Source organism: Schistocerca cancellata, chromosome 2 (genome assembly GCF_023864275.1).
Source record: "Schistocerca cancellata isolate TAMUIC-IGC-003103 chromosome 2, iqSchCanc2.1, whole genome shotgun sequence".
Classification (NCBI taxonomy): Eukaryota; Metazoa; Arthropoda; class Insecta; order Orthoptera; family Acrididae; genus Schistocerca; species Schistocerca cancellata.
The window spans coordinates 924,040,839-924,112,927 of record NC_064627.1 but is presented as its reverse complement, the minus strand read 5'-3'; positions in this window follow the sequence as shown (position 1 = coordinate 924,112,927).

Here is a 72,089-nt window from a genome sequence, read left to right as displayed (position 1 = left end):
AACATCTGCATTTCTTCTTGGTCTAGCAATTTTAATGGCCAGTAGTGTAATTGGTTTTATTGTGAATTTCGTCTCTCTTGTTTTGTCTCTTTGGATTAAGTAGGATGTCGACTTTCGTTGGGTATTTTTGAAGTTTCGTTCTGATGTGAGATCTGAATTGAGTGTCTCGTATGCTTTCATTGTGCGTTGTTATTTGAATATCTGAATTCATAACCCTGTGTGTAGCGTGAATGGACTCTATCTATTGTATTAGTTTCCGTTGTGTTGTTAAATTGTGACTTCATCTGTGCTCGCTTATTGTAACACTGATTGATTTTATTTGCTAAAGTTAATTAGAGGTGTGTTATCTGTATTAATTCCTAAGTCATGTTTTGTTTTCCCGAAGGATGAGTTGTTTGATTGTGCTTTTATGCATGCGTAATAAACTTATTTTGTCATTCTGAGTGCTAAGTTCTGTGATCATTATTTATTCTGCATGTGATGTGGATTATTTATGCTTATTAACAAACTTAATTACATTTGCTTAAGAAGTTATGCCAACACAGGCTCCAGCCACTTGCCAACCCCATTAGCTCCACCACCACAACCGGAAGACTTCCCTTAAGTGACTTAGGTTCCTTCAGTACACCGAGGGTATCAGTTTCAAAATTACTCTTGTTGGCAGCCATTAGTGATACAAATTCCCGAATATTTGCTGCATCTTCTTTGTGGAAGGAATTTTGGAAAACTATGTTAAGTAATTGCTCGTCAGTGGCGATGTCCAAATGTGTATGAATTCTTATGGGACTTAACTGCTAAGTTCATCAGTCCCTAAGCTTACACACTACTCAACTTAAATTATTCTAAAGACAAACACACACACCCATGCTCGAGGGATGACTCGAACCTCCGCCGGGACCAGCCGCACAGCCCATGACTGCAGCGCCTGAGACCTCTCGGTTAATCCCGCGCGGCTAGTGGTGATGTAGTCGGTAACATTACCATTGCTGATGAGCAATGAAAGTATTGATTGTGTTTTGCTGCCGGTATGCTCTACAAACGATCAGAATTTTTTTTGCATTTTCTGCCAGATTTCGAGAAAAGGTGTCGTTGCACAAATTATTAAAAGCATATTGCATTGCAGTGCGCGCAAAGTTTCGAGCATCTGTAAACCGTTGCCAATCTCGGAAACTTTAATTTTTTAAAATCAGGCACACTTTTTTCGTTGCTTCTGCGTCAGTGTTCACACTTGTTTTATGTGCCATGGGGGATCTATTCCGTGTCTTATTAGTGTAGAAGGCCTAAAACTCTCAGTTGCCTTCAACACTGGTTCTCCTAATTTAACCACATGTGGTCGACGTTTACACAGTTCTTGGGAAGGAATGGAGACTTTTTCTTAGCAAGAGGACAAGAGAATTTTTATGTGCTTCTTTAAATGTACATTTTATTCTGATTTGCTATAGGTTACGTTGTCTGATATTCAGTTCCGATACAATGATGACGCTCTATGTTTTGTTCAGGATTGTTATCGCTAAGAGGTCTAGTATGTTATCGTAACCATTTGCACTTCATACTTCAAATACTCGATAACTGCTCCAAACAATTTTCGGAGAAAGCATTTTGTAGAATTTCGGAATAAATTTTAAGCCTACCACCGATTTTAAACACGATATCGATGCTAGATTGATGTCATCACCAACCATAATTGTATGAGTAGGGTACTTAGTCGAAATGAGGCCCAAATTTTCCTTAAAGCTTTCAGCAACTGAATCATTAGGATAGGGGGGAGGGGGGGTATTGATAGTGAAAGGATCCAATTATTAATTTATTCCAGTTATCGAGTATAAAACATACCCATAGTAACGCACAACAACTATCTATTTCAGTTTAAGCACAGAGTAAACTACCTCTAACAGCAACAAACAAGCCTCCAGCAACTTAATTTAACCTATAATTTCTGAACATTGTTATGTTCCTCGTAAAAACTTCAGCTTAACTGATTTCCGGTTTTAGCCAGCTTTCAGTATCTTTCTGTGAATATTTGAAACTCTGTGCTTTCCCGACACAATTTCGAGAATTTAAAAGCTGTAATACCTCCCCTTAACCCTCAGATCTCGCTGAGATGGGGTCGCTTGCGTGCATCAACGATACAGATAGCTGTACCGTAGGCACACCAACAAGAGAGGGATGTCTGTGAAGAGGTTAGACAAACAAGTGGCTCCTAAAGGGGGTCAACAGTCTTTTTGGTAGCTATAGCGAAAACAGTCTGTACGACTGAGTGATCTGGCCTCATAACATCAGCCAACAAGGCCTAGTTGTGCTGGTACTGCGACATCCTCTTGGATAAAATATTCCGGAGGTAAAATAGGTTCCAATTCGGATTCTGGGAGGGGACTACTCAGGACGACGTTGTCAGGAAAAATAAGTCTGGCATTCGATGGGGCAGAGTGTGGCATGTTAGATCCCTTACTCGAGCAGACAGTTTAGAAAATTTAAAAGGAGAAATGGATGGGTTGAAGTTAAACATAGTGGGAATTAGTGGGCCGATATCATTGTCCGTCTTGATCGCTATTTATATCTTATTTTCAAAAATTTAAGAAAACTTAACGTCTTTCGGCAACCAGCAGTCATCAGAATCACATTTGAATACTCGATATACTGCATCACGTCAGATCACGCGTACACTTCAACCATGGGTCATGGTACAAGTGTACATGTGAATTGACGAGATACACTATATGGCGATTTAAATGTGATTCTGATTATGGCTGTGGTGGAAAGGAATAATTTTTTTTAAAAAATAAGTAAAATATGAGTAGCGATCAATACGGACAATTACACTGACTAGTGACAATGATCGCAGACTCGTACAGTGACTTTATTTCATTTATGGGTGGAATTACTGACGTTGCTGGATGAACAGGACTTCTGGTCAGGTGAATATCGTTATAACTGTAAGATCAGATAGGGAGATAGTAGGAGTAGGTGTAATAAAGAATAAGAAAATAAGAACGCGAGTAAGCTGCTATGTACAGCATAGTCAACGCATTATCGTAGCCGAGACAGTGCGGCGGCGCGGTTCTTTCCGTCCCTTTACGACTGACCTGCACCTACCTGTGAACATTATCTCAGCATATCACCAGTAGGGAAGCCGAGTGAAACCTACTGTACTTCGACGTGAACCAGGCTGCAATTAAAGTCACTAATCTACGTTTCGGGAGAAAGTTTTCACACGAAATGAAAGGTTGGAAATTTTGTCCTCAGTTAATATATTCTGAAACTTAGGTGAACAAGTATCACTGCCAAGCCCGTGCTGGTCTTACCACAGTCACTCACAATCCCTTTCACTCACGTTGGCAAGTTTATGGTGTTGTATTTCCCGAAAACGTATTAGCTACAAAAATACGGATTGTTTTTGATTGAAAATGCTCGCCAAATATTAAGTCTGTCGGTACCAAATGCAGCCACAGTTTTTAGCCACCGACCTGCTCAATACGCCACGCGGAATATATGTCTTTTCTCGTCACAAAATTCCCTTAAAAATTCCGAAATTTCTACACGCCCATCGCAATAATTATGCCGTCACTTTCCAACATTTTAGATGTATGAAACACTGCTAGATCCGGTAACTTATCATTTCCATCGGAACTACTACTGAACACGTCCGATCTCTTTCATGGCTAGACTTCGACCCTTCCCTAGAATACTCTAAGTCTTCTCTACCAGCAGAGAAAGGCGCGCGAAGAATATTGCTTTACCATTGGTCAGTTTACTTCACAGCCAATAGCAAAACAACATTCTCCCGCGTCAGTCCGCGCTTTTCATCAATAATCAATCGCAAAATAGTAAACCTAACGACTGCACTTTTACCGACGCAATTATCTAATATGCTGAAGTTTTGCTTACGTATAAAGTTATTTACTATTGTTATTTATACCTGAATTAAGATTCCCTTTACCATAAACTTACTTTACAAATCTATTCTACAAAAATCCCCTTTGTCCATATCCATACTTTTTCGAAATGTTCCCACACTAAATCCTACTACATAACTCGTTAAACAATTATCTTCATATTAACCTTAAACCACACTCACGAACATTCATACTGCTAAAACACGTTTATAACATTTTACATACACAAAAAGACATAATAACATTTTATGAAAATACTAGAACAGTTTATGAAAAACATTGTATTACTTTAGTGCACTCTAATGGGCACAATCGAAACAAAAATCACAGTCCCCCTATCCAATATTGTTCTCTATCGGCTGATACATAAACTACGTGCGCGTCCAGTCTCGTCTCACCATCTGTCACTATCCAGCTCTGAGACACATCTCCCACTTAACCGATTCCAAGGCAGGATCGGTATACGGCGCTACGCCTCAACAGACACAAGCCAACAACCACCGCAGTAGTACAAGTTTATATGCCCACCAGCTCCACAGATGATGAACACATTGAAAGAATCTGTAAAGAGATAAAAGAAATTATTCAGACAGACAATGGAGAGGAATCGTGATGGAGTAGGAGAAGGAAGAAACCGAAAAATATTAGGAGAATATGGACTGGCGGAAAGGAATGAAAGAGGAAGCCGCCTGATAGAATTTGGCACATGTCATAAATTAATCATCTCTAACCCTTGGTTAAAGAATCACGAAAGAAGACTGTGTAAATAGAAGTTAAGGAGATGGGGTATGGATAGATCGAAAGAACCGGAGTTTGTTGATAGTTTCAAAGGGAGCGTCAGGCAGCGATTGACTGAAACAGGAGAAAGGAAAGCAGCAGAAGACGAATGGGTAGCCTTCAGGGATGAAATAATGAAGACATCAGAGCATGAAATACACTCCTGGAAATTGAAATAAGAACACCGTGAATTCATTGTCCCAGGAAGGGGAAACTTTATTGACACATTCCTGGGGTCAGATACATCACATGATCACACTGACAGAACCACAGGCACATAGACACAGGCAACAGAGCATGCACAATGTCGGCACTAGTACAGTGTATATCCACCTTTCGCAGCAATGCAGGCTGCTATTCTCCCATGGAGACGATCGTAGAGATGCTGGATGTAGTCCTGTGGAACGGCTTGCCATGCCATTTCCACCTGGCGCCTCAGTTGGACCAGCGTTCGTGCTGGACGTGCAGACCGCGTGAGACGACGCTTCATCCAGTCCCAAACATGCTCAATGGGGGACAGATCCGGAGATCTTGCTGGCCAGGGTAGTTGACATACACCTTCTAGAGCACGTTGGGTGGCACGGGATACATGCGGACGTGCATTGTCCTGTTGGAACAGCAAGTTCCCTTGCCGGTCTAGGAATGGTAGAACGATGGGTTCGATGACGGTTTGGATGTACCGTGCACTATTCAGTGTCCCCTCGACGACCACCAGTGGTGTACGGCCAGTGTAGGAGATCGCTCCCCACACCATGATGCCGGGTATTGGCCCTGTGTGCCTCGGTCGTATGCAGTCCTGATTGTGGCGCTCACCTGCACGGCGCCAAACACGCATACGACCATCCATGGCACCAAGGCAGAAGCGACTCTCATCGCTGAAGACGACACGTCTCCATTCGTCCCTCCATTCACTCCTGTCGCGACACCACTGGAGGCGGGCTGCACGATGTTGGGGCGTGAGCGGAAGACGGCCTAACGGTGTGCGGGACCGTAGCCCAGCTTCATGGAGACGGTTGCGAATGGTCCTCGCCGATACCCCAGGAGCAACAGTGTCCCTAATTTGCTGGGAAGTGGCGGTGCGGTCCCCTACGGCACTGCATAGGATCCTACGGTCTTGGCGTGCATCCGTGCGTCGCTGCGGTCCGGTCCCAGGTCGACGGGCACGTGCACCTTCCGCCGACCACTGGCGACAACATCGATGTACTGTGGAGACCTCACGCCCCACGTGTTGAGCAATTCGGCGGTACGTCCACCCGGCCTCCCGCACGCCCACTATACGCCCTCGCTCAAAGTCCGTCAACTGCACATACGGTTCACGTCCACGCTGTCGCGGCATGCTACCAGTGTTAAAGACTGCGATGGAGCTCCGTATGCCACGGCAAACTGGCTGACACTGACGGCGGCGGTGCACAAATGCTGCGCAGCTAGCGCCATTCGACGGCCAACACCGCGGTTCCTGGTGTGTGATCATTGCTTGTACAGCCCTCTCGCAGTGTCCGGAGCAAGTATGGTGGGTCTGACACACCGGTGTCAATGTGTTCTTTTTTCCATTTCCAGGAGTGTAGGTAAAGAGGACAGGGTCTAGTATAAATGACAGGAGATATGCAGTTTAATTGATGAGAGGAGAAAATATAAAAATGCAGTGAGTGAAGCAGGCTAAAGGGAATGCAGAATCTAAAAAATGAGATTGATAAAGAGTGCAAAGTGGCTACGCGGGAATGATAGAGGACAAGTCAATTCTGTAGAAGCATATATAACTAGAAAAATGATAGATACGGGCCACAGAAAAATTAAAGAAGCCTTTGGAGAAAACAGAGGCAGTTGTATTGAAACGAAACTTACTGTACCTTTCCATATTTGTCTCAGTAGATTTCTGGTACAAGAGAATTAAAAGCGAGAGTGTTTTTACTTGGCAGAAATAAATCAGTGGTTAACAGGCAGAATGGACCAAACGGTGTTTATTTATTTATTTATTTATTTTATTTCGTGTGTGCCACGTTTCCCTGCATCCTTTCCCTTGTGCGACCTGGGATGTATGAATGAGAAATTATGTTAAGTAGCAGAAAGCTTTAGTCAGAGGTTGTAGCAGTGCATGAGTAGAGTGGTTCTGTGGAAGGGTAGTACCAACCCCTAAATGTGAACAAGTTTGGCAAAGAAAGTGTGCAAGTCACATCAGAGTGGTCGCGAAGGTATGAGTATAGACTCTGTCAGGATGGCGAAACCACCCCCTCCACCCCTGCTTTTGAACGTACAACGGTTAGGCGATGTGGTCCGCAGGTCACTGGTTCCTGGGTAGCGGCGGTATGCAAACGTTGAAGGCTTAGCTCTCGATTTTTTAGTAATATTATCAGAAGTATTAGAATGTTTCAAATCTGATAGTTACTAAGATCCAGATGTTGAAATCAAGTGTGAGACTACCACGAAACCCCCATAAGGGGTTTATATTCGCAATTCGATTAAATTTCAGTAAGAACTTTGCGCTTGTACCTTGGCCAGGCACGCACCATGGGCCTTAGGCTCACGGTCGTATTATTGCTCTGAGCGTAAAAGAAGTTAACTCATTTAATGTATTTTAATGTGGTGTTTCTTTCACAGTGATATTGTGGGGAATTTTTTAAAATTTCTGATATGTTTTCTTTGTGTACTTGGTTTCCCGTCTCGTGGTCGGCTGGAGCAACCGCCACATTAGTAAAGTGCAATTTCGTTCCAAAAAATGTACAGTAGCTTCAGTACAGTTTCGTGTAGTCAATTCGGAAACAGTAAATATGTGCGGAGAATAAGAACTCTGAATCATGAAATGTGCACGTATTCACTTTGGCGCGAAACTGTGTCAACGGTCGTTAATAGAAAGGTCGGCCACATCAATAGATACAAGGTACGAGTAAATAATTGTACGGTAGTGCGTGAGCGTAAGACAGGGAAGGAATAATATTGTGTGTGTCAGAATTTTTGCCTTTCTGTTGGTTACCCAAACTTGGCCTCGTATGTGAACTAGCATTAAGGTGATAATTAGTAAATGTGCCTCCCAATAACTATTTGAGTTGCTTATAATGAAGTGCGTTACATAAAATATATCTATGGAAAAGTTCATATTTTAATACCTATTGATGGGATGGAGACTTGCAAAATTTTTCCGCCATATGATAGAAAATGTTGTTGCGCACCCAGCTAAGTAGCGTGATATTGTTTCGGAACGTAGGATTAAACCACTTGCTACCCCTCTTCACCGCACGTTTTAATGAAAAATTTGAAATTTTTAGGCCGATACTCTTCCGCCGTGACCGAGTTCACTTGTAGTGTCTTTTGCTGAACTTGATCTGCGTGACGTGTAGTAATTAAATGTAATATCAATAGAAGTCATGGATTGGGTATAATTGTGTGCCTGTAAAAAATTCCACTGGAGCCAGGTCTGCGCTCCCGTCTCCCTTTCCATAATTACGTGGCATAAGTGAATCCTGTTTACTAGAGAGATCAGTTGTGATGATGTATAATATGAGAGCCCCTGCTGTTGCATAAGAATGGGCAGTAACTATTCCAGTAGACAGACGGCTGATTGTTCAAATGCTATATAGTCAATAAATATCAATTAATCTAGATCCTCTACTGATTATTTCCTCCCTTTATCATCAACAACATAAAGAATACGTAAAACCTAAAGTGTCCAAACCTCCGTAACAAAATGGAAAATAGGCTTGATAAAATATCCCCTAGAGATGACAGGCAAACCCCAACAAATTAGCCCCTACCTCAGTCGCAGACTGGGCCAACAAATAAAAATAAATAAAAGCTTCCTATTAAGCCCTGCATAGGTGCCTTCTGTAGTGGTTATAATGATTGTGCTATCCGTTGCCTTGAAATTTAAATTTTTACCGGTAGGTTAAATCCACCCCTAGAAATTATTAATGCCCCAGCAGTAACTCGCAGGGGTCTGTAATTTCGTGGAGCACACGAATTGTTAAACCAGTACTACAGAGGGTAACTTGCAGAAGCAATTGTATGAGACAAGGCAAGGGACTGTAAACATCCTGCCCGGTCGACTCATACCAGTACCATCGGTAGGGTGGTTACGTAGCAGTACGAATATCTAGAGCCCAGACAGAAATCCAGTACTAAGAAAACAAGGGAGAGCTGAAAGGTGGAAGAAATAGATAGAGCAGCTGTAGAAGGAAAATTAACTCCAAAACAATATTCTACAAAGGGAAGAAGAAGTGAATGAAGATGAGATGGGATGTATGTTAAGTGCGAGAAGAATTTTAAAAGGCACTGAAAGACTTAATGCGAAAAAAGACCCCTGGAGTAGACGACATTCCCTCATAACTATCGATATCCAAAGCCAGCCAATACAAAACTATTCCACCTGATGTACAAGATGTATGAGACGGGCGAAGTATCCGCGGGCTTCAAGCAGATTGCAATAATTCCAATTCCGAAGAAAGCAGGTGACGGCAGGTGTGAATATTACCGAACTATAAGTTTGATAAGTTGTGGTTGCAAAATACTGACACGAAATGCTAACAGAAGAATGGAAACATTGGTAGAAGCGGACCTTGGGAAAGATCAGTTTGTGTGACGGAGAAATGTAGGAACACACGAGGCAATTCTGACCCTACGACTTAACTTAGAAGGTAGGTTGGATAGACATATGTTTATACTGGGGGGATGCACAGACCACGGCCGGCTAGCCGCATGCGACGTGGCATTGATCTGAAGGTGGTCCGCCGCTCAACCTTTGTTCTTATAAATTTTTTAATTTTTTTATTCGTCTTTTATTACCTCCCCGAAAGTATACGGCTTGCAGTTTCAGAGCTTAGTTCTTTCGAGCCACACCAAATTAAGTGGCTTGTGGTCTGGGGGATCGTAATTCGGAATAACAACTTGTCTCAAGGCAGGTTACTTTTTAACTTGGGCACTTGCTCAACAATACAGTCGTGGCAACAAGAGTTGCACTTGGGCACGCGTGGAACGACATTGTTTAGTCAGTAGTTTATGTGATTCACAGCACATACCTTGCATCAGCGAGCATCATTGACCTACCCATCAGTGCGTCGAACTTTTTTTGCGACGAGGGTAAGCACCAGTTTTATGTACTTCTTTGAACCTACAAGCATTTACATCATAATGATCAATCAATAATAATATAAGAAAACTTGACACAGTAACTTTCTTGGCGTACTAACGTCTTTGTTGTTGTGAAGGTCTAAAATTAAACCTAGAATTAATAACGCAGCACCACGTAGGGAACGGAAATTACCGGATGGGGAGCGGTAGTTTCGGGATAGCTGGACCGAAAAACATTTTATGTGCAATTAGTGAATAATATCATTCGTCTTGTTTGCAAAAGTGTCGTGTCCATCCAAAAAGACTACAGAGAATGAGACACTATGGGAGTCTGCACTCTGCATTTTCTGAATCACCAGAAAAATTACGTATATAGAAAATTTATTCTGTGAAACGAGAATTGAAACGTCAGCAAGGAGTTGAAATGCCAGGAAGCGATATTCAGAAAACCTATTAAATACTCGGAAACTGCGACAGAAATAAGTTTTGAAATACCTCGCCTTGTAGCAAAAGGTTGCCGGCCGTTTACGGATGAAGGTTCTGTCTGTTTCGAGGTAGCTACTAAGAAGATTTTCCCGGAATCAGTTAAACATGTTGAGAAAATTCAGCTAAAGCGGATGAGTGTGTGAAGGAGATTACTACGGTGTCGACAAATACAAAGAACCAGTTATAAAGGTGCTGAAAGAAATTTGTTAGCTTTTCATTAGCTACTGATGCATCAACTGTCAGTACCTCCACACCACGGATGTTAGTATTTGCACATGGGATAACGCACGAGTTCGAAGTATGTGAAGAACTGATTGGAACGACTTCATTGTCAGGGAAAGCTAGTGGCAGAGATACGTTCTCTGGGCTATTGGAACAGTGTTCGAACGTTGATTTAGATCTAAGTTAGTAGGTATTACAACAGATGAAGCGCCTTCCGTGGTTGGAATTAATTTTGGATTGGTTTCATTACTAAAGCAGCATTCAGAAGTGCGCAGTGATGACTGATACATTGCACTGTATAATCCAGTAGGACACTATGTGCCCAAATAAAACATGTTTTGAACATGTCATGAAAGTTTTGATTAAAACAGTTAATTTCATAAGACGTCATGGCCTCAGTCACCGTCACTTTAAGACTTTTCTTGAAGACATTAACGGCGAATATGGTGATTTGCTTTTCCACTCAGAAATAAAATGGCTAAGTTGCGATTAAACACTGGAGCGGTTTCTGAATTTAAGTGATGAACTGAATTTTCATGACTGAAAAGGACAGAAATACTTCTTTGAATAATGCAGGCTTGTTATGTGACTTAGCATTTTTCAATGGCATTAATAATTATTTAAGTACGTTAAATACGCGGCTTGAGTGGAAAAAGCAGTTTATTTCTCAACTTTGTGGTCACAGTACAACTTTTCATTGTAAGATAAATCTGTATCAGACCCAACTGAAGTTGGTCAATTACGTCCATTTTTCTAATTATAGCCGGCCGGAGTGGCCGAGCGGTTAAAGGCGCTACAGTCTGGAACCGCACGACCGCTACGGTCGCAGGTTCGAATCCTGCCTCGGGCATGGATGTGTGTGATGTCCTTAGGTTAGTTAGGTTTAAGTAGTTCTAAGTTCTAGGGGACTTATGACCACAGCAGTTGAGTCCCATAGTGCTCAGAGACATTTGAACCATTTTTTCTAATTATAAGAAAGTTTCAGAGAAATCAGAAGCAAATTTTAGGAGCAGGTACGTGAAAAGCTGGTAACTAGATATCAGCACTAAAGGCTCCTTTCGGTGATTTGCACAAGGTAAAGCCAATGCTAGATTTATTTAGCTACCCTTTTGCCATTTTTCCTGAAAATGCACCAGAAGCAGTGCACCTGGAACACAACATGCAAAACAATGAAACACTGTGAAGCAAATTCAGTGAAGTAAATGTATCAAATTTCTATAGATATGACGGTAGAAACAGTTAGTCTATAAGTCGATAAGCCGATCAACTTATACATGTGAGCAAACTTTTTCGAAAACTGATATTAACAAATTAAAACATAGGAACGACTAAGCTGGCATTCTGTGCCATGTGTTTCTTGATTTCCACTAAGATCATATTTACGCTTTTCTTAACTGCATGAAAAACTTCACATTCTACATAATATGAGCGGTTTTCCGTTAAAAGATGATCAGCAAAGGCTGAACCTTTCTTTCTTAAGCTCTAGACTCTCTCATATTCAGCCAGCCTAACTGTCACAGCTCTGCCTGACTGATCACTAAATGGTTTTCTACCGTGTTTGCATTTAATTTTATATGCACCAACCTGTACCAAGAGTAGTAATTTGTCTTTACTATTATAAAATGCGGGTCTGGAGTAGTGAGACTTTTAAGTTTTTTGTGAGGTTATCTGAAATTTTACAAATATATGGGATGATGAACCAATTTTGTAACAACTGACTGCTTCCGGTTGTCCAACGTAAAGCGCACGCATTTTATTTTTTTAGTATATTATCAATAACGGTCTACATGTCAGCATTTCTGTATCTTATGTGTGAATAATATCTGGGCACTCGAACAGTCCATAGGTGTACTGCCGGTCCATAGTGTCCAACGGGCACAATATTTCGGCGATCAGACATGTCGCTGTCTTCAGGTGCGCTGAAGAACTAGGCTCCTGAGGGCGGGCGGCCGTCTTAAATACCGTCCTCTCGCGAGGCGTTCTCTTCGCGGTCCGCGCCCTCGCGTCTGCGCTCGCTGAGACGCTGGCGTCGGCGTCTTTGGTGGCGTCGGTGTAATTGCCTCGTCCACCCGAGTCGCCCGTTCGTTTCCTTTGCTGAGCGTCTTTTTAATTAGACTCAGTGCTGGTTCCCATGCGCTGCTGAGGTTGTAGCCGCAGTCTCGGTTCATGAGTCCGTCCCTAGTACAAATCTCGATAGCCTCTCTAACGACGCTGTCCCAGTATTCAGATGTCTGTGCCAAGACCCTGGTTTGTTGGTAATCCATTTCGTGATTTTCGGACGAACAGTGCTCTGCGACCGCAGACTTGTTGCGGTACCCAAGCCGAGTGTGCCTCTGATGTTCTCGGCAACGATCTTTGATAGTGCGCACTGTCTGTCCAATATGAATCTTCCCACATTGACACAGAATCTGGTATATGCCGGTCTTTCGCAAACCGAGATCATCTTTGACACTTCCCAATAATGATCATGTTTTTTTTCTGTGGACAAAAGACAGTTCCAACTCGGTGTTTTCTCAATATTCGTCTTATTTTCCCAGATAGTGCGCCAGTATACGGTATACAGGCAATCGTTGTCTCTTTCTCCGTGACTTCTTCCGTCTCCACACGCAGACACTCTGCGTCAGAGATGGTGCGCGCCCTGTGCACCAGTGTGTTTAGCATCCCATTCCTCTGCGCAGGGTGGTGGCAGCTATCCGCATGTAAAGACAGGTCGGTGTGCGTTTTCTTCCTGTATACCCCGTGGCCCAGGGTGCCATCCGCTCTTCTTTTGACCATGATATCCAGGAATTGTAATCTTCCTTCTGCTTCGATCTCCATAGTGAATTTGATGTTCGGATGTATGGAGTTCAGGTGTGTAATGAAGTCTTCCATGGGGACAGATCACGAACGTGTCATCCACATAACGTAGAAAACATGTAGGTTTCCATTTGGATGGCGCCAAAGTTTCCTCCTCGAAGTACTCCATATATAAATTCGCAACCACAGGCGAGAGTGGGCTCCCAAATGCGACTCCTTCTGTTTGTTCATTGTATTCTCCATTAAAGAGAAAATACGTGGAGGTCAGAACGCGCTTGAAAAGGTCGGTCGTCTTCTCGTCAAATTTCTGTGCAATAAGCTCAACCGACTCTCAAAGAGGCACCGTGTTGAATAATGAAACAACGTCAAAACTCACCAGGATATCTGAGTCTTTTAGCTTGAAGTCCCTCATCTGCTCCCTTAGGAACCCCCAGTTTTGTTTTGGTACTGAACGCCAAATTCCCATTGGTATAGACACAACTGTGAAGACAAACTGATTGTAATATTGTCATTTCAGACACATTAGAAGCTTATGTTTTAGAATTTAATTTGGCTCAAATGGCTCTGAGCACTATGGGACTCAACATCTTAGGTCATAAGTCCCCTAGAACTTAGAACTACTTAAACCTAACTAACCTAAGGACACCACACACACCCATGCCCGAGGCAGGATTCGAACCTGCGACCGTAGCAGTCCCGCGGTTCCGGACTGCAGCACCAGAACCGCTAGACCACCGCGGCCGGCAGAATTTAATTTAATTTACCAGAAGTACAAATGTTACCTTTACTTTACGCCTAACTTCCACCCATCCATTCATTATCTTCAGCTGCCCTAGGTACGCTAACTCATCAACCGCCTCAGTGTCTTCTTTATTAATTTGTGCCATTTATTCTATATGCCGCGCGGGGTAGCCGTGCGATCTGAGTCGCCTTGTCACGGTTCGCGCGGATCCCCCCGTCGCAGGTTCGAGTCTTACCTCGAGCATGGGTGTGTGTGTTGTCCTTAGCGTAAGTTAGTTTAAGTTAGCTTAAGTAGTGTATAAGCTTAGAGACCAATGACCTCAGCAGTTTGGTCCCATAGAACTTACCATAAATTAATTAATTTATTCTATACCATGATTAGATGTTATTTTGGTCCCACTACTCGCTTTCAGACTTAATCTGTTATGTTATGAGATTGTTTGTATATCAAGGATGTCACAAACTCCTAGGGTCAAAACTAGACAGAGCCGTAGATCACCATGAACTGAGTGCTACGAGATTAAGAATTAATGCTCGAAAACGAACATTTCAGTTGGTACAAGGTCTTCATGCGGAACTCATCCGAAGCACAGGTAACAGAAACTTGTTTTCTGTCACTCGTTTGAATGGATGGACAGGATGCCTTCTTGGCGATAACGGAGTAGAACTTGTAAGCTGCACCACTTGTTTCCAGAATGTAGCGGAGTGTGCGCTGATTTGAAACTCCCTGTCAGATTAAAACTGTGTGATGGACCGAGAGCAAACTCGCTACCTTTGCCTTTTGAGGGCAAAAGCTCTTCTGACTGAGCTACCCAGGTAGCCTACTACTCGCGACCTTTCCTACATTCCAAACTTCACGGAAGTTCTCCAGCATTCCGTGCCGGACTAGCACTGCTGGAAGTAATGATATCGCGGGTACTAAGTTTACCAACAGCCTAGGATACTGTTTCCGCACGGAATCTTTCGCTCTGCAGCCGAGAGTGCAGTGATCTGAAAGTTCCTCGGTCGGTAGAGCATTTGCCCGCGAAAGGTAAATGTTCTCAGTTCCAGACTTGGTCCAGCACAGTTTTAATGTGCCGGAAGTTTCATACCACTTGTTGTGTATAGTCTGTCTGTAGTTTCAACATAGTCATGCACAATCCCACTTCGATATTAATATTCGTGAGCACCTGAACAACTGATTCTCTGATTGCTGTATCGGGAGGTAAGGTACAGTCCTATGACCAGTGCGTTTGCTGGCACTCACTCCTATGGATTCTTTATTATGGGGTTGCATGAAATCTTTGATGTATGGGAAAAGAGAAGTAACTGAAGATTTATTTTATCCTAATTACCTGTCTCATTATTCAACAGAAAACAGGGATATTTGAGAGTGGGAGCTGAATTTTTGTGTATCGAAGAGACAGCCGATTGCGATTTTGGACAGTTGTTCTTATATCACTTTACTGTTCTAAGGCTTAATTTGTTTAGACTGACTATTCAATTCCGCAACAAGTTCCTTACGTCAGAGCTCTTAGTTCAAGATCATATGTAACTCTGCGTTCGTTTAACTCAAATATGACATTAAATTAGTGGAACTGACATGTCAGCACAGCCTTCCAGTTATTCTCCTTCCAGCTGTATTGACTATTTAGTTCAAAAAAATGGTTCAAATGGCTCTGAGCACTATGGGACTTAACATCTGAGGTCATCAATCTCCTAGACTTACAACTACTTAAACCTAACCAACCTAAGGACATCACAGACATCCACGCCCGAGGCAGGATTCGAACCTGCGACCGTAGCAGCAGCGCGGTTCCGTACTGAAGCGCCTAGAACCGCTCGGCCACAGCGGCCGGCTTCGTAGGACATGGTCAAGATATTTAATCGATCTGGGAAAGAACAGAAGCTTAAGAATAATCCCGTAATATCAAGCCATTGCATTTTTTTCTCCTTTTCAGGTGCATTACTATGCGTTCAAACACAGGACATACCCGAAAAAAGAGTTCTATCGTGCAGAAAATATTGAGTAAACCGGCAAGTAAGGCAAAACAAATTTCATAAGCAATTTTTTTCGTCTGAGCTTGAGATACAGTGTCGTGGATCTTAAAGTGCCAAACGAACACCACCCGACTGGCTGAAGACTTGTTCCCTTTGACGTTCCATGCCGAAATGGACCAAGGCCAGCAGCACCGCGCCAGAGTTATCTGGGAAACAGATTTCCCAGGAGATCCGCAAAGCACGTGAGGAGAGCCGAATGAATGCGCGTGCTAAGCCGGACGACAGGAAAACTGCGTGAAAACACAGAGTTACCGCTTCCTCCGAAACCAAACCGCATCTACGTAAATCACAAGGCTTTTCTAATAATCTTGGAGAGTTCATGTCAATCGTTATCAAATCATATCCTTCGCTTTTTGACGATAACTTCCCTTGCCTGAAAATTTCACATTTCTGAAGACGCCTGGGTAGTCTGGTGCTCTGATATTCATACATTTGTGCTGAAAATGTAGCCAGATATTTTTTCAGTATTTTGAGGTATTTTGGATGATTATAACATCTCGCATTATGTGATAAACAGCGACGTACAAATAAAATATATTGTCTCAAAAATAAAACCTCATCTGGATTTAAACGTGTTTCTAACAGAGTCAAAATATAATACATATTGTATTTTCTGAAATATGTAACGCGTCACAAAATCAGGACATTTTTCGAGAGATACTGAAATATTTGCTATTATTTAAACCCCTCTATAAGGGTGGTAGTAGGACACTTGTCGAATACCGACCCGTTTCTCTGTTCACCTCCATTTCCAAAAATCTGAGAAGGTGACGTGCTCCGGAATAGTATCCTAAAACAGCGACTATAATATCCCCAGCAAATCACAGTTTGGATTTGAGAAGAATTACTCAACTAAGAATGCCAATTACACGTTCACTGACCAAATGTTACAAGCATTACTACACAAAATAACACCAGTTAGTATTTTCTGTTGTCTTGTTAAGGCATTTGGCTATGTGAATCACAATATTCTCTTAGATAAACTGAAGTTTATGAAATTGATGGTGTAACGAAGCAATGGATAACGTCATATCTAACCAAAAAGAGTACAGAACGTTGTGCTTAGTAACTGAAGCAATGTATGCAGGGGCGATTCGTCTACTGGGGAAAAATAAGATACATGGTTCCACAGGTGTTAATCTTTCGTCCACTATTACATCTCATATTTGTAAATGACCTTCCATCTAATATACAACACACGCAATTAATTCTTTTTGTAAAGGACTCTAGCACTGTAATCAAATCATACACACAAAAAGCAACAGAAAAAATGATAAATAACGTTCTTAATAGTATTATTGAATGGTTTCCAGCAAAAGGTTTCACTCACAATTTAAAAAAAGACACAATAAATTCAGTTCTTCACGGCTAGGCGTACTGCTCAAATGATAGACATAACACATGGTGAGAAAATACGAATTAGGATGGACATTAAAGATTTTTAGGAATCTATATTAATAAGAATTTAAACTGAAAAAAGAAACAGATTTTGAACTCCTAAAGCAACTAATTTCAGCCACATTTGCTCTTCGAAGCATTACAAATTTTGCAGGGAATTTACCTATTTTCATTCAGTGATATAGTATGGAATAATGTTCGGATGTAATTCACATTTAAGAAGAAAAGTTCATGGTGCAAAAATGTGCTGTAAGGATAACATGTGATGCTCACCCAAAACCTACTTGTAGACGTATGTTTAATAATTTACGTACTTTCAATATTTTTTCACGATACGTCCATTTACACATACAGTTTGTTGTAAATAACTCACTAAAATTGAAAGGGAACGACGTGTAAATAATTATAACGCCATAAGGAAGACTGATAAATTATTCCATATTGAGGAATTAAATTTTGAATAAAAGTCACCGTTATTGGCGGCCGAGGACTTCCGGCATAAGAAGTCACTCTCATTGTGCTAACGGCCTTGTCAAAGAGGACAGAAGGGGCGGACAGAGTTTCGGGGCACTTTCTTGCCCTTGGGGTGGGAAACTGACCCTAAACGCTGAAGGGTCACCAACTATCAAGAGCTTGAGAATGCATAAGGTTGTGGAAACCACTGTATTAATGATACTTAATGAGTATCCACAGGAAATGTGATATGTAATTGAAAAAGTGTCATGATGATCTCTCCACTGGCAAAATATTCCGCGCTAGTTTCCCATTCGGATCTTCGGCAGGGGACTGCCAAGAGGGAGGTGGCCATGAGAAAAACACTGAATAATCAACGAAAGGATAACGTTCCACGAGTCGGGACGTGAAACGTCAGAAGCTTAAACGTGGTAGGGAAGCTAGAAAGTCTGAAAAAATGCAAAAGCTCAGTTTAGGTATAGTAGGGGTCACTGAAGTGAAATGGACAGAAGACAAGGCTTTCTGGTCAGATGAATATATCAACAGCAGCAGAATACGGTATAATGGAATTATGATTCATTATGAATAGGAAGGCTGGACACAAAGTGCGTTACTGTAATCAGTTTAATGACAGGGTTATTCTCACCAGAATAGGCAGCAAACCAACACCGATAACGATAGTTGAGGTATATATGCCGACGTCGCAAGCTGAAGACGAACTGGTAGAGAGAGTATATGAGGATATTGAAAGAGTAATTCAGTACGTCAAGCAAGATGAAAAACTAATAATCGTGAGAGACTGGGATGCGGTTGTAGGGGAAAGAGCAGAAGAAAGGGTTAAGGGAGAGTACGGGCTTGGTACTAGGAATGAGGGAGGAGAAAGACTAATGGAGTTCTACAATAAACTTCAGATAGTGACGAATACGCTGTACAAAAATCGCAAGAGGAGGAAGTATACTCGGAAAAGGCAGGGAGATACGGGAAGATCTTATTTAGATTACGTCGTGGTTAGGCAGAGAGTCCGAAATCACATACTCTATTGTAAGACGTGCACACAAGCAGATATAGACTCAGATCACAATTTGGTAGTGACGATGAGTAGGCTGAAGTTTAAGTGACTAATCAGGAAGACTCAGTCGGCAAAGAAGTGGGATACGGAAGTACTAAGGAATGAAGAGATATACTTGAAGTTCTCTCAGCTATAGATGCTGCTATAAGGAACACCTCAGTAGGCAGTACAGTTGAAGAGAAATGGACATCTCAAAAGCGCGCACTCACAGAACTTGGAAAGAAAAACGTAGGTACGAAGAAGGTAACTGGAAAGAAACCATGGGTAACGCAAGAAATACTTCAGCTGATCGATGAATGAGGGAAGTGCAAAAGTGTTCAGGGAAATACGGAATACAGAAATACTGGGTGACACAGAAAAACGGGAACATTAGCACAATCCAATAAAATTAGAAGTGATGAAGGAAAGGAATTGCATTCATAGTAGTTGAAACCTTACAACTTGGCCATTTACGAAACAATGATGGCATTTATCATTTTTTTAAAATTATGTGCTTTAGATGGCGTCCTCCTCTGCGAATGTATAGTTGAAATCTTCTGTTGAGTTTCCTCATTGACCGCTGCAACATCTCAGTTGGGATACTGTAAATTGCATCCAAAATTCTCTGCTTTAACTCATCCAGGATTCCTGGTCGAGTCGTGTGGACTTTGCTCTTGAGGTAGCCCAACAAGAAAAAAATCACAAACGGATAAATCTGGCATTCTAGGGGGCCGGGGAATGTTACCGAATCGTGAGATCACACGGTTGCCAAACGCTTCTCGTACATATGCCATTGATTGCCGTGCAGTGTGTAATGCCGCTCCATCCTGTTGAAACCAGGCTTCTTGAACGTTTGGAAAATTGTTCAACGCAAGTGTAACGAAAGTTCGTAACATCTCCACGTAACGATCGACCTTGACAGTTATTGTGTTTCCCTGTTCATTTGCGAAAAAAATACGGTCCGATAATCCCATGTGATGAAACACCACACTATACTGTCACTTTACTAGCTTGTAAAGGGTGCTCATGAACGTCATTGGGATTTGTGTTTGCCCAGTAACGGTAGTTCTGTTTATTTATATAAACTGTGAGATCAAAACGTGCCTCATCTGACATCCACAACTTGCTTAGAAATTCATCGTCATTGTTATTTTTGTTATCATTTGTTGACAGAATCCTAATAGTAACCGGTAATCGTTGTCCTTCAATTGTTGCACCATCTGTTGTTTGTACGGATGAAATTTTAAATCAAGATGAAGAATTCTGAAAATACTTTCCCGGGACATTCCAACCACTGCTGCTTGCTTACGAATTGAACGCAATAGGCTCCGTAAGACAGACTCGCGTACAACACCAATGTTCGCTGGAGAACGCACACTTCTTGGCCGTACTGTTGGTTTCTTCTTGAGGGCAGATCCAGTCTCTTCACAGTTCTGAATCCAACATTTATTGCATGTTTCGATGGAATGGCATCATGACGTCCTAAATTATAAAAACTTCTAAACTCCCTCTGCGCCGCTAGAATTGTTTTTATAATTTTTTTTTTATGGCTAACGCACGCTGTTGTCCGTTCCACTAATCCATGAGTACTGAAATGGCGTACTGTTTACTCGCTAACACGAACCCACAGTGCTGCCACCTGCCTATGGCTGCCCCTACTCATTTCAAGTATCCCCGTTATTCTGTGTCACTCTGTACAAGTCACTTAGCAATGAGACAGGAAGCGCAGGGAATCAGAGCAGAAATGACTCCGTGAAAAATATAAAGAAATCGAAAAAGAAATGATTGTCGGAAGGACTGACTCAGGATATAGAAAAGTTGAAACAACCACCAGCGAAATTAAAAGCAAGATTAGTAACATTAAGAGAGCAATGAGATTTCCACTGTTAAATGCAGAGGAGAGAGTGGACAGTTGGAAAGAGTACACTAAGGGCCTCTAAGAGGTGGAAGACTTGTCTGATGGCTTGGTAGGAGAAAAAAGAGGGGTCGGAAGGAAAGAGATAGGGTATCTATGATTAGAATAGGACTTTAAAAGAGCTTTGGAAAGCTTAAGATCGTATAAGGCAGAAGGGATATATAGCATTCCATCAGAATATCTAAAAGAAGGTGGTAACAAACGACTATTCACGTTTTTGTGTAGAATGTGTGTAGAATCTGGCGATATACCATCTGACTTTCGAAAAAACATCACCCACACAGTAAGACTCGACAAGTGCAAGAATTATCGCGCAATCAGCTTAACAGCTTATGCGTTCAAGTTGTCGACAAAAATAATATACAGAAGAATGGGAAATGAAATTGGGGGATGTGTTAGATGACGATCAGCCAATTTAGGAAAGAAAAGGCACCAGAGGCATTTCTGACGCAGTTGGTAATGGAAGCAAGACTAAAGAAAAATCAAGACACGATCGTAGGATCTGTCGGCTGGGAAAAACGGGTAATATACAGTACGTATATACAAATGCTAAGTGGGAATAACGAGATTGCAGGACCAAGAGCGAAGTGCTCGGGTTTAAAGGGGTTTAAGACAGGATGTAGTCTTTCACCCTAGTGTTCAATCTGTACATCGAAGAAGCAACAATGGAAACAAGAGTGAAATTAAATTTCAGAGTGAAAGGACATCAATGATAAGATTAGCTGATGAGATTGATATCCTCAGTGAAAGTGATTAAGAATTACAGGATCTGCTGAATGTAACGAATAGTCTAATGAACACGGAATGTGAACTGAGAGTAAATCGAAGAAAGACGATATAAAGAGAAGCAAGAGAAAAGAGAACAGCGAGAAATTTAACATCAGAATTGGTGTTTACGAAATAGACGAAGTTAAGGAATTCTGCTACCTAGGCAGCAAAATAACCCATGACAGATGGAGCAAGGAAAACGCTGACAAGAATGGACAGTATGGTAGCACATCCGTTAAGACATAACGAAATAACTTCCATTGTACTAGAGGGAGATGCAGAGGGTAATAACTGTAGAGGAAAACAAAGATTGGAACACATACAGCAAGTAATTGAGAACGTAGGTTGAAAGTGGTACGCTGAGATGAAGAGATTGACACAGGAGCGGAATTCGTGGTGGCCACATCAAACCTGTCATAAGACTGATGACTCAAAAATTTAGGTTGACTCTGGCACAAAAGAAGGAGATCCATGATGCTGCAACCGCAATTTTTGACGAATTACATAATGATAAAAAAAGTCAGAGATTTGTCGAAGTTAAGTTTGAAAACAAACTGAAAATGTTTTTCCTTCATAACTCTTCCTACTCCGTCGTAGAATTTCTGTGTAGGTAATATGTAAAATTTGAAGGGTAGGAATTTATAATTCACATCATCAACAGACATTTGTCAGTTGATTAGTTACTTTTCTGTTCTGTGAATAATTTTCAAGATTAATCGCAGTGATGTGGAAGCTGTAAATTTTACATTCGTTTTACACCCCATTTGTAAATACGACCACTTTATAAACTGTTATAAATGGTTAGCATGTGTAATATGAATGTAAAATCACTCGTCCCACGTCACTACGATTAATACGACAAATGATCGACAGACCATACTAAAAGACAGCGGAAAAAGTTCTGAAGTCCGATACATTCGTCCTCGAGAAAGGAAGGCGGTTCTCGAAAATTATTCTGTGGAGAACGACTGTAATATATTAATATTGTGCTTCATAGTAAAGGGAGGAAAGAAGTAATATATAATGTCCTTTCCCATTATTCTATAGATCTCTGCCCTCTGTCCCCCCCCCCCCCTCTCTCTCTCTCTCTCTCTCTCTATATATATATATATATATATATATATATATATATATATATATAGTCCAAAAGTGATATGCGGTACGAACCGGTAAACTGAAAGCAACTGCCTTCCACAAGGTTTTCTGTTGATAATAGTGTTATTCTTAGCTTTATCCACTATAAGCCAATCTCACAGAAAACTATGTGCCACTGCTTTTGAGTGACCTGTATGAGTAGCAGTTTCATAAACTTTGAACCATTCACGCGCATATCTTTCTTATAATCGGTAGGCGAATCATCTCAACGTCAAATTATCAAGACCAGCCAGTTCAATCATTCACTGCGATCATTCGTCAAGGATTCTGCTGACTCCTGCTGCCCTCGGGACGAAATGTGATAAAAAGATTTATATATATATATATATATATATATATATATATATATATATTAGAACATCGACTTTGCACTAGACCCCAGCGTCCAACATCACTACCTTCTTCGGCTTTGGTTCTTGAGAACAACTAGTTACTGTTCGTCCACAGACATTTAGATGCTTCAATGAAAATGGCCCCAGTAGAGCTGAGGCCGTTGTAAGTGGACACCCCATGTTAATGTCCATTAACCTGTGCCCGAATGCTTTTGATCATAGTGTACGCCTGCGGTTTTCCCCATTTGCGCCCCGTACCGTCGATAATGTGAGACCACGTTAGTGTCCTGTCCTCACCACATGACGTGCTTGTAACAATACAGGCGGTTCTCAGTCTCGCGGTCGGCAGCGGTCATAATGTTTTGACACATCAGTGTAAGGTCGAAATAATGTCACAATGGGAGGGGAACGGCGAACGGTGTTTTTTGACTCTTTTTATCAACACTAAAGAGAAAATATTTAAGGATAACAGGGATAAAGACAGTGATCAACTTCTTTAATTTGAAGTGACATCACGAACGCAATTGCTAGCTCCTTATCCTGTAGCTACAAAAGAAACATACATACGAGGTGCGACAATAAAGTAATCAGACAGATTTTCTTTGCAAGATGTGGCAACCCTGTATGCTTGCGTAGGCACAATGTCTTTGACCTTGCTCTATAAGCTGCTTCTAGTCCAAGCAGCACATCGATGCAACTGCTCAGAACTGCTCAGTCGTGAGTTGTGCTGTAATACGTTAACATGTGTTTGTGTCTCTCGTCACGGAAATGGAACTGCATAATACTGCGCAACGGTATGCCATTTCTTTTTGCATTAAATTGGATGAAAACGCAACGACAACTTACGGTAAGCTTCAGAAGGCTTTTGGAGAGGAGGTTATGTCAATAACTCAAGTTTTTCGTTGCCATAAAATGTTTATTGAAGGCAGGACGAATGTTGAAGATGAAGGCCGCAGTGGACGACCATCAATGTCACGGACGGATGTCAACTTGGCCAGGGTATGTGAACTCGTACGATCTTATCGAAGATTATCCGTGAAAATGATTGCAGAAGAACTGAACATCAATCGAGAAACGGTTCGTCTAGTAATAACTGAAGATCTTGGTGTGAGAAAGATTTGTGCAAAAATGTCCCCAAAAATCTCATACCACAACAGCGAGAAACACGGAAAAATGTGGCAGACCATCTGTCAGAGCAAACTGAAATCAATCCAGAATTGTTGAACCGTGTTATCGCTGGTGATGAAAGTTGGTTTTTTCAGTACGATCCAGAGACAAAACGCCACTCTTCAAAGGGATCATACAGACCAAAAAAAGCTCGCATGTCAAACCCAGAAGTAAAATACATGCTTGTGTGCTTCTTTGATTGCAAGGGTGCCTCCTGGACAAACAGTTAACAAATATTACTACAAACAAATTTTAGAAGGACTTCGTAAAGGAAGGGAACTACTTTGAAGGAGACAACACTAATCTTGACTAAAACGGTAGGCAACATTTTTTTTTCACATCAGTCTCATTACTTTATTGTCGCACCACATATAATTCAAAACACAATAAAACTTGGTGTCTATCATAAATTGGGTTGTGGAAACTGAGTGTCGCGGATAAGTCTGTAACACTACAGAAAACAGGTTTACTCCAATAGAAAGTTGTCTGTGGGTAGCAATTTCTTTTGCCCAAAAGAGTGTTCCGGTTAACCCTTTTCATGTGCTTCTAAATCGTGTGGAATATTGTTAACTGCAAATTATATGTGGCTGTTATCCTAATTTGGATCCGAAAAGGCACGGATTTAAATTAATTCTGGAAAGAGAGTACTCTACTTGTAATGCTAGTTAATGTCACGCGCCTCGTACCTTTATGTCACTTTGTATTTAGATAGACCCAAAAAAATTATAGCTCCGGTTAAAAAAGCTTATTGCAGTACACACAAAAGCTAAAGTCAGCACTTATGATAAAACAACGAAGTTCGTTAAATGTGAAACATAAAGGATTTGTAGATACAAGCTCAAATATTAGTAGCTACTGCCCAAATGTCTTATCTACTGCGACGCCTCGTTCGGTATTTTATGAGCAGAATCAGGCAGTGAAGAGTCACATTTTAGGCTTCATGTTAAATACCAGTCTATAAGAACGAATGCACTTGAGGTTTCAAGTCCATTTTGTATCTTTCGCATACACGCGAGAAAAATGTGAGATCACTGAGAACACAAAATTGTCTAGTAATAAAGACAGCGATTCAAATTTTTCATTCTTATTTTTGCGTGCCTTTTAATTTTTACCTCCATCACTTGCTCCACTGTTTTGCGAGGATAATGTTTAAAAATGCAGTGCTGTCGTAGGGAGTTTGTTGCACTTTATCCTGGCACACTCTAGCAACTTAACTATTTGCATGCAAATACCCCACTTCCAATCACAGTGTTAATCTGTATCAGCTGAATGGGGTATTCTTCTTGCTGCCGGTTTCGTCGATTTATTCGGTGCGTGCGAACCCGCTTGCCTTCCTTCTCGCGTCCGCTAGAGCTATACCGGATATAGATCAGGAGATTTATCTTCTGGACTCCGTCCTCTTCCGCACCCAGCGCACGTCACCCCGTTAAAGGAACCTTAGGACCTAGAAATCCCTCGTAAAAGGTCCTCTAAAGTTTCCTCAAGGGGAAGATGCTTTAATGATCGTTTCATTCACATTCATGGAAGGCTATCGCTGCTACTGGGTAGTTTACGGCCGTTTATATTCGTATAAGGGGCAGTCAAATGAAATCGAGACAGATGGAAAAAGTAAGTTAACTGTGTATTATCTCAAAAGTAATTCCTATCACTGTTAATTCATCTAGCCCACTGTGAGACAACACTGCCAGTGCCTTGAGAAAAAAAAATTTCGGTTGCCTACGGAGTGGAGGGGGGACTGCTAAGGGGGAGGTGAACATGAAAAAAGATTTAATTACTAAAGAAAGGATAACGTTCTACGTGATGGGGTGCGTAATGTCAGAAGTTTGAACGTGGTAAAGAAGCTAGAAAAAAATGAAAAGGGAAATGCTAAGGCTCTATATAAATACAGTTTTGTCAGTGACGAAAAACGAAAAGAAGACAAGGATTTCTGGTCAAACCAGTATCGGTTAATATCAACAGCAGCAGAAAATAGTATAATGGGAGGAAGATTCGTTATGAATAGGAAGGCAGGACAGAGAGTAAGTGAACAGTTCGGTGATTGGGTTGTTCCCATCATAATCGATAGCAAGCCATCACCGACAACAATAGTTTATACACGCTAACATGACAAGCAGAAGATGAATTAGAGAAATTATATAGAGGTATTGAATTGGTACTTCAGTACGTAAAGGGAGATGAAAATCTAAGTCATGGGGGGATTAGAATGCAGTTCTAGGAGAAGGAGTAGAAAGAAAGGGTTATGGGAGTATATGGGCTTGGCAGTAGAAGTGAGAGAGGAGAAAGACTGATTGAGTTATGAAGTAAATTTCAGCTAGTAATATCTAATACGCTGGTCAAGAATCACAAGATTAGGAGGTGTACTACGCAAAGGCTAGGAGATACGGGAAGATTTCGGTTAGATCGCATGGTCAGGCAGAGATTCCGAAATCTGATACTGGGTTGTGTAACGTACCAATATTTGATATGATAGGCATGACATAAAGTATTGCCATCAGGTATCAGGCTGGCACATTTATGGGCTTATATAAATTTTTAACAACTTATTTCAATTATCTGGTCGTTTAGAATACAATTTATTTTTATATATATATATATCTGCTCTGATGCTGCTGTTACTAATCGATACTCGAACATAAAACATTAACAGTTCTCATTTTGCAATTGCGGGATAGTTTTTGTAAGGATTAGCATTCCGTCTGTATTCATGTCATAAACTCATAGAAATTGAACATTTTTCAGCTAATTATCTTCATTATAGGGGAAACTTCATAAAAAAAGACATTGTTAGTGAACGCACTTTACGAATTTCAATATTAAAGGCAAAAACCGTGTAAAACTTTAAGCTGAAATGTGAGACATAACTGAACGACGTCAGTCTGCATACACTAGCATGAGTTTGATTGTAATCCATAAATTTTCCGTTTCTAGTAATGGATGACGTAGGCAGTAATTGTTAGAAATATATAGAAGGAGTGTTGAATCAGCCACGAGCGAGTCAGTTTTGCGACAGTTTTTGTCAGGCGTTTCTGTTAAGTATTACGCAACAAACATGCTATTTTGAAATCAATAGCTACACTGTCGAGCACTCAGCAAGTTGCAGCAAATTTTGTTGGGGCAGATAACTCGCAAATTCTTTTAAGACTACTGCAGCACTGGACATAGCCCAGAAATGAAGATAAGTATTTGCTAATTAACTGTTACGCCACGATACATTTCAATTGGAAAGCGTACTCAGAAGCGGGTGTAGACTCATATCACAATTTAGTAATGATAAAGAGTAGGTTGAAGTTTAAGAGGCATCAGTATGCAAAGAAGTGGGACACATAATTACTAAGGAATGAAGTGATGCACTTGATGTTCTCTGAGGTTACAGATTCTGCGATAAGGAATACCTCAGTAGACAGTCCAGATTAAGAAGAACAGAGATCTCTAAAAAGGGCAGTCACAGAAGTTGAAAAGAAAAACTTAGGTACATATAGAAATAAAGTCACTTTGGAATGACATAAGTAGTTAGTGCAAGTAAGCTAAGGCGAAATGGCGAAATGGCTGAATGAAAAATATGAAGAGATCGAGAATGAAATGACTGTCGAAAGGAGTGACTCACAGACAGAAAATTCAAAACAACCTTTGATGATATTAAAAGCAAGGGCGGTAACACTAGGAGTGCAATGGAAATTCCAACTGTTAAATGCAGGGGAACAGAGCCGACAGTTGGAAAAAGTTCACTTAAGTCCTCTGTCAGGGGGAGGGCTTCGCGCCCGGGTTCCCGGGTTCGATTCCCGGCGGGGTCAGGGATTTTCTCTGCCTCGTGACGACTGGGTGTTGTGTGCTGTCCTTAGGTTAGTTAGGTTTAAGTAGTTCTAGGGGACTGATGACCATAGATGTTAAGTCCCATAGTGCTCAGAGCCATTTGAACCATTTTTTTATGGGGAGGGCTTGTTTAAAGACGTTACAGAAAAAGAGGGGCTAGTCGGAGGTAAAACATAAGGTATCCATCATTAGAAGCAGAATTTACAAGAGCTTTGGAAGAGTTAATATCAGATACGGCGGAAGTGATAGACAACATTCCATCGAAACTTCTAAAATCATTTGGGGAAGTGGCAAAAAACGACTATCCACGTTGCTGTGTAGAATATATGAGACTGGTGATTTACCATCAACTTTTGAAAAAAACGTCGTCTACACAATTCCAAAGATAGCAAGGGTCGACAAGCGCGAGAATTGCCTTACAATCAGTTTAACACCTCATGCGTCTAAGCTGCTGACAAGAATAACATACAGAAGAATGGAAAAGAAAATTGAGGATCTGTTAGATGACTATCAGCTTATCTTTAGGAAAGATACAGGCACCGGAGAGGCAATTCTGACGCTGAGGTTGATAATTGAAGCAAGACTGAGGAAAAATCAGGCCATGTTCATAGTGTATATCGATCTGGAAAAAGTGTTCGATAATGTAAAATGGTACAAGGTGTTTGAAATTTTGAGAAATGTATGGGTAAACGATAGGGAAAGACAGGTAATATACAAGACATACAAGAACCAACAGTGAATAATAAGAGTGGAAGACCAAGATCAAAGTGCTCTGATTAAAAAGTGTGTAAGACAGGGGTGTAGTATTTTGCATCCACTGCTCAATCTGTACATCTGTAGACGGAACTAAAAGAATGATTAAAGAGTAGGACTAAAATTCAAGTTGAAAGAATATCAATGATAATGTTCGCTGATGACATAACTATCCTCAGTGAAAGTGAAGAAGAGTTACATGATCTGCTGAATGGAATGAAGAGTCCAATGAATACAGAATATGGACTGGGAGGAAACGGAAGTAAGGTGGAAGTAGTGAGAAGTAACAGAAATGAGAACGCGAAAAACGTAACAGCAGAATTGGAGATCATGAAACAGACAAAGTTAAGTAATTCTGCTACCTAGGCAGCAAAATAACCCATGACGGACGGAGCGAGGAGGACACAAAAAGCAGAATATCGTTGACAAAAGCACTCCGTCTTCAGGCCACAAGTGACCCATCGGGACCATCCGACCGCCGTGTCATCCTCAGTTGAGGATGCGGATAGGAGGGGCGTGAGGTCAGCACACCGCTCTCCCGGTCGTTACGATGGCTTTCTTTGACCGGAGCCGCTACTATTCGGTCGAGTAGCTCATCAATTGGCATCACGAGGCTGAGTGCACCCCGAAAAATGGCAACAGCGCATGGCGGCTGGATGGTCACCCATGCAAGTGCAGGCCACGCCCGACAGCGCTTAACTTCGGTGATCTCACTGGAACCGGTGTATCCACTTGGGCAAGGCCGTTGCTGTTGACAAAAAGGGCATTGCAAAAGAAGTCTGCTAGCATCAAACATAGGTTTTAATTGAGGAAGAAACTTCTGGGAGTGTACATTTGGAGCACAGCATTCTGTGGTAGTGAATCATGGACTGTGGCGAAACCGGAACAGAAGAGAATAGAAGCATTTTTGTGGTGCTACAGAAGAATGTTGAAAATTAGGTGGATTGATAAGGTAATGAATGGGCAGATTCTTTGCAGAATCGGCGAGGAAAGGAATATATGGGGAACACTGACAAGAAGAAGGAACTAGGTGATAGGAAGAGTTTTAAGACACCGAGAATAACTTCCATGGTACTAGAGGGAGCTGTAGAGGGTATACGCTGTACAAGAAGACAGAGATTGAAATACATCCGGTAAATAATCTTGGACGTAGGTTGCAAGTGTTACTCTAAGATGAAAAGGTTGGCATAGGCGATTCGTTGTGGGATGCATCAAACCATTTAGAAGACTAAGGACTCAAAAGACCGGAGCCATGTTTGTTCTAAGGCGTGCACCTCTTCGTCCGAAGCAAATCGACGTCCACGAATGTCTTTCTTCAGGCTTGCAAAAATATGGACATCGCTTGCGGAGAGATCGGGACTACATGGAGGACGTGTAAGGGCTCTCCACGGAAACTATTTTTCCATATGTCTCGTTTTCATTTGACTGCTCCTTATGTATATAAATGTGTATAAAGGCAGACACGAAAAAGCATTAATGTGCATTAACACTCTTCTTTGTTTAGCAGTCGATCATTAACGTTGGAGTAAGTCAGCGAACAAAATGGAATTCTAAACTGGACTCCTGTTCCAACTCTTACAACTCGACGTCAACGGCACTGCTGCGTAAAACATAATATGGGAGGGAGGGAGGTAGAGAGTATTGAGGAAAAATTATAGAACTGGAAACGTGTAATGTTAAATAAAAACGACCGCAACGTTTTGCGATGTGTATGTGGCGCTGTCAGAAAATGAAATGTAGGAAGAGTAATGCACCCTGTCGTTGCACTAGAACGGTAGGGGCAAAGATATTAATGGTTCTGGTGTGTGGACCCGAAACGCGAAGTGGCCTGCAAACGACAACCCAAATTGCTTTTACTGCCACAGCCGAGTTTCATCGTTATTTCGCAGCATTACTGGGTAATCTTATAGACCAGACAGCTTTTTTAAGCAGCAGCGCCATTTATCCGTCACGGGCAGCAGCTAATGACGTTCACAGAGCCGCTAATGGGTGTCGCTTTCGCGTTATTAAAAATAAAATCGGCCGCCATTAAGCGGCGGCCTTTGATAGCGGTCAGGCAGATCCGTCCTCAGTGGCCCGTCACGGGGGCGCCAATTAGGCCAGCGTGGGCGGCGATTTATGGGCCGTCCGGAGCCGGCGCGAACTGAGGCGGAAAGAGCCGAACGCAGCCGAGCTGTGTCGTCTCGTGAGGTACGTATCGGACACATCCTTACACTTGCTGACTGGCAACCAACACACTCTTTGATCAATGACACGTTGACGTCTAACTACAACTGGACCATCGGCCAGCACGATTTTTATGACTCGATTGTCCATATTTCTAACTGGTCACTTTGCCCTACAATGCAGTACGGTTGCTTTAGTTGTTTTCTCTGGATAACTATTATAATAATGTGAAATTCTGATCTCTTCCCCGCCTCCAATCTCTGTCTAAAGAGGAAGAATTTGTGCAACATAAACGAAAGTTGGTAGGCCTATTTCTACATCTCATAGACGTCTACCCCAGTTTCGCGCCAGTCGCATGAGAGTGGCGCACCGCTACGATGATGCAAATCAAGTTTCCTTTAAATACACATTGCTGCGGCCGAGAGCTTTACTTACCTTTAAGATAGGACATGGTGAGTTGATGTTAGCCAAGAATGCATTTAGGGCTGCAAAGACGCCACTTTCGACACCTCGCTAGGTTTGAACGAGGTCGTGTAATAGGGCTACAAGAAGCTGGATGTTCCTCCTGCGATATTACAGAAAGACTTCGCAGTAATGTAGCCACTGTACATTATTTCTGGCAGCGGAGGCCACGAGAATGTACGGTCGCAAGAAGACTGGGCTACGGACGGCCACGTGGTGCCACCAAGAGGGAAGTGGACCTGGAACATAGTACTGCATCTGCAGCAACAATGTCAGCAGTAGTTGGCATCACAGTGACACAACGAACTATTACAAATCGATTACTTCAAGAATAGCTCCTGCCAAGACACCCTTTAGCGTGCATTTCACTGACCCCAAATCACTGCCATTTGCAACTTAAGTGGTGTCAAGCGAGAGCTCATTGGAGGGCAGAATGGAGGTCTGTCGTGTTTTCTGAAGACAGCTGTTTCTGCCTTGGTGCCAGTGATGGCCGTGTGTTGCTTAGAAGGAGGACAGTTGAAACCCTGCAGCCAACCTGTCTGCATGCTAGACACACTGTACCTGGAGTTAATGGTCTGGGTTACAGTTTCGTATGACAGCAGGGGCACTCTCGTGCTTATCCCACACACCCTGACTACAAACCTGTTCCTCAGTCTGGTGCTTCGACCTGTTGTGCTGTCATTCATGAACAATATTCCAGGGGGTGTTTTCCAACATGATAACGCTCACCCACATACCGCTCTTGTAACCGAATATGCTCTACAAAGTGTCGGCATGTTGCCTTGTAGTGTTCGATCAATATATTTGTCTTCAGTCAAGCACGCATGGCGCATCATCGGACGGCAATTCCAGCCTCATCATTAACAAGCATTAACTATCCTTTTATTGACCGACCAAGTGCAACAGGCGTAGAATAAACCGACATCCAGCATGTGTACAACTCAATGCGTTCAACATCCCAGCGGTTACACGAGTTATTCATGTACCAGCGTTTCATATTTGTAATGGCTTATCTCGCACCTATGATCTGCAGTGTTAATCACACAAATATGTTACGTAGGTAAATGTATTACCGAAATTTTATTATTCTACATTAATTATTGTTTGGTACTACGATTCTTTTTCTGTCAATGAATATACACAAGGTGATTCAGCTGCCCCTACGATTCGTTTAATGCAGCCCGCACTACGTCTGTATCAGGAACAGTATCCAGACATACGACAGCCACGTAATCGATGTAAGTTCCCTCTCAGAACTTTGGGTGACGGTTAGTAAATGGAATCATATTGTAAAAAACACGAGTGGGGATTGGCTGTGCGTTACACGGTATTTTTGGATCAAGATATACCTTACGTTATGTTAACCGGGGACCTAGAAACGACGAAGAGGCTCCGTCTCCCGCCGCAGCCGCAGCCGTCCGCAACCCTACCACGACTACCGCAGTCCACTTCACCCCTCCGCCGCCCCACACCGAACCCAGGGGTATTGTGCGGTTCGGCCCCCGGTGGACACCCCCAGCGAACGTCTCACACCAGACGAGTGTAACCCCTATGTGGTAGAGTAATGGTGGTGTACGCGTACGTGGAGAACTTGTTTTCGCAGCAATAGCCGAAATAGTGTAGCTGAGGCAGAATAAGGGGAACCAGCCCGCATTTGCCGAGGCAGATGGAAAACCGCCTAAAAACCATCCACAGACTGGCCGGCTCACCGGACCTCGACACAAATCGGCCGGGCGGATTCGTGCCGGGGACCGGCGCTCCTTCCCGCCCGGAAAGCCGTGCGTTAGACCGCACGGCCAACCGGAAGATATATCTTACTTCAGCCACATCATCAGAAGAAAAGTTGCCCCTCACTATATAGCGGAGATGCTGAGTCGCAGGAAGGTGCAACAAAAAGACTTCCACAGTCAGAGCTTTCGGCCATTTAATGCCTTCGTCAACAATAGACGCACGCACACACACACACACACAAACACACACACACACACACACACACACACTCACGCAATCGCAACTCACAAATACGACTGCAGTCTCAGGCAACTAAAACCACAGTGGGAGTTGCGTTTGCGTGAGCGTATGTGTGTGCGTGTGTGTGTGTTTGTGTGTGTGTGTGTGTGTGTGTGTGTGTGTGTGTCTGTGTGCACGTATGTGCGTCTACTGTCGACGAATGCCAAAGGCCGAAAGCTTTAATTGTGAGAATCTTTTTTTAATGTGCCTATCTGCGACTCAGCATCTCCGTTATATGGTGAGAGGCAAGTTTCCTTCTCATAACATTGTTACATTACATCCTGGATTTTCCATTGTTTGATTTACTTCAACCATACTTATCCAAGTGTCTCAAATCTTTCTTTGTGTAATTAGTGGGGTAGTCATACAGATTCTGGATGTCCCTGTAAATCTGTTCCGTTTATAGTAAGTTATCTTTCGTAAATGATTCAGAAACGTTGCCTGATGAAGTGTATTTCACCATTGGAACCAACGAAATTACCAGGAGATACAAAAAAGGAATCGTGGAAGTTACAACTTTCCGGTATATCACCTCTGAACCGTCTACCAAAGATTAACTACTATAAAAGGAATAAACTTTCAGATACATCCAAAACCTATATGTCTACACCGCTAAATACACAAAGAAAGATTAGAAACACTTGAAAAAGTATTGTAGAAGTAAGGTATATCTTGGTCGAAAAATAGTGTGTAACTCATGACCAATTCTGACTTGTATATTTTACAATATAATTCCGTTTGACAACAGTCTCCCAAAGTTCTGAGACGGAACTTATATCGATTACGTGGCTGTCGCCTGTATGGAAACCGATAGCAATGCAGACGTAGTGCAGGCTGCATAAAACAAAATGGTAGGGGGAGCTGAGTCATCATGTAGATGTCAGCCGGAAAGAAAAAAGGGACATCTTGTTGGCAAAATCAGTTGTTCAGTATCGTCCGAAAACAGTGGTCTGTCTCAAACATATATACATATATATTGCAGTTTAATACACTTTACTTTGTCCTCTACAATTTACAATTAATAACAAAACAATCTCGATTAGAGAAAACACTCACCTCCATACCATTAAAGTAGTGAATGTCGAGCCTAGAATAAGGTACCTCTCGTCACTTAAGAAGAAATAACATGGCTGACAGCGGGTCCCTTTTCATTAACGCACCTTGCCAATACGCATCATTTTGAAAACTGGTCTCTCCTGGCAATTGAAGCAGCTATTATTGGTTTCTGTCAACAGAAGAAAGTTTCCTGATAAGAATAATGTTAGCCTCGACTGCAGGTCCCTTTCCTTCGTAGGTTTACAAATCGAGTAATATTAATGATATTCGAAATTTGTAAGATTTAGTTATTATGAATGGTTATTTATTTTAAAAATTTTTTTTACCTTACTCAGCTTCTGTAAGCAAGTATTGATAACAGTGCAAAGAAGTGGGTATCGATTAGCATAGCAACACATCTGCTTGCATTTTTTCTAACTATTTTGTTGAGTGCCTAGTTAAAATAAAACTGATTATAAGGGTTTAGGTGTCTACCTAGAAGCGAGTGAAGCTAAAGGTTTTGATGTATTAAATAAGATAGATTTCGATAATTACAGTAACATCAGTGTTGAAGATTATAATGTGTATTCAGGTTATTTTTTGAAAGATGTTTAAGCAGCGACGAATCAAGTGAAGATGAAGACCTGCCTGAACAAGAAATACCAGTTACCCTTGCAGAAACTTCTTTATTAAAAACATTCCAAATGTGGATGAACATTAAGTAAGTAATTTCGAAAACCTTGTTAACACTGACGACGCTATAGTTGAAACAAAAGGAAGTCATGATGTTGAAGAGGTAACTGATGGGAATGCTGACCAAAGAAACCTGGTCACAACCGAAAAATGTGATAATTTAGTTGACAGTTTTGATGTTGAAAACTATCATAGCCTTGTGGGCAATTTTCTAGAAACTGGTTACGAATATAAAGAAAATGATGGTCAATTTTTTCTGCTAATGACTTTTTGCAAACGCACTCTGAATGCAATGAACTGTATCATTACGATGACAATATTAATAAGACAGATCAAGTGAATTTAGATCAACTGTGTCGCCTCACTTCTGATGCTATGTAAACATGTAGTTTGAAGAAAAATACACAGAAAGAAGTACCCAAACCCATCACATATGAATCTATCTACATGTTTGGTCATCAGATTAAAAGCCTGAAACGTCTTACTAAAGTGTATAATGCTACAGGATTGATTGCAAAAGTGCAAGGAAATTCAGGGAAACTGAAAAATGCTTTAACGTCTTTTTCGGACACTGAGTTTATCGTAAAATTTCTGAACAGTTACGCAGAACAGCACGCTATTATATTGCCTGACAGAGACGTTTAGAACTACAACCTTCTAGTGATTCAAAAATTAAAATCTTTGAAAGTTACAAAGTCTCTTTTACGGATGACATGTATCAAAAGCCTGTACGTTCGAAGATATTTTCCAACATTTGGAGGGAATTTTGCCCTGGTACAGCAGTTATGAAATGCAGAACAGACTTATGTTCTCTACGCCAAAAACATTTTACATTTTTTGCAGAAATGGTTTTCGTTCCTAAAGAGAATATAATTATAATAATGTCGTGTGACTAGGGCCTCCCGTCGGGTAGACTGTTCGCCGGGTGCAAGCCTTTCGATTTGACGCCACTTCGGCGACTTGCGCGTCGATGGGGATGAAATGATGATGATTAGAACAACACAACACCCAGTCCCTGAGCGGAGAAAATCTCCGACTCAGCCGGGAATCGAACCCGGGCCCTTAGGATTGACAATCTGTCACGCTGACCACTCAGCTACCGGGGGCGGACTCCTAAAAAGAAAAAACTGCGAATGATTGAGAAAATGAGATCCCACCTACAGATTGTTTCAGAGAAGAGAACGTATTATTCCGATACCATAAATAAAATCAGATAAGAATATATAAATGGTGACAGAACTTCTTTTCATTACAGTCTGGATATGACACAAGAACTGCACGTATCAAGCAGTCCTCTGCAGCTGGGCCCTATTTTTTTTTGTGCCATTTGAAGTTGGTATTCTGGGTGTTATGTGTGAAAGCACAGGTAAACATACGAATTATGTTATTCCTGAGAGTGCCAGTACAACTAAAGATTCTAATCTTATCGTAGGCTTCAACATCTTTCAGAAAATATCAGCTCAGCAGAAGAAACAATGTTTATTCATGCCGACAATTGCATTGGCCATAACAAAAACTTCATCTTGATGAAGTACTTGGCATGAAGGATTCGCCAATAGAAAAACAAGAAAATCGTTGTGTCATTCATGCCAAGAATCCATAAAAAATTTGCTTGCGGTTGGGTCTCTGGCCCTTTAAAAACAAGTTCAGAGTAACTTATGTCTCCTCTTTGTCGCATCTGACTGACTACATTGAAAAATCAACACCAATAACTAATGTTAGTTTCGCTGAGATGGTTTAGAAAGGTGAAGTTATCGTAAAAATGCATGACTGCTTAAATTTTTTTCGCAACAATGGTGCCAAGAAAGAGCACCTTATAACTAAGTACAGCCGGTTGTGGAGAGCCAAGCAAAAGTGAATTGCAAAATCGAAATTGCAGGGACTTTGTTCGTGCGCCAGATACACTCCTGGAAATTGAAATAAGAACACCGTGAATTCATTGTCCCAGGAAGGGGAAACTTTATTGACACATTCCTGGGGTCAGATACATCACATGATCACACCGACAGAACCACAGGCACATAGACACAGGCAACAGAGCATGCACAATGTCGGCACTAGTACAGTGTATATCCACCTTTCGCAGCAATGCAGGCTGCTATTCTCCCATGGAGACGATCGTAGAGATGCTGGATGTAGTCCTGTGGAACGGCTTGCCATGCCATTTCCACCTGGCGCCTCAGTTGGACCAGCGTTCGTGCTGGACGTGCAGACCGCGTGAGACGACGCTTCATCCAGTCCCAAACATGCTCAATGGGGGACAGATCCGGAGATCTTGCTGGCCAGGGTAGTTGACTTACACCTTCTAGAGCACGTTGGGTGGCACGGGATACATGCGGACGTGCATTGTCCTGTTGGAACAGCAGGTTCCCTTGCCGGTCTAGGAATGGTAGAACGATGGGTTCGATGACGGTTTGGATGTACCGTGCACTATTCAGTGTCCCCTCGACGATCACCAGTGGTGTACGGCCAGTGTAGGAGATCGCTCCCCACACCATGATGCCGGGTGTTGGCCCTGTGTGCCTCGGTCGTATGCAGTCCTGATTGTGGCGCTCACCTGCACGGCGCCAAACACGCATACGACCATCATTGGCACCAAGGCAGAAGCGACTCTCATCGCTGAAGACGACACGTCTCCATTCGTCCCTCCATTCACGCCTGTCGCGACACCACTGGAGGCGGGCTGCACGATGTTGGGGCGTGAGCGGAAGACGGCCTAACGGTGTGCAGGACCGTAGCCCAGCTTCATGGAGACGGTTGCGAATGGTCCTCGCCGATACCCCAGGAGCAACAGTGTCCCCAATTTGCTGGGAAGTGGCGGTGCGGTCCCCTACGGCACTGCGTAGGATCCTACGGTCTTGGCGTGCATCCGTGCGTCGCTGCGGTCCGGTCCCAGGTCGACGGGCGCGTGCACCTTCCGCCGACCACTGGCGACAACATCGATGTACTGTGGAGACCTCACGCCCCACGTGTTGAGCAATTCGGCGGTACGTCCACCCGGCCTCCCGCATGCCCACTATACGCCCTCGCTCAAAGTCCGCCAACTGCACATACGGTTCACGTCCACGCTGTCGCGGCATGCTACCAGTGTTAAAGACTGCGATGGAGCTCCGTATGCCACGGCAAACTGGCTGACACTGACGGCGGCGGTGCACAAATGCTGCGCAGCTAGCGCCATTCGACGGCCAACACCGCGGTTCCTGGTGTGTCCGCTGTGCCGTGCGTGTGATCATTGCTTGTACAGCCCTCTCGCAATGTCCGGAGCAAGTATGGTGGGTCTGACACACCGGTGTCAATGTGTTCTTTTTTCCATTTCCAGGAGCGTATTTCCATTAGAAGATGGACATCACGGATTTCTCATTGAAGTGCCCCGAAAAGAAATGACAAGGAAACGTCAAGAACGCCTCTTCAAAAACATCAGATCATACACTAAAGACGAATTCAAACACGTTTTATATGCTCAAGTTGAAACTGAACCCATTGCTGAAACCAACAGTCATGCAGGTGCCGACCCCGAGTTTGATGATCCACAAGCATTTCCTGGACCATCACAGAAAGGTAAAAAATTCTCAGTTTAAGGTGTAAACTGAATAGTTGTGAAACACAGTTTTATAATTTTAAAAGAGGACTGTTTAAAGCTGTGTTTTGGCCTTAATTTTTTCTTTATTGTAGAATATAAAGGTTCCGCGTTACTTCAAACTTTTGAATGCATTTTTCTCAAAATGACCATTTTCATTTAATTAACTTTAAATATCTGTAGCTTAAACAAAAAAAGAATAAAGTCATGATTGTTGCACCAAATTATTCAGAATTTAACGCTTGATTTGAAAATATTAATAAGTGAAAATCGAAAATTTCCGACATATTTCTTGCTTTCCGTCTCACATAAGTAGAATTGTTGCTTCTCCGATCCTGCCTCACTCTCTCTGTCTATCTCTCTCTGTCTCTCTCTCTCAGTAGCTATGCATCGCGTGACGAAAAAATGAAGTAGCCAGAAGGAATGGTTGGAGGTTAATGTCATTTCATCGTACACACGTCGGCAGATATATAAATGTCTAGAATGGACATCCTCAGTGGCACCACAGCGCCTTAGTGCTGTTCGTGTTTAGTGTTGTATCCAGCCTTGCAGCGCATGTAAGGGACATGAGTAGCGTCAGATATTGAGTGACCGCTGTGAAGGATGGCCCTGACAGAGTTTGAAAAGGGACAAAAAAAAAATGGTTCAAATGGCTCTGAGCATTATGGGACTTAACATCTAAGGTCATCAGTCCCCTAGAATTTAGAACCACTTAAACCTAACTAACCCACGGACATCACACACATCCATGCCTGAGGCAGGATTCGAACCTGCGGCTCCAGACTGAAGCGCCCAGAACCGCTTGGCCACACCGGCCGGCGAAAAGGACCTCATTTTGAGTCTCCATTTGAACAGTAGGTCGAAAACTGCCACATCCAGATTTGTGGGGCATTCGATGTCACAGTGGCCCAATCTTGGACTGCACTGGAACGTCAGGGCAGGCATACTTCCCGTCATCGATCAGGTCGACCGTGTCTGAAGACAACATGGGAGCTTTGTCTTACTGTACAATAGCGTGCTGAAAAAAAACCTACAAATTTTTTATTCTGTTCCCAACATCGGTTGAGGTATTACATATCATGCATATTAATCGGTCGACTTTCGTTTCGCTGACGCAAGTTATTGTTGTTGGTGCTACGTTTCCAAATCTCATTGCTGAGCGTGGTCTCTCCGCTCTCGGTAGTGGTTGCCTCAGTGACGCGAACGGTTAAAATCGTGAGCAGTTTATAGGGCTTGGTGTCTTATCAGCATCGGATGACAATAATTTGTCCGAAAAGATATGACGGCTTGTGTGGAGTTACAAAGCCAAATTGCACCCAACGCACAGCATACCAGCTGAGAAATTCTATCTGGTAATTGTCCAGATCATTCTGTTCCTTTTTAATCATTTTCTTCTGTGTTCATGAAGTTCCTTAAAATGTGTATCCATTTGTCGTTGATGCACTGATAAGCAATTTTTTTCTGACGACATATCACTTGTCACTTGATATAGCACGATGGCATTTTCATGTGTATCTTTTCTGTAGCATTTGCTTATAGCTTTTGATATATTTTCAAAACAGTTATTTGTAGGTTAACATTTAGGAATAGAGAAATGAAAATATACTGTAATGCTAAGTTTCTCTCTTACAGGCGTACCTGTGCACCATCTCAACATCTTGTATCCCTCAGAGAAATTAACAGACTCATTTGCATAAATTGTATTTAACTATGCAGCATACAGCTTTCTACAATGTTCAGTATGTTCAGTATGAGACTGTATACTACAGAGATTAAAAAGAATAGAAAGAATTACTATTCACAAAGCAGGAGAAAAATATTTCAACTTGAAGTTACCTCGTATCATGAACCGCCAGGGCTTACCTGATTGTCAACACTACGCTCATGCAGGCTATTTAGCATGTCGCTGCACCCTTGTGGCTGTCCAATGGTACAGTCTGCATTCTTGTGTGTTGCACTATAATATGTGACACAGATGTTTTCTTGCATTTTTCGACGGTGTTCCTCAGTACAGGACAGGTTCTCTTGTGCAAATGTATTTTCCTTGAACAACTAATTATTTCTCTTTTACGTACCAATTCGTCTGGCCTAATATCAGAAGCATGTAATTGTTCAGTGTTTTTGCAAGCGTAGCTAGGACAGATTGACGTAATTATTGCGTTTTATAACTACCTGTCATAACATTGTATAAGATTAATGTATATGGGCGTACTCGCATTTGTGCATATGTGGATGTATGTGGAGTTTAGAGAACGTTAGTAACTGGCACAATGTTTTGTGTTCCTTCAAGGCTAAGGTAAAATATTCTTTCTGGCTCTCCTAACTGTCATATTTGTTTTCCTCTGACAGGTGAAGACACCTATATGCCAGGGTCCGTAATCATTATTTTCCCATTCATAAAACCGTTTCACACAAAATAACTACTTTACAAGCAGGGTCACCATCGTTACCTCTCCCTTAGCACTCCCTTCATAGAAAGTGGAACATGCAAAGCATCGTTTCCATTATTTTTATAAAAATAACTTAATTAACTAGTTAGATTCTTGTTTCCCACAGGTCATCAAGCTTGTTCATTCATTCATATTCATTGGCACAAAGGGCTCCTATAGAATATTTAAAGAATATCTGCCAACAAAGTGACGTGTTTATATTTGTATCCTTACAGATAGCAAGTATTTCAAGTAAGTTTATACTTCTTGTCCGTTGTCAGTCACATTTAACTTTCAATTATGATGTTTTTAATGATTTATACAGTTTCTCCTCCACATAGTACCCCTTTTTCTGGGAAGCAGCTCGTTTTTAGTATCATATGATGCAGCATATTATGATTGTAGGTGTAGTATTTACCTTACTTATAGTGTAATTGTTAACTTAGTTCGAGACTGTATTTACCCGTATATAATTAGTTTGTAAATTATTGCGTTGTACACAGCTGTATATATACATGTATACTTGTCTATATCTTGTAGCTTAATGTAGTGTTATCTGCTGTATCATATCCCAAAAATACGCCACACAATTTATGTGCATCGATTGCCTCTCATAAAATATTCCTAACTCTCAACATGTCGATACGTAGTAGTGTTCTCTATGTGTATGTCTTTTATTTAGCACTTTCCCCAGATAATGTTAAGTCATAGCAAAGTTATATACTACATACATACTTTTCAAGTATGTTCCCTCGTAGTGATACGAAATGGATCTTTATCCACGTGCCTTCCTTCAGACAGTGTTTAAAATTTACTCTTATCACTAACTCCATTTAAACTTATTACTAACTGTTTACATATTTACGCTGACCTATCTTTTATCCAATGCTTCCTGTGTTCACATGTTCGCTGAATAAACTTCTTCATGATTTTGTGTACATGCAGTTCTTTGGTCTTTTCCGTTTTGGGATATGCTAACAAATAACAAAATGGATGTGGAACGTCCATTATCAGGAAAGGTCGTGAATATAGTACCCCCTACGTTTTGTTAATCTTTTTACCTCTACTAGTTTATGGATGTGTTTGTAACAATACGTGGCCTCCTATCTGGAAGGCACAAGTCTGGCCTAAATTCTGGTTGTACTTGGCCTTTCTTTTTTGTGCTTGTTCACCCAAATAATGGCAGTTTGTTTTAATTTTTCTTTGAGTGAAGGTTCATGTACTGGTATACGTGGCAAAGGTTTTGACTACTCGTCAAGTGCACTTTTCCCCAGCATTAGTTCAGAAGATGGATATGATAAATTATGAATTGAAAAGAGGCAATGTGTTCTAGCAATTTCTTTTGCTTGTTTGGAATATAAGTCCTAATAAAACGATTAAATTCTTTGAATTTATGTTCAGTTGGGCTTTCTCTTGGGTGGAATCGGGCTTACTAAAATGCGTTTTACTTGTTCTTTGAGAAAGGTTTTCCGTTTACAATTTGTAAAATGTGATGCATTGTCATTTAATAAGATCTTAGGTTTACCTGTTTGGAAAAACAGTCCTTTACTATCTCCCAATTTGTATTAGTTACAATATTTCTCGTAGCATACATACATACATGTTTTGTAAAGACATCGTACACGACAATCAAATAGTTGACACTTCCCATCCCTTGAGGAAACGGTCCAGCTGTGTCAAGTGACACCAGTTATACTGATTTCGTTGCAGTGATAGGATGTAATTCATTCGGGCGAGACCGAGTTGAGTGTTTGATCTTCTGATATATTACGTATAGACACACCTTACAGCGCAAATTTGGAGAGTGGCAAGACGATATAATTTTCTCACTACACTTCTTTACTCCGTAATGACCCCACGTGTGGTTTGTAAACCAAATAAAATCAATCACGTAATGTTGAGATATATAGACGCACCAAAAGTCCGATTCTGGCGCTCGTCCGTGAAATAGCACAGTTTTGTATATTGTGTAATACTTAAAAAAATTGTTCAAATGGCTCTAAGCTCTATGGGACTCAACATCTGAGGTCATCAGTCCCCTTGACTTAGAACTACTTAAACCTAACTAACCTAAGGACATCACACACATCCAAGCCCGAGGCAGGATTCGGATCTGCGACCGTAGCGGTCGCGCGGTTCCGGACTGAAGTGCCTAGAACCGCTCGCCCACCGCGGCCGGCTGTAATACTTACCTAGCTTTCCTACTTTCTTGTTATTCAGTTTCTCTTTCACCTTTCCCCAACGAGGATCCTTTTCTTGTAAACTGCCTATTTTCTTGACACAGTTTTAAGTAATAGGGTCTATAATTTTCGTCTTGTGTTATAAGATTCTAAAATCTGAGGTTTGTTCATTTAGATCTGTCTAGAAAGTGCAGCCGCTGTAATGTTTTGTTCCTCTTTTATATGTAGTATTTCAAAACTGAATTCTTCTAAAAATGAGGACCAACAAGCAATTAGTTTGTGCCGCCTTGTGAATATCCTACTACGTAACGAATCTTCTGGTGTTCATTCCAAGGGTACTTATAAATGGTGGGAAAATCGAATTTTTTTATGACTTTATTAAATTCTTTCCTGATTACATTGATGTTTCCTGATTACATTGATATTTCCTGATTACATTGATATACACATTATAGCGTTTTAAATGAAAAATGAGCATTATACTAAATTTTAAAATTACGGTCATGTAGACCGCCACGCCCCCTTTATTTGCGTTACAGAAACCAGTATTATTTCGAAAGGAACTGTGAACTTTCTGTTTTCAGGAATTAAACGTATGACACATTGTATGTGTTGGTAACTGTACAGGTTTCTAGTATCTGTAAATGATTATATTTTCTAATACTTACTTTTGTTTCGCTGAAGCAGTTTGTTCATGTGTTACTGAACGTTTGTTGCCCACGTGCTACATATATTTGTGGAAGTACATATCCTTTAGTGCGCAATAAATACGAATTATACCACGCATCAAGAAATTCAATAATAGGAAATTCCGTGGTAACCAGTTCACAAGCAAAGCAAGCCACACTGTTGAAAGTGACTTATGTATCAGTTCTTCAGGGAAGAAACTCCCACATGGCACTCCTCCTGGTGATTCAAATTTTTGTTTTAACAATGACGTTGTATGTAGTGAATTTGTTGTTGTTAATGTGACCATCTTATCTTCTTTGATAAAGGAAGTGGCGTAATGTAAGCAATGTGATGGTGTAGGCTGTCTGGAAACAACTGAAAAACAAAGTAGCTGCCGGCCGCAGTGGCCGAGCGGTTCTAGGCGCTTAAGTCCAAAACCGCGTGACTGCTACGGTTGCAGGTTAGAGTCCTACCTTGGACATGGATATGTGTGATGTCCTTAAGTTAGTTAGGTTTAAGTAGTTCTAAGTTCTACGGGACTGATGATCTCAGATGTTAAGTCCCATAGTGCTCAGAGCCATTTGAACAAAGTAGCTGAAAAGGTTTAGCGTCAAAATTAGTTACTCTGTGTAGATCCTGCAATAAGTCTACCTCGAAAATGACTTCGAACATTATGCATAATTCATATGATGTGAATTTGAAGTTGTTGTATGCAATGCGTGCAATAGGAAAAGGAAAAAAGGCTGCTCAAAAGTTTTGTGGCTTGATGGACCTTCCTCCTCCTCCCAGTAGGTTCAGCAAGTACATAAAAATACTTTTACGTGTTTTGACAGTTGTGTATAAAGCATCTATGAAACGTGCAGCAGTAGAAACTAAATATTGGTGGAACCAGGGACATTGCTGTTGCACTTGATGGGACTTGGCAATGTCGCGGACAACGTTCCTTGAATGGTGTTGTAACTGCTACTTCGCTGGAGAATGGAAAAGTTGTTGATGTTGAGTGCTTATCTAAGTACTGCCACACCCGCCATGGTAACACTGAAGGACATATTGAACATCAGTGTTCTAAGAATTATGATGGTTACAGTGGAGGTATGCAGTGCGATGGAGGTCTATAAATATTTCAGAGGTCGGTGCCAATTTATAAAATTAGATATACGAAGTACCTAGGCGATGGGGACTTTAAGGCTTTCAGTAAAATTAATAAGTTCAATGTTTATGGTGATACCTTGGTAACAAAACTGCAGGAAGCTACAAAGAGAAATGAAAGGAGAGTAGCTATCTGATGGAAAATCCCTGTCTCGTCAGGCTGTTTGACAGAAACTGAAATAGACCTTCTTCAGAGTTATTATGGACTGGCCATTAGACGAACTGCACCTCTGAATGATGTTACAGCAATGTGGAAAACTGTATGGGCCACCTACTTTAATAAGTTGTCCACAAATTACCAACCAGTTCACGGACTTTGCCGTAAAGGAGCAGATTCTTGGTGTGGTTACCAAACAGCAAAAGAAAGTCGTCAAATATACCATCATAATTATTCTCTTCCTGAGCCTGTTATGAATGAAATAAAACCAATTTTTAGAGACCAGAGTGACCCAGTTTTGCATTGTAAATGTCTTCAAGGGGGCAATCAGAATACAAATGAAAGTTTCAAGCATTGCATAGGGTAAAGATTACCCAGGAATGTTTTTGTAGGACTAAACACATTAAAAGTTGATGTACTAGATGCAGTGGTATGTTTCAGTGATGGAGTGATAGGAAGGTTGGAATTCCTGAGAAATTCAGGCATAAAATGTGCTTCTAATATGGAAATTCAATTACTTGCAAGTGACAGGCAACAGGTGAACGAAGCTGAAAGATTCGCTCTTCAAGTTACCAATGAAGCAAGAAATGCTAAAAGGAATGCCAAGAGGAAGATTGAAGATGGAGAAATGCTGCAGGATGAAGACTATGCTTCAGGAATGTTCTGAGGCACAGTTTAGTTGGACTCATATCTTCATTCGCAATTTCCCACAAGCTGAATTTTTAGAATTCAGATACAAATATTTCTAAACATTTATAAAGAATTGCTCTAATTTTTTTCTGTAACTTTCAATAGTCCATACGTATGTAGTAGACCTAAGATTTATTGCGGAATCAACTAAATTATAGAAAAAAATAACATTTTTACTAGAAAAAATTATAAAAATTAAAATGTAATGTATGATATTCTTTTATCCTTGTAATATACATCATGTCATGCACATCTGGTAAAAATTTGGTCTCCTTCAAACGTATAACGTTGGACTAAATGGTCCCTCAATTTGAGGAAGCATTTTGGAAAAAATAATTGCATCGATTTCTTTGTAATTTTTTTAATAACCTTAAGCAGGCTCAAAAATATTCAAAATACTTCTAATTTGTTTAGAAAGTGTGCTGCATTACCTGATATCAACAAAAAATCTGTAAAACGTATACATTATAAGAAGTGCTTGAAAGAAATGGGTGTTGATTTTTTTAATATTGAGGCGGAAAAAGTACCTTGTATCCTTAAGCGGTAGAATATCTCGAAAGCTCTACGGGATGCAACTTATTTGTTTCCGTAGAAAATACCTGCACTGTTTATGTTTTAATGGGCTTTCCTCAGTCAAGATCGTCAACCGGCAAAATTTATTATCATGTCCATGCCGTATAGTTACCAGGGTCACGTATGCATAATACCCTTGCTGTACATAAGGTACTTATAGCCGCTCACATACCCCATGTTCTCCTTAGCTTCCATTACGTGTAATACCTGATGATTCCATCATCATTCATGAAAGGGGGCGAGGTTGGACTGTGTTCAGATTGGGAAAGTGTACGGGCGCTGATGACTGCGCAGTTGAGCGCCCTACAAAGCAAACATCATCAACATTGTATATTTCACATATAGGCTGCACATTTTGTTTCACTCCTCTTTAAACATTGCGCCCTAAAATTATCAGACTCAGCGTCCTTTCCTTTTTACTCCATATTGATGGTACACATTACAATTACAGAACAACCTTCAGTCTCACTATCCATTCCTACATTCTCCTGTAGGATTTAAAACACCTCCAAACCCGTCGTTCCATCATCCTCGTAAGCATCAAATATACTGTTCGCTTTCTCCGAATTAACGATATCAGTAACTGCAACGATCTCACAATTAACTACACAAATTATAGCCTTGTCTCTCTTAAACAAATCATCACTTATTTCCGCTAAATAACTACAAACTTTATTACAATTAACTCATTACCTAAAACGTCCATTACCCCCGTCGATATATTATAAAAATCATCACATACGTCACTGTCAACCTCCGTCGATATACCATATATATTGACGATAAGGCATTGCTCAACATTAGAACCCACAGTACACCAGAATTCCTCCAAACTCGGATCTACCCTTTTTCCTTTACTTTTTCGTCCCTATCAGATGCCTCCGCCACCTTATGCTTTAACACACCCTCTAACATCCTTTCACATTCATACTTCAACATCAAATCAGAATACATACTTTCATCCAGAGCCATAGGTTAACTTCAATCGACAGAAGTAAATGCTTGAACTCTTTCCTCCGAGATCTCTAAACTAGCAGACCGACGCAACATCAGCTGAAGAGACTATTGCTACACCGCCTTCACAAATACCTTCAGACACTTCTCTCGACACACCACCAAACTCATCTCCAGTTGTCTATACTACAGTTTCGCCGTCTTCACAGATAGTTTCGTCTACTTCCTCCAATACAAAATTATCTATATTCCTTTCACTTACATTACTATAATTGCTGCTACTATCTGGTGCCTCATTAGAATGCGTCATACATTGCACCTCGAACAAATTCAGATCCACCTCGGCCTCCCTTTTCATCACAGAATCTTCCAACAACCATATATTCATTCCATCATTCACTTCCTTTCCACAAAATAGATTTTTCAGTCCAGTATCCTCATTATCGAATCTCTCAACACTGTTTCCCAAATTTCTTGCGTCCTCTTGCGCTTAAAATGTTTCCTCATTTTATATTTGTTTCTTAGAACCTCCAACATGTATGGTTTTTTTGCCTTATATTCGAGACCTACAGATTTTTTAAAAATAACAAGTCCTTTTCAGCGCCGGTTTACTTCGCCATCTTCGGACCTGAGATGCAGCGATCTCTAATTTCCCGACCTTGTATTCGGGCGTTGCATTTGGTGATGCTCGTGCCCTCAAATCTTCGTCCCCGTTATCGATTTCTGTTATGGATGGTCCTGTTTTCATTTCCCTTTTGAAAGTTATCATTACGGTGATAAGCATTTATGTTACAGTCATTATAATTATGCCAGCCCTGTTGGCCTTGCGGTCTCACGCACGGCTTTCCGGACTGGGAAGGAGCGCCTGGTCCCCGGCACGAGTGCGCCCGGCGGACTTGTGTCGAGGTCCGGTGAGCCGGCCAGTCTGTGGATGGTTTTTAGGCGGTTTTCCACCTGCCTCGGCGAATGGGGGCTGGTTCCCCTAATTCAGTCTCACTTACACTATGTGGGCGATTGCTGCGCAAACAAGTTCTCCACGTACGCGTACACCACCATTACTCTACCACGCAAACATAGGGGTTACACTCGTCTGGTGTGATGGTGTGAGACGTTCCCTGGGGGGGGGGGGGGGGGTCACCGGGGGCGGGCCAAACCACACAATAATCCTCAAAGAGTGATTTGGTGTGGGGCGGCGGAGGGGTGAAATGGACTGCGGTAGTCGTCGTGGGGTTGGACCACTGTGGCTGCGGCGGGGACGGAGCCTCTCCGTCGTTTCTAGGCCCCCGGTTAACATACAATACAATACATTATAATTATTGTGGGTATTACTATTAACTCAAATCGTACTACCCATTTCCCAGTCTACTGTTCAAATTATGTAGCTTGAATTTCAACGCCTGTTAAAGTTTCTCAACAAAATCTAAAAAATCGTCAATGGAATTTGTTGGACTATGGACAACATCCCATTATAAAAATTCCGTTAAGCGTCTCTTGAGCATCGTAATTTCTGGCAACGCTCCCAATGGACAATTTATATGCATCTACCTAGCCAGTTCACGCACACAAAAATTCTACATCGCCCCACTTCCATGCCTGAAACTTGACCCGTTTAGGAACTCATGCTGAACTCATGTTTTCTTCGCTTCACCTCAGAATTTGTTCAGGAGACTACCTTCAAACACTGCACAGGTAGTAATTAAAGCTGTAATTAAATTTGCCCACGGTTGTACATTGCCATCGCATGCCTTTTGGAGAACTCTTGCGACATTTCTTGCACAAAACTAGCTCTATATGCAACAAAAAAATCAACTGGATAATATCTTCGATCGTCTGGAAAACACTTCGTCATTCGTGAATTGTTCCGTGGAACATGTACTACAGTAGTAGCCCGATTTGCTGCTGAAGAATTTAATCCCGCGCTCCTATCTTTAAACTGCTGTTCATGCTGAACAGTTTTTGTAATTAATACAACTTCAAAATATTCTGTATCTTTAAGCACTTCTTTCCCACATTCTACTACATTATCATACGATGTATTAACTGACTTACTGGTCACTTCCTCAAGCTTATTTTGTCTCAGCATACAATTCGTGACATCCCTACCCAGCTCGTCCTGTACCTTTTCCAACTTCTCCCCGACATCTTTTTTCTACCGTGTCGCCTCTGGTGTTTTCCACGCCGAACTCTTCAGAAATTTTTTACTTGTCTACTCTCACACTCCTATCTTCTAATTTTGTATCAATAACCCCTTCAAGGTCTGATTTAATTTTTTACACTTCAGCATTTACACTTTCAGTATCTGAATTGAAATCGGAATTTCCCTGTTGCATTTTTGTACTCAATGCCCCTATACTAGATTACATTTCTAACAAAATTGGCATTAAAAGTGACGATGTATTGTCTGCAAGCTTACTTCCCCTCTCTGGTTATGGACTATCTGCCCCATCATTAAGTTCCATTTCAACATAAGCACGTTCCGATTTGGCACTAAGTGCCGCACTAACGTTATCTGAACCATTTAGACTGGATGATTGCTCATTCGTTGTAGGCACCGTCACTGACGACGTTGCTGCGGGTTCACACATATTAATACTGTCGGCTCATGTACTTAACCTATCGGTCATGCTGGTTGCTTCTGCTGTACTGCTGCTGCCGAGTGTGTACATGCTGCCGATGCTGACGAAGTCGCCACTGGTGGCCGGCGCTCCCGTTGTCGCCAACAGTCCCCACTGCTGCCGGCCACTGCAGACACGAACTCAGTATGCTCTGCGCAGCCTTCACTCGTAAAGTACCGCACCTATTTTTCCCACACCTAACTTTTGTTACCAGCTCTAACGTACGCAACTGATGCAAAATCGTTTTGTAGAAGCCCTCATGCAAACTGCCTATAATCCAATAGATTTGGAACTTGGATCACATTGCAAAGTGTTAGAATTACAAATGCAATTCTAAATGGATTAGATTCGTATCCCAGATGAGAAAACCCCGATATCAACGGTACCTAACGGTAACTACTAGCGTAGTTCCTCTTCCAGACAGCATCACCTGTGTCTTTACCTGAGTGAACTTGTACTTTGGATACTTAGGTTATGCAAGGCTATGTTCAAAAGGAATAGCTCGGTGTAGTCATCGGGTCGATCCGCACACGTCTGCCTTTGTGCTCTGCAGCTAATTTTCTGCAGATAACAACCTGTAGCTGCGATCCTGCAGTCAAATAGTATCTCCATTGGCAGAACTGTGACTTAATGAAATGCACTGAAACACAAAATAAAACATAAATGAATTATTTAATAACAAAGCTTCTGTTCAAACATCTGTAATTAATGTAGACGACAGAGAATTAAATTTAATAACGCTAATCCACGAAAGTACATCTCAAACAAATGGGAAGTGATCCTATAATATTCAGTATAACTAGAGACAGAAAATACGCTTAGCAAATGCAATGAAGTTATGTTGAGAGTGTTACGAGAATGGTAGCAAAATCGCTAGACTAAGTTGTAATCAAAGAAACATGATAACTAAGTCAATTTCGTAATCACAATACACGGAACATCAACCAGCTGAAATCAGTTCAGAGTTCAACATGATGACTTACAAATTAACACACGCGATACAGAGATTATTAACACACATGACATTTGTCCTCATTTCCATAGTATAAGCAGAAACAGTTAGAGTACTACTCTGGAGCACGTTCAAACCTCTCGAAATATGAAGTCCTTTCAGAAGTTAGTATGGGAGCAGCCATTCGCTGCTCAGAACCTATCACCCACTCTATTAAAAACCACGCAATACCACAGGCAAGTCTTTCTGCTTCCAGAACGAACATCAAAGTGTCCAGAATCGCTTCCCTTGAGCTCTTCACTCCAAAAGTCCCAGTCTCCACTTGATTCTGGTAGTCTTTCACGATTATCTACTTCGCCATTGGCTGAAGGCCGTCCCCACCAAAAATACATTGTTTTTGCATCCTACAGACATAATTTGACTCATCCTGACCACCTCCCAGACTAAACTAATATATTACAATAATATTTAAATAAAGAATTGTTATAAGTGTTCGGTCACACGCAGATCATTCACAATAGTTACATTAAAGATTTGTTCATAAATAATAAGCTAATATTCTTGTGCAGGTTCACTCACGATAAATGACATCAGATTGTCGTTAATATTATTCAAACAATTATTTAGGCCTGCTTGTCGGAAGTGTCGTTTGGTATTCTTTTACAAAGGTGATGTTAGCTAATGAATGTGATTGACCTCTTCTCAAATTTCCGTGAGTCTGTATTATCACTTGTAGTTAATATTTAAGTAAAGTTACTGGCAAAACAGTGATCTCTTCATTAAATAAATACACAAATATGAGGAAATGTAATGAATTCAGGTAATATTCGTTTTCTGTGTAATTCTGAAGGATACTATGTTCTGACAAACATTTGCATAATGAAAAGACATAAAAATGTAAAAAAAAATCCACAAGTAAAATTGATACACTTCTCATGATAGGGGTTCACAGTCATGTAGAATTTTGTAAAGGTCATCATTTCGTCACTGTCTGTAGATATTATATGTTTCACTATTGCAATTTCGGTCTTTGGGTATTTTCAAGTGGTACTGTGTAAGATTTTGCTTCAGCACATGTCAGACTTTAAATTCTTCCGACATGTGTACATGTCATCGTCTAAAATAGTCCTTTCAATTGTAGAAATACAGCAACATCAGAGAGGTTCCCACTCATCTGATGTTACTGTACTTCTACAACGAAAAGGTCTATTTCTGACGATGATAAATATTAATGTCGGAGTACTTTAAAGTCTGACACATGTTGAAGCAAAACTTTTTACACTACCCTTGAAAATGGCCCAAATGGCTGAAATTTCGGTAGTGAAATAAATAATTTCTACAGTCAAGTGCGAACATGATGTCCTTTTAAAAAATAGATACAGATATGAGCTTTCAGAAATACTGTTTGTTGAAGTTGCACAAAACATTTAAAAGTTGTTAATTTAGATGTTGATTGTGAAAATATTTAGTCACTGTACGTTATTTACAAAAAGAAGGGACCGGTTAGTAGGACATGTTCTGAGGCATCAAGGGATCACAAATTTAGCATTGGAGGGCAGCGTGGAGGGTAAAAATCGTAGAGGGAGACCAAGAGATGAATACACTAAGCAGATTCATAAGGATGTGGGTTGCAGTAAGTACTGGGAGATGAAGAAGCTTGCACAGGATAGGGTAGCATGGAGAGCTGCATCAAACCAGTCTCAGGACTGAAGACCACAACAACAACAACATGTTATTAACTTTTGTTGTTTTAAAGATATTGAAATTATTAGTGTATCGTTCTACGAACTTCATTTTTCTACAGTCACTGATGTATTCACATTTGCTTTAATAATTGACTCTAAATTATTACAGATTCTCAAATTATTTGGTGGGTCTCCTGTTCAAAGGCCGTGCTAGCAACAGCCGTCCAAATTCCCAGCTTTGGGATTTACCCATTTCCGGCGACGCTGCTCGTCTTTGCAGCTGGTCAAGTGCCGCAGCTCGTCCAGAGCCCTGGGCCCACCAGCATTCACCCTTACAACAATTTCATCTCATGACATCTTAATTATACTTTTACAAAATTAGCTACAAATATTTTATTTCTTATTGATTTTACATAAGTACACGACAGACTTGTTTCGGCATTTGAGCTGTTTTCAGGTGTTTCTGTTGACATTATAATTATAAAGCATTTTATTCCTTGCCTATGTAAAAGTTGCAAAAGTACAATGAGATTTTTATATTATACTTACATGTGGATGGAGTGACGTCCACGAAACATCTTGGAACGTAATTATTTTTATTTACTATGTTGTTACTGTAGGTCACATATTTATCTTCTATAGAAATTTCGTGTTACTTTTTGACAGTTATCAGATAACAGATCGTTCCATTGATATATTATGTTTACAAATAAATTATATTTTTATAGTCAGAGATTTGTGTCAGTGACAATTTTTCATTGTGTAGGTGTTTGACGTTAATGTTGTCATTTGTTTTTTGTTTATCGTGTTGTGTTCATCCCTTTTCTTCATGTGTTATGTTAACAAATTTATCGAGAAATTTTTATGTTTGGGTTCCATTTGTTCGTTTAGAATGTCATTAGGATATCTATTTGTGTGTGTACAAAATTTCTAGTTCTTCCAAAATGTTCCATGCTTGAACTTTTGGTATCCTATCTAGAATTTGCAAAGCGTTTTAGAATGTGTTCATTCTGTGGATTTTATTTCTTAAGTGTAGCTAAAAATTTTATTGCTTTATTGGTCACTTTTGAAATCTCTAATGTGTTCTTTAAATCTTATACTATAGCTTCATCCTGTTTCTCCAATGTAAAAACACTTGCGGTCATCACAGGAAATTTCATATACACCTGATTAAATAAATCACTCTTACATGTGTATATGTTCTTTTTAAAAGAATCCCGCAGGTTCAGTGAGAGCCTCCGGTGCTCATGCATTCTGTGCAAAATTATGGGTGCAGATTTAAAAAGTTGCCTTTGATTTCTGTTCAGTTAGGTACCCGAACTGGTGGACTGGGCCAGGCGTACGTCTTCCCCATTCTCCCCCCCTCCCCCTCACCACCACCCCACCAACTCCAATGCCGGCCCTGATTGAAGGATATCATGTGTCAAGAAGTAAGTAAGCAGGGATATTTCAACTGTGTATGCCGAACCCTTAGGAGAACAATGAGTAAAAGAACAATGTATATGAGCAAATAAATTGTACAAAGCAAAGGTTGTCTCGAGGTGCGTATAGTGCAGATGATCATCGTACAGAAGGGCAATGTCAAAATTCAGGTACCGAAATGAGATTCATAAGTTCAGTGTTTGGCATCACAAAAAGAGAAGGAATGAAAGCTGTTGACAAAGGGCAGCAGTAGAACAGCTGGAGCTTGGAGGAATACGTCATAGGCTACAGAAACGAACTGTGGATGCACATGTAGAAAATATGCAGTAAAAGACAACCTGCAACACCCCTTCCTTTTCCCCGGGAGAATGAACAATTATTGACAAACAGACATGTACAACACATCTGAAACTGGTGCTGTTATGCCTCCTCACACTTGACGGTACGGAAGAGGACGGAACGAAACGTCAAAAAAATTACACAGTGCACTTCGAATGGCGACACTCACACAGGCCGTCAACAGAATGGAACGGTATCGAACGAAACGGGACGTCAAAATCAGAGTTCCTCGGGAAGAAAATTTTGATATCGACGTTGGTGGGGAACGGCATCGTCATCTGCTAACAAGGAAAGTTAGCCTAGTAATGCTTTTTAGTTTTCTTAGTCTTTATTTTATTATTTTGCTTTGTTTGCATGACAAAATGTAACTGTTCGACTAGGACTTGGATATTTTTTCGTTGTGCGTTCTTCTGCAAGAGTGGCCAGGTATCTAAAAAGCAAAAAAATATTTAAGTATTTGCAGTAACTGGATAGAGTAAAATCCTATACAGTAAAAATATCAGAATTAAGGAACTAGGTAAGATAAACTTTACTGATGGCCAAAGCAAGTTACGGAAAAGTGGAACAACACGAAAAGTGTCGCCCTAAGAATTCGAAATATTGATATTTACTTGTATCACGGATGATATTCCATAACATCACTCTCTCCGCTCCTTACTGGGCTGAGTGAAGTGACGTGTAGACGTGTGGACGCTCGCTTTAGCGCGAGCAATCCACAACTTGACGGTGACGCGCCGGCAGTTCTGTTACATTGGCGTCTGGTGTAAATCGGCCGTTCGTAAGGGCTACTGCTTGACAAAAGAAGAAAAAGAGCAGTTTGTTCAAAGCCACAACTACTTTAGAGTACCGCTCCACTCACCTTCACATTCCTGTAGGAGCGGTTATTCTGTTGCTGAAATTATTTACCAGAGCCTGATAATCAATGTAACACGTCTTTGTTCAGTAAAGGTGGGTGTGTAGCAACGATTGTGTGTCCACTTGTTGTTTAAAACTGTAATAAAAAGCAAACAAAAATGTCAGAGGGCAATCAGCACTACTTTACAACTCCACACCGATTCAAGTCGGAAAACGACAAAATTATTGCCACTTGACATCGTTTACCAAAAGAGGAATCAGCTGATAGAAACGCTGTTATAAAAACGTAAGAAAATCATTAGAGCCAGTTATGATAATAGATAATAAATGTAAACGTTCACTGTTTGCAGTCCTCTAAGCTCAAACCTGCTCGAGAGATTCTTTTAAGTACTACATGAGTATTATTAAAGTTGTGGACACCTGAGCATAAATGACGATGGCCTTTATCCGACGTGAATCATCGTAATTGAGGTAACAGTTTGAAAGAAATGACGTCGTAACACACTGGTTCCTTCCTTTTAGGCTCGTTAAACACATTTATTTATCTTTCGCAGTTAGCATAAACATATTTTGTGAGCGTAATTGATTCCTGTGTCCTTTCCCTGAAATGCGTGAGCCGAGCCAATTGTAAAACCAGAGCGTTCTCGGAAAACTTCCAGCCTCCTGTTCTACTGTCAGGAAATTAGATGTATGGCTCCGTGCATTTCCTCCCCAATTTCACACGCGAACTCCGTATAATACAGTTCCGGGGTTGCAACTTTTCTCTTTTTTTGTAAGAGCAAATAAACGGTACGAACGACATGACTGCTCGACTTTTTCAGGCTCTGAACTGAAATGTGGTCGTAAAACACGGCAAGCTACTGGGCCGGTTATTTTTCTTCCCAGAAGAACGACGTCATTGTGGACCCTGGCGTGCCTGCTAACAACTGCTCCGGAATCGTAAAATGGTGACAGGCGAGGCAGAGTATTGTGAGTAGGTGAAAGCGAGCGTGCCAGATCTGTGGTACTGCTCGAAACTGCATTATTATATGGCAGTCTTGCAGTGATGTACCGTCGTGGGACAAATAAGGTGTTTGGAAAAGTCATTATTAATTGGTTTTCTGCAAATGGGCTTGCTCTAAACTTTGAAAAAACACAGTACATCCAATTTTCTGCTGCAAAAAGTACAGTTCCTTCAATAAATATAACACATCACCAGAAGTCAGTAGACAGGGTAGAGCATACTAAGTTTTTGGATGTACATATAGATGAGAATCTTAATTGGAAAATTAATATTTTGGATCTCCTAAAGCGACTACGGTCGGCTACTTTTGCGATCAGGATAATCGCCAGTTTTGAGGATATAGAAATTAGTAAGCTAACATACTTTGCGTACTTTCAATCTCTGATGTCATACGGAATAATATTTTGGAGTAACTCAACATTTAGACATAAAGTATTCACTGCTCAAAAGAAAGTGGTTAGAATAATGTGTGGGGTTCATAGTCGCACACCTTGTAGGCATCTTTTTAAAATGTTGGGAATTCTTACAACCACCTCACAACACATCTACTCACTAATGAAATTTGTTCACAACAACATGGACCAGTTTAAAAACAACCGCGACATTCATGATTATAATACAAGAGAAAAGAAAGACTTACACTATCCTTTGCTCAACCTATCTTTGACACAGAAAGGGGTAAAATATGCTGCTATAAAAATTTTCGACAAATTACCAGATGAAATAAGGTGTCTGACAGACAGCAATAATAGCTTCAAAAATAAATTGAAATCGTATCTCCTTGACAACTCCTTTTATACCACAGATGAATTCTTGAATAGGAATAAATAAATCTATAAATATCGTACATGCATTTTTTGCCATGTAAGAGAATGGGGTAAATAATGGAAATATTAATCTTTAACTCTGTATTGTATATATATATTAAAAAATTTGTATCATATGTGCATTTCTTGTGCATTTGACACGTTCCACATCATTACGGCTACTGTACCGTGCGATTGATCAATGGAACACGCAACCAACTAACTAACAGAAATGTTCTGTTTTGTTCATGAGGGCAAGGAACTCCTTATATGACACGCGCTCATTATGTTTATTAAAATGTATTTTCCATCTAGATTACGAAATAAGGCTGTTAGTCTTCATTACATTTTGCAGGTTATGCCAATCTGACGCAAATTTTTGAACTCAAATATACATAGCTCAGAGGCAAATGAGACAATAAGTGCAACGTCAGTAGGAAACTCAGTCTCCTTTTCCCTCCATTATTGTTTCTATGTTTTGATACATTTTATCATTACTTCTTAATTTCAAGGCCTACACACTTCTTATTTAATCTAAAATACTCCTTGCAATTGTTTTCTCCAACACATCTAATTTGTCTAATTTTTAATTCGGTGCTTGCCATCCACTTGCAGAAGTAAACTCATTCTAATTTATCTACGGTTTTGTAATGTGTTAATTTTCAGTTTTTTTATATGCATTTTTTTAGTGTAAATATTATTAGTTATTCCATATGGGCTTTCGTTTTTGAGTAACCTTACATCTATGGAAAATTACTGTGATCTATTTTCTTGAATCAGCTGTACTATATAGTTCAATGTGTTAACATTCACAAAAAAGTTTGATTATTTTTTTATGTTATTAAAAAGATTTAGTTTTATCCGCCAATTTTCTTAAACTTGGAACTATCTGTTCTAGGAGACTAACTTCGCTTTGTAGTTATCCAAGACTGAAATATATTAATTAAGATCTTACACAAAGGTCAGGCAGTTTATTTCAGTACACAATGTTCTTCCTAGCCACACTGCATTCTTTTAAACCTTCATTCCAAATTCTTAGTATTTGTTCTAATACATACTTCAAGTGAGGGGAGTTACGCCGTGACTTTGTCTTACAACTGTGTTTATTTTAAAGGGATGAGAAATCTCTCCCATGAGCTTCTGTTTCAAGATGGTCTCTGTAGAGGTTCAACAGATTACATTTGCCAGGTTAGGTGTAAAACGAAATTCATGGATTATTTAGTCTGGGGTTTCTTTCAAATGCTTTCCTGAAATCCTGAACTTTTAAAAACCTGTTTTCAATATTCAGTTTTCAACGATGTACCATATTTTTCAAACTGAATGTTAGTTCTGAGCTGAATCTGCCTTGACATTCATCTAACTGTTTGCAAAGAGAAGAACTATTTCATTTCTGCTCAGCATAATTTTTCTAAATATTTTACTGGAATTTCCTGAGAGATATAGTCATCTGTATTTATTCTTTTTTTGGGTCTTCTTGTTGGGGAAAATCTGTATTAGGGACACTTTCTATGCAACTGAACTCTTTTTCAGAACCTTTTTGGAAACCTTTTAAGGCCTTTGTCTGTGCCCATTTCACATATTTAGCTGTTATGCAATCATCCTTCTCAGCTTTGCTATTTTTCAGTTTTCCTTCATTAATTGTTTGTATCTTATTCGTTGTCACAGAAGTCTGAGAATTGTAATTTATGACTCAGTTATGGTAAATTTAGAAGTTTGTCAAAAAAATTTTTCTTTTTTCTTCATTTTTATCTAAGCCAATTCTATATTTTTCTTCTTTAAAACAAATATTTGGCGCTTGATAGCTCTGTCATTTGTTCTTTTAGATCTGTTAGAAATATATGGAATTCTTTTCTGAAGTGTTGTTTCAGCAAGTTGTGATTTTCCTGACCTGTCCTTGAATTCTCTCTGTTATGATAACTGTTTCTTATTTTTTGTGAGTAAATTATTCGTAGTTTTCATTGTCTTCAAATCATTTCCTTTTTCTATTTCTCAGATGTTTCTGTTAACACTTCTGTTCTTCCTTTCCAGTTTAATTTCCTTTTATTTTCAGTTAAGCCAAGTGTCTTGTTGGTTGTGATGCTTGTTTCCTTGGATAGATACTGCCCAGTACTGGGATCAGTTATTCGAACTTCATCTTGAAACTGCTCTATTACTTCTTGTGCTATAGTAATATGCGTTGTATTACTTTAATTTACACCTTACTTTTGCTCTTCTTGCACATGCATTTCTCCGAAGTTTTTAGAGTTATATCTAATCTTTGTAGTAAATATTATAATTTTTCAAATTGCGCATGTTGGGGGAGGGGTGAATGCAGTTTTAACATTAGCAGTGCATAACAGAAAATAGTTTTACGACTGAAATAGAAAACAGTGCGTGCACTGCAAAGTTAATTTAAGACATATAGAGTTCAGAGTCAATTGATCAATCCAGCACAACGTTAATAAGAAAGTTTGTGATTGGTGTTGTTTATGATCACCCACTCTCTGGCTCACATCGCAGAGATAACATGAAAGCTTTTTTCGACATTGTGTCGTACTGCTTCTTGCGATTCTGGAGATCTTTAACGGTGCCTAATTCGGGATAAACCACCTTTTTAGACTGTTGTACAGCAGAACTGATATTTTAGAATAAAGGTATGGGCTTCATTACTCTAACAGACAAACAGCGAAACCTGCTTGTCCCGATTCTAGAAATCTGCCATCTGAAACAAAGAACACATTATCTCACACCTGTAACACTTCTAGTATATCACAAAGCTCTGTCCAGATTTCGTCATCTTTCACACATAGGTATCCTCGAAGGACTCAATACTTTTGCTATGAATGCGGAGCCACATGTTAATAAGATGCTGCTATTTCAACAGGAATTTTGACCAAAACTGGAACAAAAGTTCCTCTAGTGATTGTCCGGACACCAATACTTGTTGAAATATGGACTGTTACATAGGATACTATAGGCAGTACTGCTGAAACGGAACTTGTAGTCCCGTTCCATATTTTTCCAATAAATTCCGGTACAGGAAACTATAGCCAGAGTGTTCTGACTCTGCAGAAGCGAATTCCGTGTATAACAAACAGAAGAGAATGGACCAAGTGGTGTTTATTTATTCATTTTATTTCATGTGTGGCACGTTTCCTTGTATCCTTTCCCTTATGCGACCTTGCACTGTATGAATGAGATAGTATGTGATGTAGCAGAAAGCTCTGGTCAGAGGTCGTAGCATTGCATGTGTAGAGTCGTTCTGTGTTAAGATAAGTATCAACGCCCTAAACGTGAACAAGTTTAGCAAAGATGGTGGGCAACTCAGGTCAGAGAGATCGCGAAGGCCCGAGGATTCGCTCTGTTAGGTTGGCGAACCATTCCCTCACCACCTTTTGAACGAAGAACGCTTAGGCGAGGTGTCCGGTGAAGCGCTTGTTCCTGGGTCACGGCGCTGAACAGACATGGAGACGCAGCTCTCGTTTTGGTAATGTTAACAAAGGTATTAGATTCCAGAATGAGATTTTCACTCTGTAGCGGAGTGTGCGCTGATATGAAACTTCCTGGGAGATTAAAACTGTGTGCCGGACCGAGACTCTAACTCGGGACGTTTGCCTTTCGCGGGCAAGTGCTCTACCAACTGAGCTACCCAAACACGACTCACGCCACGTCCTCACACCTTTACTTCCGCACGTACCTCGTCTCCTACCGTCCAAACTTTACAGAAGCTCTCCTGCGAACCTTGCAGGGCTAGCACTCCTGAAAGAGAGGATATTGTGGTGACATGACTTAGCCACAGCCTGGGGGATGTTTCCAGAATGAGAGCACTTGCCCGCGAAAGGCAAAGGTCCCGAATTCGAATTTCGGTCCGGCACACAGTTTTGATCTGCCAGGAAGTTTCATATCAGCGCACACTCCGCTGCAGAGTGAAAATCTCATTCTGGAAACATCCCCCAGGCTGTGGCTAAGCCATGTGTCTTCAATATCCTTTCTTTCAGGAGTGCTAGTTCTGCAAGGTTCGCAGGAGAGCTTCTGTGAAGTCTGGAAGGTAGGAGACGAGGTACTGGCAGAAGTAAAGCCGTGTGGACGGGGCGTGAGTCGTGCTTGGGTAGCTCAGTTGGTTAATATTTTGGATGATGCCGGCACGGTAGCTCAGCGTGTTCGGTCAGAGGGTTAGCTACCCTCTGTAACAAAATACTGAGTAAATGGATCAACGTAGAACCTAAACGAGTGTCATCGGACGTCCGCCCCGAACAAATTACACGAACAATCACGAACAAAATGAGATTAAAAAAGAAGTTGGTAGAGCACTTGCCCGCGAACCGCAAAGGTCCCGAGTTCGAGTCTCGGTCCGGCACACAGTTTTAATCTGCCAAGAAGTTTAAGGTATTAGATTGTTTGAAATCTGCTCAGTAATGAGGTCCACATGTTGAAATCAGGTGCGAGATTACCACTAAACCCCATAAGGGAATTTATTTTCATAATTTATTCGGATTTCAGTAGAACTTTGCGTTTGTGCCTTGGTCAGGCCACACGCCATGGGCCTTAAGCTCACAGTCATATTATTGCTCTGTGCTTAACGGAAATTGACTCATTCAATGTATTTTAATCTGTCCTTTCCTTTACAATAACATTTTGGAGGATTTTTATTTATTTTCCATATGTTTTCTTTGTGAACTTGCTTTAGCGCCACGTGGTCGGTTGGAGCAACCGCCACATTGATAAATTGAAGTTTCGGTCTGAAAATGTATTGTACACGATGAATAATCATACGATAGTGGGCGCGTGTAAAATAGGGAAGGAATAATCATGTGTGTCCGTAATTTTCTGGACTTGTGTTGGCTACCGAAACTTGGCCACGTGTGTTGAGTAGCATTTAAGTGATGATGTTTCTTGTGCTCCCCCATAACTATTTGATTTGTTGTCGATGTTGTGCGATAAGTAAAATGTACGGTTTAAACTCGTGCCACTAGGAAAAGTATCAGATTTAAATGCCGATTGATTTGATAAAGACTTGCGAAGTACTCTTCCACCCTGACATAATTTTGCTGGTAGTATCTTTACTGAACTTGTTCTGAGTCACCTATAGCAATTGAAGATAATAAGCATGGGTTTAGGTATAACTGTGTGTTTGTGTAAAATTACATTGAAGCCAGGTGTGCGCTCCCCTGTCCCATTCCATAATTACGTGGCGAAACTGATCCATGTTAACTAGAGAGACCAGTCATGATGATGTACCTGGTGATCAAAAAGTCAGTATAAATTTGAAAACTTAATAAACCACGGAATAATGAAGATAGAGAGGCAAAAATTGACACACGTGCTTGGAATAACATGGGGTTTTATTAGAACAAAAAAAAACACACACACACACACAAATATTGCTAGATGCGTGAAAGATCTCTTGCGCGCGTCGTTTGGTGATGATCGTGTGTTCAGCCGCCACTTTCGTCATGCTTGGCCTCCCATTCATAGCCTGTGAACGGTTCTGTGTTTTTTACTCAAGTGTCTACAGTTTTTTGTCCACCATTATGTATTATTTTTCTGTGTCTTCCTTGTGGCTATTTGTTCTATCTATGAACGAAGAGCGGCGTAATATTGCCGCTGACGGCCCACCTATTGTATAAGGTATTGAAATAACAATAAAGGACAAAAAATCCCCACGCTCAATGTCACTGAACTCAGACTGTTTCAGACATACAGATCTAAGAAGAAGATGGAGGATAATAATAGCACAGCAGAGTCGTCGGCATGTCGTGGACATCGACACTGACTCCCTTTGATCCATTCCAAAAAATCACTCTGCATGAAGCTACACCTCAAGCAGAATGGTATGGATATGGTGTTTGTTGATTACAGCCCACAAAACAGCCTGTACTTTGTAAACCTGTCATCTGTTCGCGTATGCATGGCGTTTAAATAGTGTGTCACGTATTCATACAGGAGGTAGTTCTGGTCTAAACTAAAGGAAAGCTCCTATAATGATATATCCAGAAATCAATAACAGTTGAAACATCCGCAGTTCAGAACTTGTATTTACTTACACACAAGGCAGGATTCAGAAGAGATTGCATTGAAAATTACTATCATACGTACGTGATGGAAATCTTCGAACAATCATGGAAATGAGGCCTCAGAATCGCTTCTGTAGCAACGAAGGGGGATAAATTTTCGGTGACAGGCTTATAGTGCCACGTACTTTACCAGACAGGTGCCGGCCGCGTGTCACCGGTGTCTGCGCGATAATCGTCAGTGCTATTGGAGAACGGTTCCCGCGCAGCAAGACGACTGTGGTGTACGCAGTCCGGAGAACCGTCCAGTTATCTACGGCTCTTGCGACAGTACCTCATAGCAACGTTTCATGGGCGGTGGCCTGTCCGTTCACCGCACCTGAATCCGTTGGATTTTTGGCCATGGGGACATTTGGGCACTGGCCTTCGCCCAACCAATGGACAATGTGGAGTCGTTACAAGAGCGTGTGTCCAGTGCACGTGACACAATCCGAATGGAGCCAGGTGTATTAGAAAAGCTGTGTGATACACTGCGATGAAGGCCTGTAGGATGATCAGGACCTACGGTAACAACTTGCAGTGCAACGTAACCTTCCAGTACTGTTGGTGGTAAAACTCTACCTAAGTAGGAAGATTACCGTCGCCTTATCATGTCCTACAGCTCTGCAGGCTGCCGTCTGTAGTAAATGGTTTCTTAAATTCGTGTGGTCCACGAAATTACTGGCCCCTGCGAGTTATTGCCAGGTACTACTAATTTCTAGCGGAAGGTTTTCACCAACCGGGAAAAATTTGAACGCAACGGATAACCCAATATTTTTTTGAACCATTACAGAAGGCACCTATACAAGGCTTAGTAGGCAGTATACAGCTTTTATTTGCTTTCATGACCCAGGATTCAACTTTAGTACTGACTCTCACCTATTCTTAGTGTTAGTAATTCACCATAATCAGTACCACCTCCCAGTCCACGTCATATATTTTTTTAAAGAAGCTGAATTTTCTTAAATGTTCTCGTTTATCAGCCAAATGAATTTCATGTGCATCTCAAGTAATATGGCCAGCACTGCACACTGCTGAGTACTGACTTTCACCTATTCTTAGTGTTAGTAATTCATCATAATCAGTACCACCTCCCAGTCCACGTTATATATTTTTTTAAAGAAGCTGAATTTTCTTAAATGTTCTCGTTTATCAGCCAAATGAATTTCATGTGCATCTCAAGTATTATGGCCAGCACTGCACACTGCTGAGCCTGTAATTAGCATATTCATATTTTTTATGAGAGACCAGAATATGTCGTGTTACTCCGTTGCTGCTTTAGAGGTAAGACACTTTAATTTATTTGTTTTTTGAACGGGGCCAGACGATTCAGTGCCTAAGGGGCTGAATGTATTTTGCAGTGGCTGTATTTCTTTATTGGTATTGGGAGTTGCATTGGTCAATAGATTCGTGAAGTTTTGCTAACAGTAAGACAGAGTAAGCACATCACTTGCACTTCCCCTATACGATAATACGAGTTCAGCACTCATTCCACAGATCAGACTTCATTCAGCATAATAGTTAAGTTACATCATAGATAAAAGAACGTTACAACCTTAATCTTACCTAAGGTTTGTTCATATTCTACAGCAAATTTTTAAATGTTTTCAAAGCATAAAGGGTGGTTCACCTGCCCTTCTGATGGGTTTTATGCAACTTACAACACCTTCAAAAACCACGTGTGAGATTTTCATATTCGGTTGCTCACTGCAGACAAACTGTTAGTCCTACAGAAAAAAAGAACAGGATATTTTTTGTAGGAAATTTAATGTCGTTAAATTTTGTACTGGATACGTTTTCCCTGTGGACCATAGGTTTTGAAGTTCAAGAAAACGCGTTTGAAGGTAACTTTTTTATGCTTTTGTTAAATAATTCGAGAACTACGACCTCTAACGAAAAAGTATCCCAGTACAAAATAAATTTCCTTCGAAAAGCTCCTGTTCATTTTTTTCTGTAGGACTAACAGTTTGGGCATAGCGAGCGAGACACTACGAAAATCTTGCACATATTATTTGAAGACGTTGCAGGTTGCATACAACACATTGGTAGGGGAAGCTGAATCACCCTATATTTGGTATATTAAGCTTTGTCTTGTTTAGCCATGTATAACTGGCATCTCCCATTTTTTTGTTGTCAAATGTTACTAGTCGTGTAAACTGGTCTCTTAACGACTTCAATGCTTCTTTAAATTCTCTTTGTCTCTGTTATTGTTTTTATTATTTTTTACCTGGTTAATATAAAGGTTGTTAAAACTATTGCGAGGCTCGAGTTGGCTTGTTAGAAATAATGCATCATCATGTTGCGTGGTTTAATGCTTACGTCAATGGCTGTGAACCTAATTATTTGCCGGCCGGAGTGGCCGAGCGGTTCTAGGCGCTACAATGTGGAACCGCGCGACCGCTACGGTCGCAGGTTCGAATCCTGCCTCGGGCTTGGATGTGTGTGATGTCCTTAGGTTAGTTAGGTTTAAGTAGTTCTAAGTTCTAGGGGACTGATGACCTCAGATGTTAAGTCCCATAGTGCTCAGAGCCATTTGAACCATTTGAACCTAATTATTTCAGAGATCCGTCTGTTTTACTAAAGTGTTAATGGAACTAAACTTCTTTAATGGTGCTGATGTAAGAGTTACTTACTTAATTCAATTAGTCATTCGAAGGTCTTCATTGTTTGTTACTTTTAGAAATATTTTCTGACAACTGAAGTGAGTAAATGTCGTTCGATTCATTTACTAATGTTGAGATCTGTCTTCAAGGAAAACATTGTATTAAGAAATTCTATGATGCGAAACTTTATTATTTCTGCAGGCCAAACTAATTTCGGTTGGTAAAATTGTTTGTTGTTAAGAATTGTACTTATTCATCGCCTGGTGCTTTACCACCCTAAGCCACCCTAAGCTGCCTGCCTGAACTACTATACGTAAGTTGTCATGTGAACTAGTCCCACCTGTTAAGGAATTACCCTCGGTAGCTACATGTTTTCGCTGGATCACCGCCTGAAAACGCTGATGTGGGAACTATTCAATAAAAGAATAGCCAAAACCTTCTTCATAAGTCCAGAAGAGGAAGTACACCAATATTTAACCACATTTGTAAGATACTACCAGTGATGATCAGGTCTCTTTAGTTCTTCTCTCATCACAAAGTAAAAGTTCATACAGTAAGAAGAAGTGAATAAAAGTTGCTTCATTTCCAATTAAGTATCAAAAGTCACAGAACGGTAATAAGTCAAAAACGTTGTTCAAATAATCCAACAAGTATTTTGATTGTCTAATGCTTATTATTGTAAAAATATTCTCTGAGCACGATGTGCACAAACGGAGATACAACTCAAAGGATTCCCGAGGCTATTCCAGGGACTAGATATACCAGCCGAAGGCTATGAGCGAAATGAACAGAATAACCGAAAATCGCACGAGCTTGGGCTTTATAAAGACTCGGTCCAGGATATTACAGAACTTTGATAATTTGTAACAGTTTACGGATTCCGAAGGTCAGAAAGTTCATCTTTTATTGGTCACTAATTTGATCATTATATTTTGTTTGCATATTATTTCGCGTGAGCAGTATTTACTGAAGTATACGGTACTAATTTATACCATGCGGTACTAATTTATACCTATAAAATGAGAATTCCGGATTTATGAGCATGGGATCCATCTTGTATGTTAAAATTTAGTCACTGGAAATTTAGTAATTTTTAATTACAGTCTCTCATTAATATGCGTGTCTTTAGATTCACAAAAATCAGGTGATGAGAAGTATTTCAACAGAACTCGAAAATTTTCACTAGTTCAGCAATAATCGGCAGTGAACGTCTAGAGCAGGTGAAATATTTAATTAATGATATCTTTTAAACTAATTATGTTTGGGTTAATATAAACACTTTGACCGAAAATAAGGAAAATAGCTATTTAATTAGGAAGTGGTCTTCCTTTCTGAATTTACCTATTACCTCATTACATGTTTCCTAAGGATAGACGTAGGAAGTTTGGAATAACTTTTGCCTGTCATCATTACTGGCGAAACTGATTAGCTCATTGTAACCAGGACAACAAACTAAATGATATTAATAATATAGTTTTGTGAGAGGAATTTGTTACTATCATTTCGATAATGTGCATACGATGCGATTAATGTAACAACTTTAACATGGAGATCTTGAAAAGAAAGTTAGTGAAAATTTTATATAGACTTTAATACATGCAACATGAGGGCATACAAAATAGGATGGTTGTGGTCAACCTGCTCTGTCGTGAAGTCTGCAGGTTTCATGGCCGCTGTCATTGAAAGTAAAATTTTCTTTCTAGTATGTTAGGGCCCGTCATGGTCCTCTTCAGTTTATTCCACACGATCGAAGTTCCGACCCTCTGCTGAGATCTTCTTCAGTATCTCCTGGTGCTCGCTGTTAGCTAACTTGAAGTAACAACTGGGAGGATGGGGAGAGTAAGTTCAGGATTATTTCGAGGAGAATCTGGAAGTGTACTTACACTGTGGGCTGGTATGAACGTCAGTTTCCCAGTGTTTCCACGTTTTGCTCTCGTCGCCAGTAGGAAGGAGAGCAGCACTGTCGGCTGTTAGCTAACAGCGCCACGTCGGCTGTCGTTACGCACATTTGCTGTGCGTATGGCCGGCCGAGGCTATCTTTAACCAGTCGCGACGCATCCGCGTGCGTGGCAGCCGTCCCCGATAAACACAAGTAGCGGCGACACCTCCCGGGGGCAGCCACAGCTCCAAAGACTAGCTACTGGGGAGCACGCAAAGAAGACAACGAACACCTATGGCTTCATTACAACAACCGAAGCCGCTATACTTATATCTGCGACAGGTAAATGGGCTGCATCTTGATGGCCAGCAAGTTGAAAAGACAATTGAGGATCTCTTGGCTGGCGCTCAGTTGGACTTGAAGAAGGGCAAAAGCACCAGAGAGGTCGTTCTGAAGTTGCACTTGATAATGAAGGCAAGACAAGAAAGATCATGACACTTTCATAGGACTTGTAGATGCAGAAAAAGCAACCGACAACGTAAAATGGCACAAGATGTTTGAAATTCTTGTAAAAATAGATGTACGCCTTAGGGAGCGACGGGTAATGTCCAACATGTACAAGAACCAAGATAGAACAGTTAGTATTGAATACAAAGAGAAAATTGTTCGGAGTAAAAAGGGTGTAGCCTACTGTCTGTGGCTGCACAGGGCTTTTTTACTGACAGTTATTGCAGCAAAGACATATGGTAAGTGTACATCTGAGTTTATTAATTTTAAGTATTATGTAGCAAACACAATGTTTATATGAACGATGTTAATTTTCTTAGTACTACAAATGTGTGTATTTGTTCGTATACCAGTCAGGTTCCTCTCAGAGTATGCTGATAAAATAGCTCCATATTTAGCAATTATATACAACCACTCGCTCACAGAAAGATCCGTACCTAAAGACTGGAAAATAGCTCAAGTCACACCAATACCCAAAAAGGGAAGTAGAAGTAATCCGCTGAATTACAGGCCTATGTCATTAACGTCGATTTGCAGTAAGGTTTTGGAACATATACTGTATTCGAACATTATGAAGTACCTCGAAGAAAACGATTTACTGACACATAGTCAGCACGGTTTCAGAAAATATCGTTCTTGTGAAACACAACTTGCTCCTTATGCTCATAAAGTAATGAGTGCTATCGACAGGGGATGTCAAACTGATTCCAAATTCTTAGATTTCCAGAAGGCTTTCGACACCGTTCCTCACAAGCGTCTTCTAACCAAACTGCGTTCCTACGCAGTATCGCCTCAGTTGTGCGACTGGATTCGTGATTTCCTGTCAGAAAGGTCACAGTTCCTAGTAATAGATAGAACGTAATCGAGTAAAACAGAAGTAATGTCCGGCGTCCCCCAAGGAAGTGTTATAGGCCCTATATTGTTCCTGATCTAAATTAACGACATAGGAGACAATCTGTGTAGCCGTCTTAAATTGTTTGCAAATGATGCTGTCATTTACCGCCTTGTAAAGTTATCAGATGATCAAAACGACTTGCAAAATGATTTAGATAAGATATCTGTATGGTGCGAAAACTGGCAAATGACCCTGAATAAGGAAAAGTGTGAAATTATTCACATGAGTACTAAAAGAAATCAGCTAAATTTCGATTACACGATAATTCACACAAATCTGAAGGCTGTAAATGCAACTAAATACTTAGGGATTAAATTACAAACAACCTAAATTGGAACGATCACATAGATAACATTGTGGGTAGAGCAAACCAAAGAGTGCGATTCATTAGCAGAACACTTAGAAGGTGCAACACATCTACTAAAGAGACTGCTTACACCACGCTTGTCCGCCCTATTCTGGAGTATTGCTGTGCGGTGTGGGATCCGCATCAGATGGGACTGGCGGATGACATGGAAAAAGTACAAAGAAGGGCAGCTCGTTTTGTATTATCGCAAATTGGGGAGATAGTGTCACAGGCATGATACGTGAACTGGAGTGGCAATCATTAAAACAAAGGTGTTTCTCGTTGCAACGGGATCTTCTCATGAAATTTCAATCACCAGTTTTCTCCTCCGATTGCGAAAACATTCTGTTGCCATCCACCTACATAGAGAGAAATGATCATCACGATAAAGTAAGAGAAATAAGGGCTCGCACAGAAAAATGTACGTTCTCGTTTTGCCCGCGTGCCGTTCGAGAATGGAACGGTAGAGAGTCAGCTTGAAGGTGGTTCATTGAACCCTCTGTCAGGCAGTTTATTGTGAATAGCAGAGTAATCACGTATATGTAGATGTTTCTTATTTTTCCTGAGTCCTCTTAGAAAAAGGCTGTTTCTCCAGTCTTTTTCGAAGACGCAGATTTACTGCTTAAAAATCTTATAACTGCCATTACTGGGCCATGACTGAGTAGGTACTGACAACAGGTACTGAAACAGAAGGGGAATACTATCAAAATAATAAGCTGTCGCGGCTTCGCGGAGGTTTCATGGTAGTTGTTTATGTCCCTCGCGCGTCTTGGCAGAATAGTTATTTCCTTGATGAGCGGAAGTCACAACGACGGAAGTTTTAGGCGGTATCTCTGTAGAAACTGCACTTATTGTTAGAGAATTTATCAAATCAGTGGACCATTTCTTAGTAATGCACTGTCTCAACGATGGAGGGGCCTTACGGGACGTACGTATCTTACACTGCACCATTGGCCTACAAGATGCCTCATCTCACGGTATGTATTTTTTTTTCTTTTATAAGGGTTTGGGAAAGACTCCGTATACGTGCTTACCCTTCCAACGAATACAGGTGAACTGTAATGCGGCTTAACAACAGTAGTGAATGCAGGAACTACAGACAAGCTCACAGGAGTGTGAGGCGAGTTTGATTATCGCCTACATGTTTGTCGTTTTTCCGGTGGACGGTACATTCAACACCCGCGAAAGATAAAGGAAAACTTTATTCTAAATGTAACTATCAAACGTATCCCAAGGTTGTATGTGCTTGCATGTCAAAAGTATGTCCTCGTAAAATACAAGGGTAATCCCAAAAGTAAGGTCTCCTATTTTTTTATAAGCACATAGACCTGTTTATTTCTACAATGGTTTACATCAGTTTACAGCTTCAACATTTAGCTATTTTTCGACATAATCACCATTTCTGTCGATGCATTTTTGTAGACGCTGTGGCGGTTTTTGTATGCCCATGTCATACCAGCTCGCCGCCATGCTGTTCAGAAAGTTACGAACCTCTTCTTTGACTCGCTGAATCGCTTTCCGGCCAAATGTTCTATTAACCAGTCCAGAAAGTTGTCTTGTTCGGCTGCAAGGCGGTGAAGAAATGCGCGAGAAGCACCAACTCGTTCCCGCATGTGGTCCTCAGTCAGCATGCGTGGCACCCAAGTTGCGCAGACCTTCCGGTAGTTCAATGTTTCCGTTAAAATTCTGTGAGCGGTGCTTCGGAAAACCTCAGGAACCAACGTGCAGAGATCATCCAGGGTGATCCGCTGATCTTCACGCATGCTTTGCTCAGCCTTCAACACTGCCTCCTCAGAAATTGACGGTCTCCTGCTCCTTTGCTCGTCGTGAATTTCGGTCCGACCAGCTGCAAACTTTCTACGCCTCTTACGAACATTTTTGACATCCATGCACGACTCACCATACACTTCCGGCAATTGGCGATGGATTTCAATCGGCGCTGCCCGCATCTCGTGGTCGTGCGGTAGCGTTCTCGCTTCCCACGCCCGGGTTCCCGGGTTCGATTCCCGGCGGGGCCAGGGATTTTCTCTGCCTCGTGATGGCTGGGTGTTGTGTGCTGTCCTTAGGTTAGTTAGGTTTAAGTAGTTCTAAGTTCTAGGGGACTGATGACCATAGATGTTAAGTCCCATAGTGCTCAGAGCCATTTGAACCATTTGAATCTCAATCGGCGCAGTTCCCTTTGCGTTCCAAAACTGAATAACTGCGGGCAATTCGCACTTGGCGGTAACATCCAACGGGAGCTCCATTCTCAACATCTGCCAAGCCAAGACTGAGCGCCTGAGCGCGGTGTGCGCATGTTTACACACAGCGCGTGAAGCACTCTTCATAACAGTGTGACCAACTGCCACACAAATAGAGTTCTGTACTTATAAAAAAAAATATGAGGCCTTGCTTTTGGGATTACCCTCTAAAAATGGTTCTATGGAAACTAAAGTTGTCGAATGGATAAAATATAAAAATGCAGCAAATGACGCAGGGTAAAGGGAATACTGACGTCTAAAAAGGATACTGACAGAAAGTCAAAAGTGTCAAAGCAGAAATTGCTAGAGGAGAACTGGAAATCTGTAAAAACGTGCATGAGTTTAGGAAAGTAAATT